The sequence below is a fragment of the Cucumis melo genome, chromosome 8 (assembly GCF_025177605.1).
Source record: "Cucumis melo cultivar AY chromosome 8, USDA_Cmelo_AY_1.0, whole genome shotgun sequence".
In the NCBI taxonomy this organism is placed as follows: domain Eukaryota; kingdom Viridiplantae; phylum Streptophyta; class Magnoliopsida; order Cucurbitales; family Cucurbitaceae; genus Cucumis; species Cucumis melo.
The window spans coordinates 11,676,372-11,748,460 of record NC_066864.1 but is presented as its reverse complement, the minus strand read 5'-3'; the positions used below and the strand labels follow the sequence as shown (position 1 = coordinate 11,748,460).

General features: G+C 35.8%; 3 protein-coding genes and 1 long non-coding RNA gene across 4 annotated transcripts; 1 reads left to right on the top strand and 3 right to left on the bottom strand.

The window, feature by feature from the left end:
• Positions 1-16,782: 16,782 nt before the first annotated feature.
• LOC103495828 (uncharacterized) lies at positions 16,783-17,746 on the bottom strand. The gene is made up of 2 exons (XM_051089245.1): positions 17,324-17,746; positions 16,783-17,245 (listed from the first exon to the last, which is right to left on the bottom strand). The coding sequence occupies exons 1-2, from the start codon at positions 17,527-17,529 to the stop codon at positions 17,035-17,037; spliced, it is 417 nt and encodes a 138-aa protein (XP_050945202.1). The 5' UTR covers positions 17,530-17,746; the 3' UTR covers positions 16,783-17,034.
• Positions 17,747-34,677: 16,931 nt separating this feature from the next.
• On the bottom strand, positions 34,678-36,019 carry LOC127150583 (uncharacterized). The gene is made up of 2 exons (XR_007822992.1): positions 35,870-36,019; positions 34,678-35,695 (listed from the first exon to the last, which is right to left on the bottom strand). It is a non-coding gene; the product is annotated as an uncharacterized LOC127150583 (long non-coding RNA).
• Positions 35,974-42,015, top strand: LOC103495827 (CDPK-related kinase 1). Its single transcript, XM_008457501.3, has 11 exons — positions 35,974-36,438; positions 38,215-38,345; positions 38,690-38,731; positions 39,189-39,297; positions 39,420-39,498; positions 39,588-39,884; positions 39,973-40,085; positions 40,729-40,836; positions 40,922-40,984; positions 41,172-41,339; positions 41,530-42,015. The coding sequence occupies exons 1-11, from the start codon at positions 35,974-35,976 to the stop codon at positions 41,665-41,667; spliced, it is 1,713 nt and encodes a 570-aa protein (XP_008455723.1). The 3' UTR covers positions 41,668-42,015.
• A 1,371-nt stretch (positions 42,016-43,386) lies between these two features.
• Positions 43,387-43,776, bottom strand: LOC107991415 (uncharacterized mitochondrial protein AtMg00810-like). Its single transcript, XM_017046319.1, has one exon. The coding sequence runs from the start codon at positions 43,774-43,776 to the stop codon at positions 43,387-43,389; it is 390 nt and encodes a 129-aa protein (XP_016901808.1).
• Between the last annotated feature and the right edge of the window lie 28,313 nt (positions 43,777-72,089).

The window sequence follows — 72,089 nt, the reverse complement described above, 5'->3', positions numbered from 1 at the left end:
ATATTCTTAACAGCAATCCATTGATCACGTCCAAGATTGGACTGATATCTACGATCCCTACTGAGTAGCATATGTCAGGTCTAGTACATAACATGACATACATCAAACTCCCAACTACAAAAGCATAAGAAATCTGTCTCATATACTCAACTTCTTGAGGCGTCGTAGGATATTGGTCATTTGACAAATGAATTCCATATCTGTAGGACAACAAATCTCTTTTGGAATTCTCCATTTGTAAGGCAACAGACGTTGTTTCTTTGACAAATGAATTCTATATCTGTAAGTGTTACCACTATGGCCAGAACAAGCACTAGTTAAGGAACTCCCCAAAGTACCTTACATAGAAAAACGAGAGAAAAAAACACAAGGTAAATATGATTTACTAGTTGTTGAAACATGTTTAGTGAAATATGAAAGTTCAACCTGGATACTAGATTTCAAAGCCACTAACCATATTTGGTTCTCATTTCAGGAAAATGGTTCTTGGAAAAGGTTTTCAAAAGGTGAGATCATTCTTAATGTTGGAATAGGAGAGGGGTCTCAACTGAAGCAGTAAGAGATTTAAAGATAGATATATCATACTTAAGAATGTCTTATATGTACCTTAAATGAAAAGAAATTTAATATTTATCTCTTGTATTTTGGAAAAAATGTATAGAATATCTTTTGAAATTAATGAATTTTCTGTAAAGGTATTCAAGTTTTTTCTACCATACTTGAAAACAACTTATAAAAGTTCAGACCAACCAGAGAAAATTTTGTCTTAAATGCTAAAATGTTTAGAATAACCAAAACTTAGAATAAAGATAAGAAGTTTTTTCTAATGCCTATTATTGAAACTTGAGACTTGGTCACGTAAATCTAAATAGGATTGGGAGATTGGTTAAAAGTGAACTTCTAAGTCAATTAGAAGATAGCTCTTTACCTCCTTGTGAATATTGTCTTGAATGAAAAATGACCAAGAGATCTTTTACTTGAAAAGGTCTCAAAGCCAAAGTATCTTTATAGCTCATACATTCGAACCTTTGTAGACCAATGAATATTGAAACTCAATGAGGGTATGAATATTTCATCAGTTTCATCGATGATTATTCAAGATTTGGTCATATTTACCTAATACATCAAAAGTCTAATTCTCTTGAAAAGTTTAAAGAATATAAGACTAATGAATTAGGTAAAGCAATAAAAATACTACGATTAGATCGAGGTGGAGAGTATATGGACTTACAATTTCGAGACTATTTGATAGAATATGGAATCCAGTCACAACTCTCTGCACCTTGTACGCCTCAGCAAAATAGTGTATCAGAAAGAAGAAATTGAACCTTGTTAGACATGGTTTGCTCTATGATGAGCTTTGCTCGGTTAAATCGAAACTTGTTGGGGATATGCTTTAAAGGCAAAAGTCGATATTTTGAATAACGTTTCCTCTAAAAGTGTTTCATAAATACCTTATGGACTATGAAAAGGACGCAAAAGAATTTTACGTCGCTTTAGAATTTGGGGATGCTCGACACACGTGTTAATGCAAAATCCTAAGAAAAATCAAACGCAACAAAATTCCACTAATTTCACAAAATTTAAACAAAATCCTAATTCATATAAACATCGTCTGATTTAGATCAGATCACAGAGGAATAGTAGTTTCTTGGTTGTAGGTCACTGGAAGTTGAAGTTGGTCGAAATTATAACGAGAAGGAGAAGAAATTGAATGATAATAAGGATGAGGGAGATTACTGTGCAACAACCAAATTTGAAGCTAACTCCTACAATAGAAATGACGATGGGAAAATTGAATTCCACAAAGCTAGCTGATTGTTAAGAATGGTGAAATCATTAGATTTTAGGTTAATTGTTGCATAAAGGAAATTGGAAGAAAAATTATACTTTGAGGGTGCTTTTGAAATTAAAAAAATAAATTAAGCTGAATTTACCATATTTTAGGAGTTGAATAAATTTTATTCATTATTTTCCATATTTGCTATATGAAAAATAACTGTGACATGGATGCTAAACTGTTAGTACTTTTTGCTACATGATGCAATTTTCCTTTCACATACCTTACAATTCTTAATAATAGTCACGAAATAAGGTACCAACCACATGAAAATCAAATAGAAATTACAAAGCACTTTAAAAATATATGCTAAAGATTATGACATGACAATCAAAGAACAATACGTTACAATCAAACAGACGTCACAAAGTTAACCTTAAACCCTAAGTTCAGTCTCTAATATCTAATTACGAAACACTAAATAGTTTTCTGGTTAGTCCTTATCTACTTTTTTTCCATTTTTTGTCAATTACTAAAGAGCTTTTAGATTTTCATATGACTAAGGGTGTAATTAGGTTGGGTTGGGTCGGGTCAATTTTCCTTCAAAATCGACATGACCCAACTCGACCAGAATTGTACGATTTTTTACGAAGAGGGTTTGACTTGATCTGACTCGACCGAATTCGGGTCAATTTTTTTTTTTTTTGATATAACTAATGTTGTGTTTTTAACTAACAAATAGGTTTTAGTAGTAAGATGGCGATTGATAAAGTCTCATTGTTTTAGTAGTAAGCCTCCCTATTAAGCATTATTAACAAAAAAAAAGAAAAAAAAAAAAAAACCAACACAAGTAGTGTGTAACCTATTAATGTTCATTTAAATATGTTTGGAATATGGAAAAAAATCCACACACGCCTAACTATTTTTGCCTTGTTTTCCCATAAACTAATTCTTCGTTTTACTGGTTAAGTGAGCATTATTACTCTATTACACTTTACGCCTTGTCAGTGTAACCCAAATTGATAATCTTTCATTATTGACTTCAAGATTCTAAAAAAGAAAAAGCAAGACTCTACTATTTAATAAGTTAACAATCAATATAATAAATGTAAATAAAGATTTGAAGTAAGAACTTAGACCATCTCCTTTCATATGTTTATGAATACTAGATCAAAATAAAAAACAATTAATTAGCTTAAATAAAATAATTTAAATGCAACTTGCCAAAGAATGAAATAAATAAAAGTACTAATTATGATGACATTACATATTACATTTTTTAATTTCTTTAACTTTGTCAATTTCTTCAATCATGTCATTTCAAGGTTTAGATTGAATCAAATTCTAAGCACAATAGAGTGCCTCTGCAGTTTGAGAAATTAATGAACTTCGAAAAGAATCTAACACCCGATCTTCAATGCTAAAGGTTGATTTAGATGGCATAGGAATATTGCAATGTCCCTGGCTACTTGGCTAATAGTCTGAAATTTAGAGGAATTCACCTTCCACCAAATTAGCAAATCTAAATATTCCTCTTCTATACGAGCCTCATCTAGATAACGAGCCGACATATGTTTTAACTTCATCTAGACCTATTTTATTGCTTTGTTAAATCTATCATGAACAGGGTGAGACCCTAATTGCATTTTAAACTACACGATAAAAGTGCATGCTGCAAGAACTAACTAATGTATTGAGATTGCATGCAATAGGAGCTGGCGGCTATAAGTTCTTCAAAGCAATTGTGTAAGACATTTTCTGTTATGCGATAAGAAAAGAGTTACGCGATAAGATGGGAGGTGATGAGAGCTTCCTTCACTATGAAGTAGTTGACGTCATCTTTGTGTAAGAAGGTCAATGAGCTGATTTGGCCTTGCCGTCCAATTGAATTCAGGATAAGGAGGTGGCAGTAACACATGGAGTTTTAATATTGGACAATTTTTGCCGCTTGGCAGAGGTAATCATTCCAGCATAGAAAGTTTCACTAGAGAAGCTTATAAATAAAAGAAGTTCAATCATTTTGAAAGTTGATTTACCTTATGTCCACTTAAGAAAGAATTGAAAGAATTTCAAAGATTTTTAGTGATTCACCTAGAGCTTGAATTCAACATGAATTTTCTCGGAAGTGCAAGGGGACTTTGGCTAAGGGCTTAGGCGAGGAAGATACTTGATTATGAGGGATTTCTTCTTAAAATTTTTTCAAACTAAAAAAATTTCCACTATGTTATGAATCCTTATATATTTTTTCATTGAATTCTTGAGTTTCATGATTCTCTTATGTTCACAAATTCTTAGAATGAATTTGATTTACAAATGATTTTAAATTGAAAATGAACTAGGATGTTATGATGAAATGAGCTTTGGAATTCTATACGATGAGATTCCTTACACTTGTTGTGTGTTCTAGTTTGGGATGTCTTATCTTTGCTGTGTGATCTAGAATAAGATACCCTATTCACGCTATGTGATTTGGAATATGATGTCTTATATTTGCTGTGTCATCTGGTATAGAATGCCCTTTACTTGTTGTGTGATCAGGCATTGGAAGATACGTTATGTGTGATGGAATTGATGAAAACTTAGCTTGTTGTTGCATTGAGATCACTCCACACAGTCGTAACTCAGCAAAAGATGAGTGTGGTAAATTCTTGAGCTGAGGAAGGATACAAAGATGTAATTGAGCATGTAAAATAATTTTACGATGTGATTTATATAATGCATTATGAGGAATGTGTTCCTATACGATATGAGCTTTAATGAATGATTTGAAAGGAAATAATTTCCATATGATTTATAAATATTGTTAATGAGCTTTGAATTGTGTAAATCGTCTAATGTGTTGAGATGATTTGATTTGAACTCAAAATTTTACTATTGAAACACGTAACTTTTTATTTCGCATGGTTTTGCGAACATAATTGAACGTGTTGCAATAAAAATCTATTCATTAAATGTGTTGGTGAAAAGCCCCACTCACTAGACATTTTTGTCTAATATTTTAAATATTTTATTTTATTTTCTCCTCAGGTAGCGAAGGGCATCCAACGTTTGGCTTCTCATCTTCATCGCCTATTGTGCCATACATACATCGCATCATCTAGGTAGTGGCCATTGTCAGCTCCTATAGCATGTAGAGTTACGCGAGCAGAGTGAAGTGTTGTTCTGAGATTTGTGTATTTTCAGTTTAAAGAAAGTTTTGTACTTGTTTTAGATGTACAATTATATCAAATATTGATGAAGTCTTGTTATTTCAAAATGAGTTCTCATCTGAAATTGAGTTTCGAGTTGTGTTTATTCCACTTACTAGGCATTCTTCATGTTATCTTGTGGAGAGATTTGCGTTGAATGTCTAGTCGATCATGCCTCCACATGGAAGAAGTCATCTTAGGGCAGGAAGTGATAAACAGTCGTACATGTCTTATAAAATCCACTAGATGAGATAGAAGATATTACACTTTGACTTTGAAAGCCAAATCCTTCGATAGGTGTGAATGATTGTGTTTGTAAATATTTTTCTTTTGGTATTGACATTCTTATATAATAATTATCACACAATCGAAGAAATGTTTCTTCAACCTTAGTCGTCAATTTTGTTACACAATCTTTCTCCAAAAAATCATCAAAACAATAATTCACATAAGTCAGCTTGTACCTAGAGCCAAGAGCTACATAAATATATAATAATAAATTGGTCTTCTCACTTATAGTTATACCTCAATACTTGTCGAATTTTGTCTTCATGCTTAAGGTCATCTTGTAACGACCCGACTCTTTATGCTGAATCGAAGTGGTTACTGAATCTAGGATCAGTGTTTAAGTCATAAAATCTGGTGTAAATAAATGCAAAGAAATCTAGCAAATGTATTTATGAAAGATAGTTAAGGTAACATGTAGAAATACGAGTTAAGTTTAAAATCCCTAAGCGGGCCCTATCTACAAAAATAACCAAAGTAAATATGCAGAAAGCCGAAACATGAATTTAACTGTAAAGTAAAACATGTGCGGAAGCAGGAAAACCCCTATGGCTCGCCACGGTCACTTCACGTCGCTCGCCAGCTTGCCTTTGCCCTTACCTCGTCCTCTACCTGAAAACATAAAATGAAGAGAATGAGTATAAAAATACTCAGTAAGGGACCCACTACTAGTCCCACTAGGTGCCTGTTGGCTTCCCTATCGAGTCCTGAAAACTGGTACCCAATCTCTGGCACGTTCCCGAACACGTGCAACATGCGCTCCCGTAGGAACGAAACTCTGGTCTTCGGTGCCCGGGGACACCTAGGACAGTCGGGATGCGAGGACCCCGTCGAGTCACTCGAGTCATGTCTATATCATGCTAGACTGGCGTCCCGTCGGACCACACAGTCCTCAATAGGTGGTGATCCCGAAGGACACCCATGCAGGTACGACTCTACTGGGTTGCTAACAGGGACCCTAGTCTTAACATACATATACATCTCATCATCATACAACTATGACGAAATAGTGAACACTAGCTCCCTTCCCTTCCTCAACAGTCTCTACATCGTCAGAACAATTCCAAACATTTCGGTCATATGCTACCGAGCATTCGTATCACAACGTCCTCCTACAGTCAGCAGTTCAACACAACATACGGCCACATACTACTGAGCATTAATATCATAACATCGTCATACAGTCAACAGTTCAATACACCATACGGTCAATCATCAGTATGCATATCTCACAGTATGCGAAATCTTACAATTTGTTCATGGGTCTAGTAGTAGAAATCTCTTACCTCGAGATGTTGCTAGATGAGTTCCTACTGAGGAAGTCCTAAGCTGCAGCAGCTATTTGGTCCAAGTTGCTTCTTGAGGAAAGTAATTAAATTAATTAAATTTCCAAATTAACTCATTTAATTACTGGGCAGGCTAGGGAATTTGGAAATTTACCAAAAACTAGGTGGAAGGAGCCAAAATTGTCTTGGCGGCTCGGCTGGAAGAAGGACAGAATCGGCTCGGCTCAGTCCTGGCGAAAGGGGCTTGCGCGAGCGGCTCGGCTCACGTCAGCAGGGAGGCGCGGCTCGGCTTGGAGTAGGCGCGCGCGCGGAGTTCGGGTTCGGCGGGCGGCGCGGGTCGGTTTTGGACTCGGGCCGACGGGCGGGCGCAGATCAGCCGAAACGCGGGTTCTGCTTCACGGCTGGAGGCGCGCGGCTGACGCCGTCGACTGCTGCGGGTCGGTGACTTGGCAGTGCGCGGCTTCACGCAGTGGTTGGCGGTTGCGCACGATGGGACTGGGCGGCTCGGCGACGCGGCTTCAGCTGCTCTCCCTCGGATCGATGCGGCGCGGCGCAGGCACGGGTGTAACGCGGCTTCGGGCGACGGCTGGCGTGCGACGGCTCGACTTGACCTGATCTCCGACGCGGCTGGGACGATGTGCGTCGACTCGGCGGCGGCGGCGTGGCTAGGGTTTCTCGGCTTCTTCTTCTTCTTTCTCTTTTTCTTTTTCCTTTTTCTTTTCCTTTTCTTTTCCTTTTCTTTTCCTTTCCTTTTCCTTTTATAAAATAAATTCCCCTCTTTTTCTCTTCTTTAATAAATTCCAAATTTCACTCTTCTCTCTCTAATTTACCAATATTTCCCCCAAATTCCTCCTTTCCCTCAACTTCCAAATACCAATTAAATCTTTAATTACCAAGTATAATTAAAGTTGAAATTTGCTTAATATTTTAAAAGGGGAAAAATTCACATCTTGATGACATAAGTTTCATTATTTAATTATAAACAAATAGATGAATAAAATAAAAATAAATAATTGAATTTAAAAAATGAACGACATGAGATCATTGGGGTGTTACATACTTCCCCCCTTAGAAAGCTTTCGTCCTCGAAAGCTCTACTCCTCGAACAGCTCTGGGTACTGGGTCTTCATGTCCTCTTCTCTCTCCCACGTGGCCTCTTCAACTCCATGGTTCTGCCAAAGGACTTTGACTAGTGGAATATCTCGACTACGAAGCTTCTTGATCTCTCTTGCCAAGATCTCGACAGGCTGCTCCTCATAGCTCAAGTTCTCACTGACCTGTAGGGGCTCGAAGTCCACGATGTGCGTCGGGTCTGCGACATACCTCCTCAACATGGAGACATGGAATACGTCATGCACTGCTGAGAGGGATGGGGGCAAGGCCAAACGATAAGCCACAGGGCCAACCCGTTCCAGTATCTCAAATGGCCCCACGAAACGTGGACTCAACTTCCCCTTCTTCTCGAACCTCAGAACGCCCTTCATCGGTGCTACCTTCAAAAAGACCATATCTCCCACTTCAAACTCGAGGTCCTTACGTCGTACATCAGCGTAACTCTTCTGTCTGCTCTGTGCGGTCAGCATACGAGCTCGGATCTTCTGTATGGCTGCATTGGTAGTCTGCACTAACTCGGGGCCTAGCATCCTCTGCTCTCCAACCTCGCCCCAGCAGACAGGGGATCTACAGCACTTGCCATACAGACCCTCAAACGGAGCCATACCAATGGTAGCCTGGTAACTGTTATTATAGGCGAACTCCATTAGATGCAGGTGGGAGTCCCAACTTCCTGAAAACTCTAGCACACAGGCCCGCAGCATATCCTCCAAAATCTGGTTCAGTCTCTCTGTCTGACCATCAGTCTGAGGGTGGAATGCCGTGCTGAAGTCCAGCCTCGTACCTAATGCAAGTTGGAGCCCTTGCCAAAATTTCGAAGTGAAACGGGCATCCCTGTCTGAAACGATGGATACTGGTACTCCGTGCAGTCTTACTATTTCCGTCATGTATAACTGCCCCCACTTGCTGGCAGTGTACGTGGATTTCCCTGGCACGAAGTGGGCTGTCTTCGTGAGTCTGTCGACCACAACCCAGATCACCGTGTAGCCCTTCAAGGTCTTGGGCAGTCCCGTGATAAAGTCCATCGACACACTCTCCCACTTCCACCCTGGCACACTCAAGGGTTGCAACAACCCTGCTGGATGCTGCCTAGGTGCCTTCACCTGCTGGCACACCAAGCACCTACTGACGAACTCTGCTACATCCCTCTTCATGCCCCTCCACCAATAGACACTCCTTAAGTCCTGGTACATCTTCGTACTCCCAGGGTGCATGGTAAACGGGGAACTGTGAGCCTCAGTCAAAAGCTCTGTCTTAACTGCGCTGTCTTCCGGCACACACAGGCGCCCCTCAAACATAAGGCCATCATCAGAGGATATAGAGAACTCTTCACCTTGCTCCGTCTCTACCATACGACGTTTCTCTGCCAAGTAAGGATCACTCAGCTGAGCAGCAATGATCCTTTGCCTCAAGGTTGGCTGAACTGTCAACTGAGCCAACTGTGCGGCAACCTCACCTACTGAGACTGCAATCTCGGCTCTCTCCAAATCCCTGAGTAAGGGGGTCTGCTTCGTGATTAGCGCTGCTGAATGTGCAACCTTCCTACTCAGCGCGTCAGCCACTACATTTGCTTTACCTGGATGGTACAGGATCTCGCAGTCGTAGTCTTTCACCAACTCGAGCCACCTCCTCTGCCTCATGTTCAACTCCTTCTGAGTGAAGAAATACTTCAGGCTCTTGTGGTCGGTGTAAATCTGAATCTTCTCACCGTACAGATAGTGCCTCCATATCTTCAGTGCAAAGACTACAGCTGCCAACTCCAAGTCGTGGGTAGGGTAGTTCTGCTCATGATTCTTCAACTGGCGTGAGGCATACGCAACTACCTTACCTTGCTGCATCAGGACACATCCCAGTCCTTTCTTAGAGGCATCACTATAGATCACAAAACTTCCCGACCCATCAGGCACTGTCAGGACTGGTGCCGTCACTAGCTTCTGCTTAAGCTCTTGGAAACTACTCTCACATGCTGGGCTCCAGACAAAAGGGGTTCCCTTCCTGGTCAACTGGGTCAATGGGCTGGCTATGCGTGAGAAGTCTTCTACAAACCTCCTGTAGTATCCTGCCAGACCCAGAAAACTGCGAATCTCACTGACTGTAGACGGTCGAGGCCAGTTGGTCACCGCTTCGACCTTAGCTGGGTCCACCGAGACTCCCTCACTGGAAACCACGTGCCCTAAAAATGTCACCTTCTTTAACCAGAACTCACACTTGGAGAACTTGGCGTATAGCTTATGAGCTCGAAGGGTCTCCAAGACTTGGTGCAAGTGCTCTTCGTGTTCGGCCTCAGTCTTGGAATAGATCAAGATATCGTCAATGAAGACTATGACGAATTGGTCTAGAAAGTCCTTAAACACCCTGTTCATCAGGTCCATGAACACTGCAGGGGCATTAGTTAAACCAAAGGACATCACTATGAATTCGTAGTGTCCGTACCTCGAACGAAAGGCCGTCTTGGGAATATCACCGTCCCTAATCCTCAACTGGTGATAGCCTGATCGCAGGTCGATCTTGGAAAAGACGGTGGCCCCCTGTAACTGGTCAAACAAGTCCTCAATCCTGGGTAAGGGGTAGCGGTTTTTAACTGTCACCTTGTTCAACTCTCGGTAGTCAATGCAAAGGCGCATCGACCCATCCTTCTTCTTCACGAACAACACTGGGGCTCCCCACGGTGATACACTGGGCCGGATAAAGCCCTTGTCCAACAGCTCCTGTAACTGGACTTTCAACTCCTTTAATTCGGCTGGGGCCATTCTGTAAGGAGCTCTAGAGATAGGGGCGGTGCCGGGCTCTAACTCGATGGCGAAGTCTACCTCCCTAGGAGGCGGAAGTCCTGGGAGTTCGTCGGGGAAAACGTCAGGGTACTCCCTTACTACTGGTTCGGAAGATAGGAAAACTTCTGGTTCTGCCACATCTACTACGCTTGCCAAGATACCCCAAGTACCCTGGCTAAGTAGCTTACTCGCCTTCATTGCTGAGATGACCTTGGGTATACCTACCATGCCTGCTCCTCTAAATTTAAACTTATCCCCTGAAGGAGGGTTAAAGACTACTTCCTTATTGAAACAGTCTATGGTTGCATGGTTAGTGGACAACCAATCCATGCCTAAAATTACATCGAAATCTTGCATATCTAGCACCAGTAAGGTTACATCCAAGGTATGGTTTGCTATTTCTACCCAACATGCCCTTATTTTTTCCTTAGACAAAAGGGCCTCTCCAGAAGGAGTAGAGACAGACAAGGCACTACCCAACGGTTCTACTTCTAAACCCGCATGCTTGACAAAAATAGAGGATATAAATGAATGCGATGACCCCGAGTCAAATAGTACCAAAGCATAATGCCCCAAGATTGGGAGCGTACCTGTCACCACCGTACTAGCTCGCTCGGCCTCCTGCCGATTCGTGGCAAAGACTCTCCCCTGCTGGGGAGCAGAAGGCTGACGTGGCGTCGTCTCTAAGGGTTTCCGAGGACACGCATCAGCAGTGTGCCCCGGCTGCCTGCACCTGAAGCAGACTCCACTCCCAGCTAAACATTGTCCTCCATGGACCTTCCCACAGGTAGTACAAGTGGGTAGCTCTCTCAAAGTTCTCCCAGCTGCTGCCAGCTCCCGACGGTGTCTCTGGAAGACACCTCCTGACCTCGGAGTCCGCTGTGGTATTACGTCGGGCTGCGCCTCCGCCTTCCTCTTCTGTCCCGAGGCTGACCCTGTGCCGACAACCTTAGATTGACCAGCTCTCTCATGCAGGCTCAGATCCAGTGCTATGCGTAGAGCATCCGCATGAGTGGTTGGTCGAAGAGCTCGTACAAAACCCTGGAGGTCTAACCTGAGGCCATTAACAAATCTCTCAGTCCTGGCGGCCTCATCCCTTACCACATCAGGGGCAAAACGGGACAACAGGTCGAACTCGGCATCATACTGTTCCACGCTCAGTTTGCCTTGCTCCAAGTTTAGGAATTCTTGGAGCTTGGCGTGCTTCACGTTGGCAGAGAAGAACTTAGCATAAAAGCTCTCCCTGAATTGCTCCCATGTGATCTTGCTGGCATCTCCTCCCAGCGCCCTCTCAGCAGTCTCCCACCAGGCAGTCCCCCTATCCTCCAAACAGAAAGCTGCACACTGCACCTTCTGGTCTTCTGGGCACTTCATGTACCTGAAGATCGTCTCTATGGATGTCAACCACAGCTGGGCTCTAAAGGGGTTGTCCAAGGATCCGTCGAAAGTCTTCGGGTTGTACTTCCTAAAATCCCTCAAGTGCTTGGCCTCAGCTGACAGTTGTACTGGCACCGGCTGAGCTTCCACCGGGGCTGGAGGGATGACGGGCTGGTCCTGAACAGGGGCTGGAGGGACTACAGGCTGGTCCTGAACAGGGGCGGCCTGGTTCTGCTGAGCAGCGAGGAACGGCGCTAGAGCAGCTTGCAGCATGGCCTGGTAACGCTGCTCCATTGCGGCGAGATCCGCCTGAGTGACCGGTGCATTAGGGTTGACTGGTACGTCGGGGTTGACTGGCGGCGCGGCAGGTTGCTCCGCCGGTTGGCCACGACCGGCTCCTCTGCCTCCCCTGCCACCTCCTCGGCGTGCACCTCTACGTGGCGGCATTCTTCCTAAAATTCACCAACAAATTTTTCACCACTAGAGCTCAATATTCTCACTCTAAGTCTAATCTAATCAGGCAACATTATAATCTTAATATTTGTAAAGCTTTAGGCATACCTGGCGAGTGACGAAGGACCGTATAGCCATAGGGTGAGGTAAAAATCAAAACAAAATGACTTACATCATAAGTCAGTCTACAGGACCTAAAACACTGCGCTCTGATACCAACTGTAACGACCCGACTCTTTATGCTGAATCGAAGTGGTTACTGAATCTAGGATCAGTGTTTAAGTCATAAAATCTGGTGTAAATAAATGCAAAGAAATCTAGCAAATGTATTTATGAAAGATAGTTAAGGTAACATGTAGAAATACGAGTTAAGTTTAAAATCCCTAAGCGGGCCCTATCTACAAAAATAACCAAAGTAAATATGCAGAAAGCCGAAACATGAATTTAACTGTAAAGTAAAACATGTGCGGAAGCAGGAAAACCCCTATGGCTCGCCACGGTCACTTCACGTCGCTCGCCAGCTTGCCTTTGCCCTTACCTCGTCCTCTACCTGAAAACATAAAATGAAGAGAATGAGTATAAAAATACTCAGTAAGGGACCCACTACTAGTCCCACTAGGTGCCTGTTGGCTTCCCTATCGAGTCCTGAAAACTGGTACCCAATCTCTGGCACGTTCCCGAACACGTGCAACATGCGCTCCCGTAGGAACGAAACTCTGGTCTTCGGTGCCCGGGGACACCTAGGACAGTCGGGATGCGAGGACCCCGTCGAGTCACTCGAGTCATGTCTATATCATGCTAGACTGGCGTCCCGTCGGACCACACAGTCCTCAATAGGTGGTGATCCCGAAGGACACCCATGCAGGTACGACTCTACTGGGTTGCTAACAGGGACCCTAGTCTTAACATACATATACATCTCATCATCATACAACTATGACGAAATAGTGAACACTAGCTCCCTTCCCTTCCTCAACAGTCTCTACATCGTCAGAACAATTCCAAACATTTCGGTCATATGCTACCGAGCATTCGTATCACAACGTCCTCCTACAGTCAGCAGTTCAACACAACATACGGCCACATACTACTGAGCATTAATATCATAACATCGTCATACAGTCAACAGTTCAATACACCATACGGTCAATCATCAGTATGCATATCTCACAGTATGCGAAATCTTACAATTTGTTCATGGGTCTAGTAGTAGAAATCTCTTACCTCGAGATGTTGCTAGATGAGTTCCTACTGAGGAAGTCCTAAGCTGCAGCAGCTATTTGGTCCAAGTTGCTTCTTGAGGAAAGTAATTAAATTAATTAAATTTCCAAATTAACTCATTTAATTACTGGGCAGGCTAGGGAATTTGGAAATTTACCAAAAACTAGGTGGAAGGAGCCAAAATTGTCTTGGCGGCTCGGCTGGAAGAAGGACAGAATCGGCTCGGCTCAGTCCTGGCGAAAGGGGCTTGCGCGAGCGGCTCGGCTCACGTCAGCAGGGAGGCGCGGCTCGGCTTGGAGTAGGCGCGCGCGCGGAGTTCGGGTTCGGCGGGCGGCGCGGGTCGGTTTTGGACTCGGGCCGACGGGCGGGCGCAGATCAGCCGAAACGCGGGTTCTGCTTCACGGCTGGAGGCGCGCGGCTGACGCCGTCGACTGCTGCGGGTCGGTGACTTGGCAGTGCGCGGCTTCACGCAGTGGTTGGCGGTTGCGCACGATGGGACTGGGCGGCTCGGCGACGCGGCTTCAGCTGCTCTCCCTCGGATCGATGCGGCGCGGCGCAGGCACGGGTGTAACGCGGCTTCGGGCGACGGCTGGCGTGCGACGGCTCGACTTGACCTGATCTCCGACGCGGCTGGGACGATGTGCGTCGACTCGGCGGCGGCGGCGTGGCTAGGGTTTCTCGGCTTCTTCTTCTTCTTTCTCTTTTTCTTTTTCCTTTTTCTTTTCCTTTTCTTTTCCTTTTCTTTTCCTTTCCTTTTCCTTTTATAAAATAAATTCCCCTCTTTTTCTCTTCTTTAATAAATTCCAAATTTCACTCTTCTCTCTCTAATTTACCAATATTTCCCCCAAATTCCTCCTTTCCCTCAACTTCCAAATACCAATTAAATCTTTAATTACCAAGTATAATTAAAGTTGAAATTTGCTTAATATTTTAAAAGGGGAAAAATTCACATCTTGATGACATAAGTTTCATTATTTAATTATAAACAAATAGATGAATAAAATAAAAATAAATAATTGAATTTAAAAAATGAACGACATGAGATCATTGGGGTGTTACACATCTGACTCAATAATGGATTCTTCATACAATTGGCATTCACAAATTATTTCTTGGATCAAATAAAGTTCATGAAAAACTATGTTTAAAGTTTCGAACATAGAGGCTGAAAACTTTACCGTTAGCTCTGAAAAAGTCTTTTAGGAACTTTACAAACACTTTTGCATAATCTCACTCTTCAACGATAGGAATATCATCATTTGGCAAATAATTAAGGTCATGCTTCTCTAATCATTCAAATATATTTTGACACTTCATCGCTTCATCTAACATAGTGAAAAGTTGAATTCCATTGCGTTGGAATATCCATCATAGGACAACTTTTTGTTGACATCTTATCTTCTTTAGCAACATCTTTAAATATTTGCAGTCTTGTAGGAGATAACCTTATATACTTCACAACATTTTTTATTCAAATGATAGACACAGGAAAATCTTTAAGGGGCTGCGCTCTTGCAAATTTAACAAAATTAGTTTGAAAAATTAGTTCCATAGCACACTACTTTTAAATTTTCAAAAATGGCAAAATTTGTTCAGTCCACATTTGAAAAATGAAAAATTACAAAACTGCCCACTAGAATTATCAACATTTCCACGCATCACTTGATGTGTTGTTGATACACTTGTTATGCTTTGTTGATACACTTGATGAATTAAATAACACTTGATACACATCATTGATTTGATACGCTAGATATGTTGTTGATACAGTTGTTAAGCTTTTCAAATACACTTAATCAATTAAAGACACTTTATGCACTAAGCACAATATATTACATTGTTGATACACTTGATTAGATTTAATACACTTAATAAGTTTGATACACTTAATATACTACTGATAAACATTTTATACTTTCACCGATACACTTGTTGTAGTTCATATGTTTGATACCCTTGATGTACTATGATAATGTTGTCATATTTGAAAGCAACCATTTGAAAGAAATTTAAAGAAAGAACTTAGATTTAACAAAAAAAAATGATGATTGAAAATCTGGATAAAAAAATGTGAAGAACAGAAGAAGGAGATGAAGATGTCAAAAACGAAGATTGAGTGAATGACAGATTTTTTTATTGTTTTTTTTAGAGAACCTACAGAAAACCAACCGAAACACAAACATTTTTATTATTAGATTAATTTTTCATTATGTATACAAATATGATATAGAGATTGACAAAAAAGAAGAAGAGAAAGTGGAAAATGAAGCATTGGAGAGAGATGATCAATAAAGAGAGAAGAATGCATGGGGCAGTTTGGGCATAATAAAAAATTTAAAATAGAAAATATCTTCAAAATATTTTAGATATTAAAAATTATCATATTTGCAAAATTTGAAAAGTATGTGTCATAATTGCTAAAACCTATTCTCATAGTGCTATCCAATACAATTTCTCATCTTTTAAAGCATCGATAACAATTAAAATAAGAATATAAGCACGACATCTAATGTGAGTAAATTCACCATGAAACACCAACCCATTTCTACCTTTAAACTTTTTAACCAAATATGCAATGGCTACATCATTTGAATTCGTATTATCAATGCTTAAGGTAAAAATCAATACCCCAACTTTCGAAGCATTTTTCAATGGCTCTACCTATTGTATCTCCTTTATGATTAGCTATTTGACAAAAGTTCAAAATTCTTTTTTTGTAAGTTTTAATCATCACACTACAATAAGTCGTGAAACTCTCGACACTGTCATGCATCCACGAAGATTGGAAAGGGCGTCGAGGAAGGCTTCTCCGATGTACAAATTGACGTCGAGAAGAATATCGAAAGAAATGCATTAAAAGAACTATTCCCAACTTGCAACTAGCACAACGTTGCAAATACACTTCTTCGGATGTCTCTATGGCCGACGTTAATACAACATCAAAAAAACATGATCCCCGACGTGACACCTATACGTTGACAATAATACACGGTTGACTTCCTCTTTAGACATCAGGAAAAGATATTTCCAGACGCAACGTCAGAAACCTTTCACGCGACGCTTTTGATCAAGCGTCAGGGAAATGACATCACTTTCGACACCTTATGTGTGTCAGGAGATAATTTAAATATATTTTTATTCAATTATTCTTTATTCAATCATATAGTATTCTATTCAGTTCTAATTCAATTTAAATTGAATTAAATTGTATAAAATAAGCAATAAATTAGTAAATAATTCTATAAAATACCAAATCCAAAATAAATATAGAAATGAAAAAATACATTTGTCTCCTAATGGCCACGTACGTCATATTACAAAAAGTTCACACCTATAATGATACAAAAGTAAGTTTAGATACACATATCACTAAATAATGCAAAGTAAAAACTTAATAATTGAAAAATACGTACCGCAAGAGCTCATGGTCCCCTCTGTGCTTGACTCATTTCTTCTATCATCTTCTTCATTTCTTCCTTTTGTTGTATGTGCAGCTTCGATGTCCTTCTCTATTCTTCAATCATCCCTTTAGCTTCATCAAGCTCGACTCTTTGTTGCAATCAAGACTTTAGCTTATTCGACCTCTTTAGCTTGGAAAGATGAGGTCGAAGAACTGCTAGCACAACTCTTGCGGGACTTGGGCTTAGGTACCCAACCCAGACCTTTTGAGTAGCTTGGTCGTTTACCCAAATCTTTTTCACATATCTCGTCCTCATAGAGTGGTTGAGAACCCTCTCGGATGGGCTGTGACTAAAGTTCCAGCATCTGATTCTACAATAAATTTTGTAATCAAGCTATAAAGAGATAAATAAAAATACAAAATAAGACACAAGTACCGCTTAAACTTACATGCGCATCCTCAATGGCCTGCGAAACGAATTGGCCACTTCAAGGGTGTGTTTCCTTGAATAACTCCACAAGATCGATTGGCTGACCATGTTTCTCAATGAGCTCGTGTTGTCGTTGTATAAACGAGTTGGACCCGCTATTATGATTGTAAGGCTACTTTTGTCTAGTAGCTTAGCAACCTTGTTCGTTCGTGATTGCTCATGCATGGAAATAATTGTTAAATTAATATATACAAAAAGTTAAATGAAATAATGTACCATTACAATATATAAGTCTCACCTGAAATGCATGGCTCATGTATTGATTGCCAATCTTCTAGACGTCCCACCAATCTGTGCGATAAGTTGGTACGTGCCTGTTTAGGGTCTCTATACTTTTTGAATTGTCTATGACAGTCGCCCCTGAACTCCTTGAAAGAAGTGAGCATTTAATCCTCAACAAATCTATTCAGTGCTACACATAACAAAACACCATACATTAGTCGGGTTTATACTTAAGTATGTTCGAAATGGAAACAAATTGTTTGTTGCATGTACCTATAGAATTCCCTTGACAACCTCAATATATTCTCACCAACTTCAGTCCACCTAAGGTAGCAGACTAGAAATGTATCTCTCTCTCACACACCAATGGCCTGGTGAACAGAATAACGCATGGAGATATTGGCTTCTCCACTTTTAAGGCTATGGTAATTGAAATCTTACAATTCTTATGGACGTACCTCTCCAATTCCAAGAATTGAGACTGTTGACATCTCATAGAAGTCGAAGAAGGTAAAATCATATAAGAAACAAGTTAAAATAATCTATTTGTTCGCAATTATCGTTAAAGTACTAAGACTCACCTCAATTGTCGCCCATTGAGGACGACCCTCCCACATTGTTGAACTGATCCTCAAACTCAAGAAACTGAGCATCTGTCTCCTTGAAACCGCTCAGGAACGATGGCATAGTACCTCTGGTCATAAAAACAAACATGAATTAAACAAATATGAGTACTTAATCAAATCGAATATATAAACTATTGAAATATGTGAATACGTGATTCGACATTATCGTTCGTCGTTGCTTGATCCACTTTAATGTGACAATTGTTCATCATCATCGTCTATGAAGTCGCCAGCGACATGATGCACAATCAGTCTTTCAACCACTATAGGATCAACGTCAGGCTTGCACAAAGTGTCATCCTCAATGTGTTCATCCACACGATGTCCGAAAATGATTTCCAATACATTCAGTTGCTCATTCTCAACATCCTCCACTTCAGACACGTCCCATATACGCTTATTCTAGAATGCTTGAACAACTTTTCAATTGGTACCATATTTTGGATCCTCTAGGTAAAATACTTGATGTGTCTGCGTTGCGAGAATGACCTGTTCCTCGACAAACCAAAAAGGGGATGTGTTGACTAATTTATATCTTAATTCCACGTGTGTCATTTGACTTTTGTTGCTGTCGCTGTCAAATCACTTACACTTATATAGCCAAACACGTCTTCCAATCGAATATTGAACGTCCAACACTTCTTCCAGAACACCATAAAAATTGCTGTCACTACTTCCACTGCCACTACTTTCACCAATTACCATGACTCCACTGTTTTGTGTATTGTGTCGGGAATCACGTTTCATCGTATGAAATCTCACCCCACCGATAATGCATCCATTATAAACATCAAATGTCAAGTGAGGTCCCATCACAAGTGAGAATAAATCATGAGACATATTTTCTCTCTCACACATTTCTATAACCTGAAATCCATGTGACACTGATTACATACAAAACTCTCAAATATGTTAGTATGTAGATCGTTATCAAATGCATGCACGCTATATACCTAATTTTTGAACCATTCAAGAAATGCTTGTTGATGTCTTTTGTGCAAATCATAAGCGCTTTGAGCTTGTCGACATATCAACCTCAAATGTTTTCTAACGACGATGATTATGAGTTAGTGTAAAAACAATGTATAACAAATAGTTAATAACTACTTAACAAATACTTAAATAATCGAAGGTTAGAAATGCTTACTTGGGATACTCTGATATTTCATCTACATTGTTGATGTTGTACCAATGAAAGAGGCAATTTTCTTCCCATGATAGAGTTCGGGCAGTTAACGCATGTAATGGTCGTACTTTCTACTTGAAAATTTTGAACTCACCAATCACCTCGTCATCTGGAATGTTATCATCATTTTGCTCTTCTCTAGTGAATCGAGCCTCAACCCCACTTAGGTACTGCGAACAAAAAGTTTATGATTCATTTATTAGATATGCTTCTGCAATAGACCCCTCAGGACGTGCTTTGTTCCAAACAAATTTTTTCAAAATGTGTAGACTTCTTTCAAAGGGATACATCTAATTGTAAGAAACTAGATCAGAAACCTTGGTTTCATATGGTAAATGAACGACAAGGTATACTATAATGTTGAAGAAGGCAGGTGGAAATATTCTTTCCGACATGCAAAGTATGATTATGATATCTACTTGCAATCTGTTCAAATCACTTACTCTTATAGTTTTTGCACACAAGTCACGAGAAAAACTATATAGTTCAGTAACAGTAGTTTACACATTTTCTGGTAAGTATGCTCAAACACCAATAGGTAAAAGTCGATGTAGCAAAATATGACAGTTGTGCATTTTGAGATTTTATGTTTTTCCATCTTTTTCATTCACACATCGTAAAATATTAGAAACGAATCCATCAGGAAACTTAACTGATTTGAGGAACTTGCAAAACTCAACTCAATTGCTACTAGTCAACGTGTAACTCGCATGTGGCTTGACCAATCTGTTATCGACTTCTAGGTGTAAATCTTTTCTTATCTTCAATCTTCTAGGTCTAACCGAGCATTCATGGTATCCTTGGTTTTTCCTTCGATATTCAACAACGTACTAACCGAGTTGTCACAAAACTTTTTAGGAAACTTACATACATATAACAAAACACTAAACTATTTACGGCCCGTGTAACAAAGCCCATAAAGTTAGTCACTTTTTAAATATTTCAGCTTTGCCCTTCCATCATTCTTCTCTTCCTCGCGATGAAATCGTCTTCCTTCTACGATTTCTTTCATTGTCTTCCTCTGCGATTTCTTTCATTGTTTTTCTTCTTTTCCTCTTCTTTTTTATGTGATTTCTTTCTATCGTCTTTATTATTTTTCAATTGTTTTTTTTACATCGTTAAATCTTTCCATCGTCTTTCTTCTTTTCTCGCTGCGATTTCTTTCCATCGTTTTTTCTGATTTTGTGATTTCTTTCAATCGTCGTTCTTCTTTTTTTATTCTTTTTTACGTTGTTTAATATTTTCATCGTCTTTCTTCTTTTCTAATTCTTTTTTACATCATTTAATCTTTCCATTGTCTTTTCTTTTTTATTTTCACTGTGATTTTTTTCCACCGTCTTTCTTCTTTTCCTCTCTTTTTTTACGTCATTTAAATTTGGATAACTAAATCTAAACGACCGTGTACAAAAAATAGCAAAATCTAAAAAATCGTAAATAAAAAATCGAAAAAAATTATTTAGATTGGAGTAGCCAAATGTAAACGATCGCGTAAAACAAAATAAATCATTCGTAAATAAATCTAAATGATCGTGTACCAAAAGAATTAAAAAATCGTTCAGCCAAATCTAAACGATTGTGTAGACAAATATAAACAATCGTGTAGACAAATATAAATGATCGTATAAAAAAATAAACGACCGCATTGTTGGAATTTGTGTCCTAAAACTCATACTTTGTTATTTGATTCAATAAAATTTATTATTGAATACTATAATCTTAAAACCAATAATTTTTAAGGTCCCCAGGCTATTTACTAGTTTGTCATATATACTTGAACTTTATATGGAGACATAAACATGGATTAAATTCAAGTTAATAGCCCAAATGGTCTATAGTGTATGAATAAGGTTGGACGCCTTATTCTGGATAAACACTATGGATGCAGCCCGCTCTGTAGTTAATACAAATGAGGTAATCCTGAATCGTTCATGTAGAGACATGAGAGTGGGGGTATCCTATGTAAATAGTCTACATAAGACTGGAACCACGAAGTAGTTACTTTTAGTTATAACACCGTAAACTATAAACTGACTATTTCATTTATGATGACCTTGGTAACTTGATCTTAATTCTAAGCTAATTATGAACTTCTATTCATTCGGTAGTATCCTTAAATCTGCATAGGTGAGGGTAGCTCAACATCGCTGGCCCAATAAGCCTCCCATTTCAGGGGTAAGACCGAGTGGATAGCTAAAGACATAGGGTGCAAGATGGAATTCACTCCTACCCACTTCTGGGATAGTAGATAGGTTGTTCCCTTAAGGACTGAATCCAAGTCTTGAACAAGGAGCCCCACCTTCTCATTGGTCCGAGAAAGATTCTGGTTTATAGGTTGGACCTTAAACCAATTGTTCAATAGTGGATCAGTGGGTCTTAAGGAACAAGATGTAGTCTCGGGGGTAAAACAGTATTTTGACCCAGCTAAGATTACGAACAACCTGTGAAGGATCAACTTACTTATCATGGTTATATCAGGTGGACAGAAATATATCTATAGTGAGGGGAGTGTAGCTAAGAGTCTTTAGTTGAATGACTCTTTAGTTAACGAATGTTGATTAACTTTGGTCTAAAAGAATTTAACCAGTTAGTCTCGGATCGTTGGTGCCCATGATCTATAGGTCCATTAGGTTCCCCTACTAGATCATATGGATTCAACTAAGAACAAGTATGTTGAAGTAATTCAAATTGTTCGAATAAAGATAAGAGAGAGAAACCAACATATATATATAAGATATAAGTCGGTTTTATGTTTAAATATGATTTAAATAAATATGAATATAGATTCATATTTAAAAGCTTGAAAAGTTTAGAAAACAGTCAAAAGTCAACATGTAGATTTTGAACTTTGACCGGATTTATATTCAAATATGATTTGTATTTTAGAAAAATGAATACGGATTCATAATTGGGAGGTTAGAATTAGTCAAGACGGAAAAAATAGTGAAAAATCAACAAGTTGACTTTTGACTAAGAAAAGTCAAAGTTTGACTTTCACTTAAGTTGGTCAAATGACCAAAATGCCCCTTTGGCTAATTACTTTATTAATTAACGGTTAATGTGAAATGTGACAAATTATTATGAATTTGAAGCCACTAATTTCATTAAAGAGTTAATGAATTGATTAGGTGTTGATAAGATATTAAATAATTTACATGCAAATTTGCATGTAAATTTCATATAAAACTTCTCATTACCGAATGAGAAAATAAAGAGGTTTTCTCTTAAAAACACCTCAACGATTGACTCCAATCTCTCTCTAAAAATTCTCTTCGCATAACCGAGTCCCTCAACTCCGTTCTTGGTCCTGAGAATAGTAGGTCAGCTTGGTGGTTGTCCTTGCTCGTGATTTCAAGAAGAGAAGAAGTTTTGGATCAAAGAAGAAGTTGAGAACTACAAAGGTCAGTACATCATTTACCATCATGTCTCTTCATTTAGGTTCATCGCATGGTAGATGCATGTTAACTTCTAAATCGTTTAGATACAGATAGAGTAAAGCATGATCCTTTAAATTCCATTGCTGCATGTCTCTAGTTTTTTATTCCATCACGCATAGCAAAAGAATTTTAAAAAAATAGTTTAGCCAAATCTAAACAATCGTGTACAAAGTTTTGAAAAAAAATCGTTTAGATTTGGGTCGCCAAATCTAAACGATCGTGTAACCAAATTTAAACGTAACTAAATTAAATGATCGTGTAACAAAATTAAACTGTAGAATTGAAAAAATAAATCGTAGTCATATCTACATGATCGTATAAAAGAAATAAACGATCGTGTAGCAAAGGAATTTAAAAAAATCGTTTAGCCAAATCTAGACAATCGTGTACCAAGTTTTGAAAAAAAAATCGTTTAGATTTGGGAACTAGTTCATGTAACCAAATTTAAACGATCATGTAACCAAATTTAAACGTAACCAAATTAAACGATCGTTTAACAAAATTAAACGATAGAATTGAACAAATAAATTGTAGTCATATCTAAATGATCGTATACCAAACAATAGCCAAATCTAAACGATCACAAATATATTGAGTACGCGTTGTTGACGACGTAGTTGACGGAGCATTTTTTGTATTTTACACGGTGGACCTCTGGGTTTTTTCTGTTTTTGAAATTGTTCTATACAGTGTAAATACTTTGTCGCTTTTTTATATTATTTAAAAGACCCCAACATTTTTCTCAATATGCATTACATCAAGTTTGTGACGTAACAGTAGTCTCGATCAATAAGAAATTAAAAAAAAAAACTTCTCTTCGTCCAATTAAGAGCTCTCTTTCTTTTCTTATCTTTTAACGAAGAATGTTTACTCATAATTGTCCATTCATTACCACTAGAGGAGCCCTACGCTCTACCTTGCCATCATGTAGCCTTCTTCTATGCCAAACATGGTTCTCTAGAAGATAGCGATGATGTCCAATGAAAGATATTTCCCTCGTATCCCAAACTACAATCTATCTCCCATGCATATATGCATATAAGACATGTCTGATACCCCTTCATACTCCACTCGGATAGGTCAACATATGTCAGAAAGTCATTAATTGTCCACAACAAGGCTGCCGGTAAGAGAATCATACGTATGCACACTAAAATTTCATAACTCTTTCAGTTCCTCAATCAATGGTTAAAGGTAAACATCAATTTTCCTATTAGGAGATCTTGAACCGAGTATGAGCAATGACATTAAGAAATTTGACTCTTCATGCATTTTAAAGGTAGCAAATTGTAAGGAATTAACACCACAGGCCACATACTGTATGAGGTACTCATATGACCAAACGGATTAAACTCATCTGATCCTAACCCCAAACAAACATTCCATGAATCTGAAGCAAAATTAGGAAATCCACATCCCTTCGCATCAGCAGGATGTCTCAACACAACCTCTGTTTCAACATGTTTCTCCTTATGCCCTCTCATGTCAGCAGATCCTTCTTGTGATACAAACAAGTGTTGTAATTTCAGTACCAACGGAAAGTGGGGCAATACTTTATGCATAATTTTTTCCCTTTGTTAGGACTAACCTTGTACTAAGACTCACCACAAGTAGAATAATGTTGCAAATAGTCAAACTCTTTCAAGTACAATACACAGTCCTATTTACATGCGTGAATAGTTCCGTATCCCAAGCCCAAGTCACACAGTTTTTGTTTGGCTTTGTAAAATGAACTAGGGATAATAGTACTACTACACATTGAAAATGTTGCTCTTAACAATTCTAATAATATGTTGAAGGATTTGTTACTCCAAGTGTTGAGAACCTTGATATGCATCAACTTAACCAAAAAATTTAAGGAGAAAAATTCTGAACAATTGGAATATAGCTTACTGCGTGCTTCATTCAATAAGTTTTGAAATGTGTTTGTTGTCTCTTGTTCTATTTCTACCCCAATATTAAACGACATCTCATTCTCTAAACCTTTTTTCTTTTCCACTTTGTGTTCAATTGAAGCTTGTAAATCATTCAGCATACCAAACATTTTATCTAGTTATGGTAGTCTATTCAGTGCAAACTTAGTTTTTAATTTGTTAATATTTATGATGGTTTGAAGTTATGTTAGGTAGCTTTTAAAGTATGTTGGAAGAAGTAGTTAAGTCGTAAAGATTGAAGTTGTTTGTGGTGGCTATTCTGTAGTTATAGTAGCCTCTATAGTTTAAACTTAGCTTTGGTGAAAAGTTTGGGAGATTGGGCATAGCTTATTCAAGGGAGTAAGTTTAGGGTTTGAGAGGAGGAATATACGACTAATCAAATCTATTTATGTTTTAGGTCTTTAACGATGGACAAGAGTTGGATGAAACTTATGAATAAGTTCTCGGTTAAGTATAGAAATGGAGCAACCCAAGTTTTAGAGGTTGAAAAGTTTCAAGTCGATGATTACGGACGAAAAAGGTGTCCATGCAAGAGATGTATGAACTCAAATTGGGACTCATTAGAGAGTGTGAAGCGACATCTATTAACTATTGGAATATTCCCCTCCTACACAAAATGGGGGTATCATGGAGAGAGTCAGCTAACTTGCATAGAGGTATAGAAAGCTTTGATGAAGGAACTAGTAGTAACACTTTTGATGAATGAACTAATAGTAACCATTTTCATGAAGAAGATGAAATGTTTGGTATGCTGAATGATTTATAAATATTTTTTCCCTTTTATTTTCTTCCTAAGTCAATCCCCTTCTCTACTCCCATAATCAATCTCTTTCTTCCGATTCATTGTTACAGAGAGATTTCTTGTTTATCATGTCCATGTATGGCATCGGTTTTAATTCTCTTTTATGTTTTGTGTTTCTATTTTGGGGTTGTTCTAATTGTTTGGTTTGGTTTGTGTAATATATGATAAATTTAATTTGAAATTTGCATTACTTGTTGTGTGATTTTCCTAGCCTTATTCTTGCTACCAATAATTTCTTTCACAAGATCTTTTGAATGTCAGCACCATCATTTATGTATTGGTAGAATGACTAGACGTTGTCTTGGGTATGATAGAGTCTATTATTGGTTTAGTTTGAAGACTGTAGAACACCATCATTTCATCTCTCTCAATTCATTGTGGTATGGTGTTGTTTTTCATTTACAAAAGATTTACCAATAACATTTTGTGATGAATTTCAGCTATGACTACTTAGGATATTAGAGCTTCTTGTGGTAAGGTAAGCAAGCCAATTCTATTTATTTTCACTACTTTTTAGAACTTTTGAAGCAATTTTCCTATGAAACTTATGGGTTCAAAAAATTTATTATGCCTTTGTTCTTGTTCTGCACACTTTCTTTAGGTTGCCACTTGTAGGGAAGAGTTAGTGCAAGGGTTTGAAATTAAAGAAGGAGAACATAAATTTTGTTAAAACTCAATTCAATGCCTTTTGTAAGGAGCGGGTTGTTGGATCTCAATTCCAACACAAAATTCTCAAGAAGAGAATGAACAATTTTATTGTAATAGGAATGTAAACTGATTACAATATGGAAAGATAAACCAAATGATTTGTAATTCATTTACAAAAACTCTCACTGAAATTCTCTCTCTAGAGCCACAACAAATACCACTCAAATGAAAATATTCTCACCCCACTTCCTCTCTCCTCTAACTACTTATAATCTTCTAGGTGGTCACCCCTGTTGTAACAACCAATTCTAATAGAAAAGATGGTTCCCCCTAAACAACCAACTCATACGTATTTCTTATCACTTTTTATTTAAATCTCTCTTCCTTCTCTGGTATTGATGAACAATTGCTGGTCTAACACGGGTATTACTGATTTTGTTGTCTCTGCTACAATTATTTATATATACATTTTCCTCTTAATTATATTCCAATATGAATTTGTAGATTGAATAATGGTTGATGAATTAATATAATGGTAGGTTTTCAAACCCTAAACTGTATCAAACAGACTGTTTTTTATGTTGTAGCTTTGGATTACTATTCTACCACTCTTCTTTATGATGCTACTCTAACTTTTACTCCCAAAATTCATCACGACATCTTTAATTTTCTCCTCTATGGATTTCAAGTTTAGTAATCAGTAGTGATTTGTAAGGTTTTGTAGCTGTTTACTCCCAAATTGATATTGACATTCACTTGTTAGACTCGGTCGATTTTCATCTTCTTTCTTTTTATTCAATTCTTTATCATTGATTTTGAATTTCGTTGTAAAGTGAACTTTTGATTCGATTGTTATCATTTTTTATGAAGGTTTGTGCATAAATGAAAATGAGTGTTTCACCCATCATCTAATTGTGACAGTAATTTTTGTTTTAGGGGTTAATAATTATTAGATCATTTTTTGTGGTATGTGTATAAAATTTTCCATATTATTACCAAAAAATCAAGTAAGGTTTCATTTATTTTTTTAATTTTTGAAAAAAATGGACTATTAAACAAGAAGAAAAACAATCATTGGATGAAGTGTTTAGCCGTTATTATCATATGAGTGTCATTCTAATATTTTCTACAAGTTTTTTTATATATAGTTTGGTTGATGATCACATTTTTATAATCTTATGGCTTATTTAAAAAATTTATTTGAATGTTTGGGTATTAATAAGAGGTGTTTTAGAACATATAATAAAACGACAAAATATTTATACTGTATAGAACAATTTTAAAAACGAAAAAAATTCACAGACTCACTATGAAAAATACCAAAAAATGTCATGTGAACAACGAGCGTAAGATATTTGGTCTACGATCATTTAGATTTGGCTATTGCTTGGTACACGATCATTTAGATTTGTTCGTTTAGATTTGGATAGCCGAATATAAACGATTTATTTTTTCAATTCTATCGTTTAATTTGGTTACACGATCGTTTAATTAATTGGGTTACACGATCGTGTAGATTTAACTACACAATCCCTTAAATCTAAACGATTTTTTTGAAAAAAATTTGGTACATTAGATTTGGTTAAACGATTTTTTTTTAAGATTCTTTTTTATACACGATCTTTTAGATTTGCTTACCTTAATCTAAACAACGTAAAAACAGAGGAAAAGAAAAAAGACGATGCAAGCAGCAAACGAAAAAAAAAAAAAGAAGAAAGACAATAAAAAGAAATCAAATTTTGTTACCCAAATCTAAACCACGTAAAGAAAATGAAGAAATATGGAAAGAAATCTCAGCGAAAAGAAAAGAAGAGTAAAAAAAAAAAGAAGGAAGATAGAAGGACAAACCTGAAATATTTAAAAAAATAGCTAACTTTGTTACATGGGTCAGTAGTAAATTTTTTATTTAATAATGCTGACATTCAGATTCAAATAGAAAAATAAATAAAAATAAGTTCTATTTTTCGAAGGAGGCATTTGAATTTTTGAAAAAAAATAAAGAATAAAATAATGCTAAACTAGTTAGTTAGGAAGTTAACATCCTGTATTAAAAAAATGGAAAACCCTCCTAAAGGCCGAAGAAAATTTCAAATTATGTTTTAATAATAATTATTCTGAAATCTTTATTTTTCTTATTTAGTTTACATACTTAATTTAAAGAAATATAATTTTTCCGTTTTCGTATAATATTTTTTTTCTATATCATTTTAAGAGAGAATTTGTAGTTAAATAAAAAGTATGTAAAATGATAAGAATTAATTAATTTTAAGAGAGTATAAATATACATGAAACAATGAAATTGTGTGTTTTTGAATTATAGGGTTGCTTGCTTCTATTCAATGACATTTGAGGAAAATATAATTATTTGAAAATTGGAGATATTAGTCCATGTGATTAAATATAATGGCAAGAAAATAATAAAAAAATATGGAATCTTTTAAAAATATAACAAACTAGTAAAATATTTACATTGTATAAAACAATTTTTGAAACAAAAAATGTGCTCATAGACTCACGAAGAAAAATACCAAAAATGTCTCAGTCAACACGCGATTAGTTGACCACACGAACGCATGAGTAGTCTTTTTCTAAAAATTGTGTACTACAGTCTAAACGAATGGTATACGATCTATAAGGTCATTATACACGATCGTGTAGTTCTTTTTAACGATGGAAAAAATGTTTCAATTTTAAACAATTGTGTTGACTATGGTAAGTGATCATTTTGGTCATATCCACACGATCGTGTAATTCTTTTTAAACGATGGGTGAAAGACTTTAAATCTAACAATCGTGTTAACCATATTAAATGATTGTATTGACTATGGTAAGCGATCGTTTAGATTATATCAACACGTCGTGCATTTTTTTAAAAAAATGATAAAAAAATGGCTTTAAATTTAAACGATCGTATTGACAATAGTGTACGATCGTTTAAATAATGTCAAAATGATATTTAGACGATCTTGATATTTTTTAATATGAAGAAGGTGAAGTAGCTTTAAAGAATCTTGCGAAAAACGATGAAGATGAAATAAAATATTTAAACGGAAGAATGAATCATTTAAAAATAGAAGAAAAAAAATATAGAAGATGACGTAAAGGAATTTGAAAAGAGAAGATTAATAAATCGTAAAGAAGAACAAAGAGAAGAGGCGAATCATCCGCAATATTCAAGGGCAAATCTGAAAATTACGAAAATATTATGCTAGCTTCATGACCTTTTGCTTTTTGTTACATAGGCCGTAAATTTTTTTGTGTTTTGTTACATTTATGAAAATTAACCTAAAACAAATGGTAACTTATAAAAATTGATAATTTAATTTAAGATGAAGTGATATAAGGTTGGTAGAAACACGAACTGAAATTACGTAAAAATTTGAAAACCTAATTACGTCTATGAGATGTATGTCCAATTTTGATAGTTTCTTCATCATATTTATAAAATTACATATAAAAGGATCATCCATATTTCTTGATTTGCAGTGAAAAACTCGTATTAAAACTAAATTTATTAAATGAAGATCCTAATTAACAAAACATAATAAAACCAATTTTTTTTAAAAAATAAAACTTTCATAAATATAACAAAACACCAAACTATTTACGGCGCATCCAACAAAACACATAAAGATGGCCATTTTTTAAATATTACAGGTTTGCTCTTCCATCTTTCTTCTCTTCCTCGTGATTTCTTTCATCGTCTTTCTTCTTTTTCTTTTTTTTCTGCTGCGATTTCTTTCCATTGTTTTTCTTCTTTTTCTCCTCTTTTTTTTACTGCGATTTCTTTCCATCATATTTATTCTTTCCCTCTTCTTTTTTTCTGTTGCGATTTCTTTCCATCGTCTTTCTTCTTTTCTGATTCTTTTTTTACATCGTTTAATCTTTCCATCATATTTCTTCTTTTCCTTTTTTTTCGAAGTGATTTCGTCTTTTCCTCTTTTTTCTACGATTGTATACAAAAGATAGCAAAATCTAAAAGATCGTGTATAAAGAATTTTGAAAAAGAACCATTTAGATTGGAGTAGCTAAATGTAAACAATCGTGTAAAAAAATTTAAAAAAATCATTTAGATTAGAATAGCCAAACATAAACGATCGTGTAAAAAAAGTAAACGATCATGTAAAAAAAATTTAAAAAAATCATTTAGATTGAAATAGCCAAATGTAAACGATCGTGTAAAAAAAAGTAAACGATCATGTAAAAAAAATAAATTATCGATTAGAGAATCTAAACGATCATGTACCAAATTTTGAAAAAAAAAATCGTTTAGATTTGGGTTCTGTAACGCCCCAAAATTTAGAATTTATTTTTTTATCTTAAGTGCAGTTATTAGAACTTTAGACGTGATTGAGAAATCTTGATTAATGAAATTTTGGTGGTGAAATTAATTAAGTATGAGGATAGAATAATTTCTTTAATTGGATAATTAATTTTGGTAAGGTTATTTGTTGAAGATAAGATATTTGAGTGGAAGGGAGAGAAAAAATTGAATTATTTTGGTTTAAGATAATGTGATACTTTGTTTGGAAAAAAAAAATATATAAATATTAATAAAGGGATTATTGTGATTGTTTGAGTTTAGAATTTAAAAGAAAATTTGGTGGGATTTGGTGAAGAAAGAGAAAATTGATTTTGGGTGGTTTAAATTAAGGAAAAGGAGAGGGAAAAATAATTTTGGACAATTATTGGTGTTTAAAAAGCCATTGAGATCCATGCACCCCACCATCTTCTTCTTCTTTAGAAAAGAAAAAAGAAAAAGGAAAAGCAAACCCTAACCCTAGCTGCCGCCACCGCAGCCTCCGCCCGCCGTCTCCGTTTGTAACTCCAAGCTGAAGCATCGTCGTCCGAGCCGGTAGCCGTGGGTGGTCGGAGTGCGTCGCCGTTCGTAATCCCAAGCCGAACCTTTTCCGTCTGTGCCGCTTCCATGCGTCATTCTTCAGCGGGACGCCGCCCACCGTGGAGCATCGCCAGTCGCCGCTACCTCCGTCGCGTAACCGAGCAGCGTCGCCTACCCCTGAGCGAAACGGACGTCGACCCGCGACCCCAGTTGATCCATACCGACCCAAAGACCCGAGTCGTGTGCCCAGCTGTTCTGTGCCTCCAGCCGACCGCACGCCGTGTAAAGCAGAGCCGCCAGCTGCCAGCAGCACGCGCGTCTCCTCAAGCCGCGTACGAAGAAGCCGAGCCGCCCTCCAGCCGAGCACGCGCGCGAGCCGTGCGCCATCCCCGAGCCAAATTCCCTACTCCCAGCCGAGCCGCCTACCTTTTTGAGCCGCCAAGACTATTTTGGTTCATGTCCCACCTATTTATGGTAAGTCGATTGGATTTTTAGCATACCCAGCCAAGACTTAAATTTTTTTAACCTAAATAATTTAATTTGGAATAAATTAAATTATTTCTCTCAAGGAACTTCTTGGACCAATTAATTTTTGGAGTGTTGGATTTCTTCAGTAAGGGCTCAAGCATTGCAACCTCGACCTAGGGTAAGTCATCTCAACTGAATTTTTGGGTCTTGGGTCGTTTGGTGAATTAATTATGAAAATTGGCTTTATTAAACAGTTAGGACCTCGCTGCTTGGAAGGCGTGATTTTAGAACTCGTTGAGCAAATTCCCAGGTAAGAGATTTCTCCTACTAGCTCTATGATTAGAACCATGAGACCGCATACATCTCCAGTTATGCATGTTTAAGGACTAGATTGTATAACATATGTAAATTAATGAGAACATGATGTGACTGATGATGTGGTTATATGATGGATGGTAATGTGATGACATGACTTGTTATGACTGTATGTTGGATATTGTGATGAGATGTGAGATGATGATTAGACTGATATGATTACATGATGATGTTATGTATATGTATGCTATAGTTAGGGTACCTGTTAGCTTAGCCTATTAGAGTCGTACCTGCATGGGTGTCCTTTGGGATCACCACCTATTTAGGACTGCGTGGCCCGACGGGACGCCTGTCTAGCATGGATATAGATATGATTCGAGTGATTCGACGGGATCCTCGCAGCCCGATTGTCTTAGTGTTTCCCCGGGTTCACTATAAACCAGTATGTCCTAGGTGCTCCCCCGGGACACCGAAGACCAGATTTTCGTTCCTACGGGAGCGCGTGTTGTAGGTGTTCGGGAATGTGCCAGAGATCGGGTACAATTTTCAAGACTCTAATAGAAAGCTAACAGGCACCTAGTGGGACTAGTAGTGGGTTCCTTACTGAGTATTTTATACTCACTCTCTCCATGTCATGTTTTTCAGATAGGGGCCGAGGTAGGGGCAAAGGCAAGCTGGCGAACGACCAGAAATGACCGTGGCGAGCCATAGGGATTTCTGCTTCCACTTACACCCCGTTTTAGACATTTAGTACTTGAGTTTTATTTTTTTTCCTTAATTACTATTCCATTTCTTTAAAAGTAGATAGGGCCCGAGTAAGATTTTAAATTTTTATTTATATTTTGCACATTACCCTGATTTGATTTTATAAATAAAATTATGAGGTTTTATTTGTTTTCCCTAAACTTTATGACTTAAATCACGTTAGTTACATTTAGTAATGACTTCGGCTCAGTATAAGGAGTCGGGTCATTACAGGTTCGATCAAATTTAAACGATCGTGTAACCAAATTAAACGATCGTGTAACAAAATTAAACGATAGAATTGAAAAGATAAAATGTAGTCATATCTAAACGATCACGTACCAAACAATAACCAAATCTAAACGATCGCAAATATATTACGCGCACGTTATTGACGGCGTGGTTAACAGGACATTTTTTGTATTTTACACAGTGGGTCTCTTGGCTTTTTTCGTTTTCGAAATTATTCTATGCAGCGTTATATTTTTTTAAAAACCCCTAAAAAATGTGTATTTCATTTACAATATATAAGTAGGCAAAAAAATAATGAAAAACCTAGATTATAGTCTTCACCCCAAACATATATTTTAATAACACGGACTATAATAATCTGCACCCCAAACATAGATTATAATAACACACTATAATAGTATGCATCTCAAACTCATACTATAATAATCTACGCTCAAAACGCAGGCTATTATAACCCTGGACTATTATAATCTACTCCTTGCCCATGCATGTAACTTATGTTACAAAGGCTCTTGGAATTGATTTTGTTTTCTTTCAAAGGATGTGAAATGCTTATAATATATTTTCTATTTTAAACTTCTTTTTAGAATTGCTTTTGTAACTTATCGTCCGACCAATATTAGGTTTTGAATTCCAAGTGTTCACAATTTTAGGTGTTATATTGCTCTAGGAACTTTTTACATAATCGTGGGTTGTATTACACTCTTTAATAGCTTTAATAGATCTTAAAACTTTGAGTTAAACTCTAAAAGGTAGGTTGTGTTTTTACTAGGTGAATTCATTGAAATCGAGAAACTATCAAGCAAGTAATTGACTTTTGATTAGTAACAAAATATCTTGTAATGTAGTTTATTTGGGACAATATCCTGTTGCATTTAGTTTCTTTGCAAAATTTTACCAAGTTTTAGTTAGTAGTTTGCTTGTATTTACCCATTTGAAGACATTTGATAGTTTTCTTGTATTTAGTTTTTTCGTAAAAACGTTGTCAACTCCATTTGTATATATAAAAGTTCAATTTTATATTTATACCAATTTTGTATTAAAATGGAATTAGTTGATGATGAAATTCAGCAGCTTAAAAAAAATGTTACTATATATTCTTTTCTGACATTTTATAGTTGTCATCAATGGACATTAGTCAATTAGTCAATTGATGATAATGATATCATGTCATAGTAAAATTGACAATAACAAATTATGTTGTTAGCAATTGTTAATTGTTAATTGTTGACAATAATTTATTGTAATTAATCATTTATGTATGAATTTTTTTAGTAACTGTCACTGATATTCAGTTCTTAATCAGGAATATATAAACATAAAAATAAGTGTCACAAAATCTATACGTGACACTTATTAGATTTTGTTAAACCCATTTCTGTGGTAGGCATCCCTAAATGTTAACAAAAAAGAAAAAAGAAATCAAAAGGTGGAAGAGATATTTCTAATCTTTAACTTTAAAAAACCAAACCAGAAATTTGATTTTTTGTTTTTAATTTTTGAAAATTAAACCTTTAAATAGTAAACTGTTTTTAAAATTTTGTTTCTGTATTGAGAATTTGAAGAATAAAACCAAACATTTATTTAAAAGATGCAAAAGGTAAAGAAATAAATTGAGAGAAGACCATCATAAATTTAAAATAAATAAATAATAATAAACGTTATCCAAGAAATGTAATTGACAAATTTAGACAATTCCATTATCCTTATTCACATTCAAATCCATGAAAACACATAAGATCAAGAGCTTTTCAAATCACAAAAGAAAAAGAGAAAAGAATCGGTCTGAAAAGCTCATAATACAAACAAAGGCAGTTGAATAAACTAAATCTTATATACATCTTGTTACAAAGGAGAAGCAAGAAATTGAATTATATTATTTCTTTCTTGGTTTTTGTGATGGCCCAAAAAAGACAGCCTGGAATAGAAGGATCCAAACCAAACCCCAACCCCACTTCTATTATTCTTACTTTATTTCTTCCTTTCACAAACACAAATTCTCCTCTCACCTTACTAAAATAAAACATAATTCATTTGTCATCACATATAAAGCTTACAAAAAGAAGAGAAAGTGGAGATGTTATGTGTTGCCTAACTTTGGTAACTATTTTCCTCACTTTTCCACCTTTTTTATTTTATGATTGAATGATGTATACATCATTACATTATAATTACAAACCTTAAAACTTCTATAATTGTGTTAGAATGACAATATATATCATCCAAAAATCATTTCAAACAAACTCTTTGGCTCTAGGTGTGGGGGTTTTGTTTGGTCTAAGGAGTTTACACCAGACATCACAACTTCATTACATGACCTAAATACTTTTTTTTCCTTTTTTTTTTTTTTTTTTTTTTTTTGAAGAAATGAAAGAATATATGAGCATATAAAAACCAAACCCACAAACAGAGAAAGAGTTTGAAATCTTCATAATGTACTTTGTCTTTGGTTCCCACCTACTATTTGTTAAAGTATTTCTTATTTGTTGAAATGTTTGCTATTTTATAATCAACCTCTCTTTCCATCTTTGTTCTAGTGTTTACCATTTCCTAATCATACTCTCTTTCCCTCTTTGTTCTTGTATTAACTGAAACTATTTTAACCTATCAACTATACTATCCAACCAGCACTTCAAACACTTTCCAAAGTGCAATAATTTAAAAGGTAAGAGACAGAGAAACATTAAAAAATTGAGTATTAAATTTGTAAGTTGCAACGTAACATATAGCATTTTGTTTTTATGTTCTGTGTCTCACCTGAGCCTCAGAAACTTGTTCAGGTTTCCCTCTTGCTTGTTCTCTGCCTTGATTTCTGCTCCCATTTTGTTTGTCTTGTAGTAGTGATTCTTGTTGGGATTACCTAATTGCACAGACATTCCAGAAGAAACCATAAACAAAAACAATAATATTCTTCATCTTCTTCTTTTATAATCTATAGTCTAATCCAATTTTGCTCCATTTCTCTACTTGGCATTGATTTCTCCTCAGCCATTGCCATTATCAGAGAATATTAAACAAACAGATTGAACAGTACCTTAGATGTTTCTGTCTCATGGATGAAGCTCTTTTTTCTCATTGATTTGATTTTTCTCCTATTTTCTTCCCCTCTTCGATTACAGCCCCTAGGGTTCGAAATCCATGGGAATTTGCCAGGCGAAGGTGATCGCAAACCCAAAGGCGAAATGCGAGGAGGACAATACCGATTCACAAACAAGAAATCCCACTCCCAATTTGCCGTTCTTCACTCCGAGTCCTCTGTCGAGCGTCTTCAAGAACTCGCCGTCAGTGGGTACAAAGCGCCGTTCGCGTTCCCGTTCCCGGCCGTTTCCGCCGCCGTCACCGGCAAAGCACATCAAGGAACTGCTGGCTCGACGCCATGGGTCCGGTAAGCCGAATCAAGTGGCGATTCCAGAAAACGAGGAGGGGGAGGGGGAGGTAGTGGAGGTGAATAGAGAATTTGGATATTCGAAGCAATTTGTGGGGAATTATGAGATTGGCGAAGAAGTAGGGCGCGGCCATTTTGGGTTCACTTGCAAAGCTAAAGCCAAGAAGGGAAGTCTCAAGGGTCGGAATGTTGCCGTGAAGATCATCGCTAAAGCCAAGGTTTGTATTTTTATTATTCTATTAAGTTTATATCCCTTAAATTGTTGGAGTTTATAACCTGAAATTAGGGGTGCTCGCGATCATAGATGAACTTTAATGAATTTCAAAGTACAAAAGTAATTATATTCAAAATAATTAAGTATATAGCAACATTTAAAAAAAATTGTAAATATAACAAAATCTGTCAAAATCTATCAATGATAGGAGTCTATCACCGATAGACCATGCAGCAAATGTTGGTCTATCACTGATAAACGATAAGAGTCTATGAACGATAGAAGTGTATCACTGATAGATTTTGCTATATTTGCAACTTTTTTAAAATATTGCTACATACTTAATAATTATTCTAAAAATTGCTACATATTATAATTACCCAAATCATAATCTAGAATGACTATGGATCTTAATACAAACTTTTAAATGTTTAGGGAAAAAAAAAAAAGGTCGTGGATGTATCAAACTCTTTTTATCCTTGTAATTTTGGAAGGTTCATATTAGTAAATGTCTTTTGTTCGTGTTGGTATGTTAGGTTCAAAAAGTTACCATTTGTATTCCTATTTTGATTAAAAAAAAAAAAAACATTAAAAACTCTTTACTACAAATTTATAAACGCCATTTTAAAAGTTTTGTGAAGGAAGCTATAATGCTAAAAGTTGGATGGAAAAAAATTAGATTAATATGAAAATGAAGAAACCAAATTATTCACTCCTTCAAAAGAACTAAAGGTAAAATTAATGCTTTTGAAGTTCAAGTATTAGTTTTGAAATAAAACAAAATTTTGATAATATAGAGATCGAAATATATGGCTAATTTCTATTAAAAAAATTAATAGTATACATTTTTTTTTTTACAATGAGCATTTTTAAATGCAACATATAGCAAAATTTTGAATTTTATAGATACCGATAGACTTCTATTATTGATTATTAATATGACTTATAAAAAATATGTCAATGTCTATCATTAATATAATATGAAATGTTGTTGTATTTTGTAAATATTTTATTAAATTTGTCATTATTAACCATTTTCCTTGAATGATTAATTGATTCTTTTTATTCTTTTTCTTTTTTTCCTGTACCCTAAAGTTTTTTTTTTCATTAATTTACTTGAGGTAAATTGTTTAATAAAAAGAACAACATTGCAAATGTTTTTATTTGTTATGATAAAAGTGCGTATCAATTTACCTTTGTGCTAAACTGGTTTGCATCTATACACTAAACCAAATCTACCTCGTATACAGAATTTAGAGGCAAATAGATTTTAATTTTTTTTTTTTTTTTTTTTTTTGTTTGACTACAATGGAGATGAGAGGATTTGTCAATCACTAATGCATTTGTATGTCAGTTAAGTTAGCAAAACTCTTAACTTCAAATTATATTCCATTTTTAAATTTAAATTTAACTATTTCTTTTGGTTACCACTGATTATTGGATACTCTATTTTAGTTCTTTTCTTTTTTTCTTTTAACTTTGTGGACTATATATTTCCGATGAACTTTTGCCCAATGGCTGTTCCAAACGATGGTAGGTTTAGTGTGAAATTGAAGAATTATGACAGCATATACGAAGAACTCAAGGTCTAAATCTTGTGCTTTCACAATAGAATATAGTTGCATATATTTAGTCTATGAACTTTTACGATAATGTATGTTTCATGTTTAAACTTTATATATATATATATTCAAAACTATTAGTAGTTTCACTATTAACGGTGTTAACTAAATAGTGAGTTGATGTGTCTTTTGGAGATCATGCATTGTTTTCTCTACAGATGACAACAACGATAGCGGTCGAAGATGTGAAAAGAGAAGTTAAAATATTGCAGGCTTTGAATGGACACAAGAACTTAGTGCAGTTCCATGGAGCGTTTGAAGACGATATTAATGTTTACATAATAATGGAGTAAGTTCTTGCAAATGTCTTGTATTATTTTCGTTTGTTCTCATTCTATAATCGCGAGGTCACCTAATTGGGAAAAACAAATGTCTGACCCTATAATATTTGACATCTCAAAACTCTTGTAGGTTATTTAATATTAGATCGATGACCGCCATGATTCAAGCATACGATGTTAAAGATTTGTGGATTTACGACTTGTCCCGTGATCACTAAGCTAACATAGTTGCCTCATATGTTTGGCCACATGAACATTGTATGCTAGTCTGAGGCAACGATTAAAGATTGGATTGTATAAGATTTGTCTGCTAATTCTTTGATTACCTCCTACTTTTTTTCATGTTCTTCAGGTTATGCGAAGGAGGCGAACTACTCGATCGGATGCTTTTGAGGTATCTATTCTCATTAATTTTTATTCAATTGTGTATCGAAAAAAACCTCTCACTAATATTGCATGAATAAACATAGAAATTAAAAATAAAAAATAAAATAAAATTAGGACACAAAAATTAACGTAAAAAACCTTCCAATCAGAGAAAAAACCATTAAAAAAAAAAATCCACTATTCCAATTGCAAATCAAGCTATCTCTCTCAAAACACTGATGGATTTAGCATAGGTCTAGGGACTCGAACTCCTTCAAATATAAACAAAACTATTTAATTATTAATATTTATCATTAGTTTAGTGGTTACTGTCGGCTGTCCTTTCCATCTAGGTTCAAAAACTAAATTTATTTTTACAAAACTCAAAATTGTGTAGATTCAAGATGGCTATAGTGATTTGTAATTTTTGTTATGTCTTTAGATATATTAGTTGCTGATCTGATGATAATATTTGAATTGTTTAGAGGTGGAATGTACTCAGAAGAAGATGCTAAGACGGTCTTAGTTCAGGTTTTAAGCGCGATCGCCTTCTGTCATCTCCAAGGCATCGTCCACCGTGATCTCAAGCCAGAGGTATGGTTAGTTCTTCCTCATCAGATTGAAACAATTTACATAAATCTATTTAAGAGAAGCCGAGATGACATACGCATTTGATATGTTGCGGTTGTTTCTTTATGGTTAATTGCATGTTGCAGAATTTTCTTTTCACAACAAAGGAGGAAGATTCAACACTAAAGGTTATTGATTTCGGACTCTCAGATTATGTAAATCCAGGTCAAACCTACCGTTTGAGCCATGAGATGTTTCCTCTTTGTTCTTTTAGTTGGTTAGAAGTTGACATCTGATTATTTGAAATCTTGCAGATGAGAAACTGAATGATATAGTTGGCAGTGCATATTATGTAGCTCCTGAAGTCCTGCAGAGATCATACGGGACCGAAGCGGACATGTGGAGTATCGGTGTTATTGCGTATATTCTTTTATGTGGAAGCAGACCTTTCTGGGACAGGACCGAATCTGGTATATTTCGAACCGTGTTAAGGGAAGATCCAAGCTTTGACGATGAACCTTGGCCATCTTTATCTCCTGATGCAAAAGACTTTGTCCAAAGATTACTGCATAAAGACCAACATAAAAGACTAACTGCTGCTCAGGCTTTGTGTAAGTTTATTGAAGTGAAATATACTTTTACTCAAGGACAGTGGCTATAAATTTTGTCTAATGCTTTTCATCCCAATTTTCTTCGTAGGTCATCCTTGGTTGACAAATCATCCTAATGTCAAGATTCCATTGGATATGATAGTTTATAAGCTCGTTAGAGCGTATATCTACTCATCATCTTTGCGTAAATTAGCATTAAATGTAAGTATTTTTTAAGTTTATAATTTTCTTGATTAAGGTACTACTAAGGTCCTTAGTGTAACACCCAAGTTTAGGAGAGTTATATATATGAATCAATGTCGTATTTGAATAAGTGAGATCCTAATGATATAAAGTATGGTTAAGAAACGCTTAAAAACCACCAATGTGCACCTTTGCAGGGATTTCAAAGTTAAGTGTGCTTAGTTTGAAACAATTCTATATTGAGCCACTTCCAGGAAGTTTTCCTAAGAAGCTTGTAAGTGAAGACAAAATATACTAAAAGACCACGTGTTGGTTCATGGAAATAGTATTTACTTTTAGAACCAGTTTAGGACAAGTATGCAAGGGAAGCATTAGGAGCCAATTCGGATTTCAAATCCTGATCCTAATCCTTAGTCTGAGTTGTTACTTCTACCAATTGATGCCTTTGGGAAAGTGTGAGTTAGATAGTTCGGCTGGTTAATTAACCTATGTAAACTTAGCTTCGAGCTCATTTGGTAATTATTTCAAAAGCTTAGATGATTTTTCATTGATCACAAAAGGAGAGCCATGCTAAAAGTGTAGTATACTTTGCCTATGAAACATTTTAGACTTGCTATGGAAGCCCTGGGACTATGGGAATAAAGTTCTGCAATTCTGACAGGCTCTTGCAAAGACATTATCCTTCGTGCAGCTTGCTTATCTTCGAGAACAATTTGATCTCTTAGGTCCGAACAAAAACGGGTTCATTTCTTTGCAGAACTTTAAGATGGTCAGCTCCTAATCCATTACCTCAAGTTTCTTCAAGAACAATAATATTGAAATTTTCTTACTGACTGTTGGAATTACATGAACAGGCTTTGATGAAAGCTTCAACTGATGCAATGAACGATTCAGGGGTGATAGAATATGTCGACATGGTAATACTCGTGACAATTATGATTTAGTCTTCGTTATGATAACATTTTCATTTTTTTTTTCTGTTTCAAAAAAAGGCATAAGTTGTGTTCAGAAGCTTGATGTTTTGAACACAATTATGGTCAAACGGGATTGTATATATCGAGAAAATGGAAACAAAAGGTGATGATTCAATTATGAATGTTTCAGGTGAGTTCCTCACAATATAGAAGGTTAGATTTTGAAGAATTTTGTGCAGCTGCCATAAGCGTGCATCAGTTAAAAGGCATGGACAGTTGGGAGCAACATGCAAGATATGCTTATGATCTATTTGAAGAGTATGGAAACAGAACAATTATGATAGAGGAACTTGCCTCAGTATGCTCTCTCCCCCTCTAAAATCTTTTTTTCTTTTCAATTGAGTTCTATAATTTCACGGTGAAGATCGAAACAATTAATCTTCTACATGTTCATATTGACTCTCTCTCTCTCCATCTTGAAAAGTTTAATATGGTAATCTACGTAAAAATAGTCTAATCGTTATCGAAATTGATTTCTTTTGCCCTAGGAACTAGGATTGGCACCATCTGTCCCACTTCAAGTAGTTCTTCAAGAATGGATAAGACCCTCAGATGGCAAACTTAGTTTTATGGGATTCATTAAACTTTTGAATGGAGTCCCCCCAAGTACAAACAAGAAGACTTGACATTGATTCAGACTTTAAACGAAGAAGATGTTCTGCCAATACTCCTTGCCAAAGTGGTCAAGGAGTTGATACGAAACCTGACTCACAACATCGAGAACTTCTGCTTTTAATATATACTGCACACGCAAATAGTGAGAGACAACAAAATGTTTTCTTTCATATTCAAACAATTCTCTCTTTTTTGGTTAGTTCGAATTAAGATTATAGAGACTTTTGTGTAGCATGTCAGATTGAAGTAACTTAAAATCTATTTAAGCTTTGACTGAAGTCTTTGATGTTCAAAGATTTCCTTTTGTTGGCTATGGAATGCTCTGTAACTTAATTTAATATAGTAATTTTTATGGACAATTTTGGTCTAGTTGTTTTAGTATAATGTTGTGAGAATGCAATCCTCATTTCTTCAATCTCATCCTATTCATCTTCTTAAATATCACAACTTTAAATAAACACGAGAAACTCTTTCATTTTCGAGCATGTCCAAGCTAACCATATTAAAGTTCCAACACTAAAACGATCAATTTCTATGCATTTATCTTAAGTTAGGAAAGAATCAATTTGAAAATAAACTCATATAAACACATTTATCTTTTTCACATGCCTACTCCCATTTTTTCCCTTTTACATCAATTTTCTCAACAACCAGTCAAGACGAATAGCAGTTAAAAGTATAAGATCTCACAAAGTTCCAACACTAAAATCTCTCCTCAAGCTCATTAAAATGCTAAATCATCGATTAAAAAACTGTTAAATAAACATCGTTATTATCGTATTAAGTGTTGAAGAAATTGGCACTCAATGAAGAGACACTCACTTGGAAGAAAGAAAGTTTTATTAAGAGAATTTACAAATGATTGACACCTTTAGAGAAAACACTCACTCACTTTCACTCAAAGTTTCTTACTAACTCTCTTTCTCACTTTGCTTACTTTCTTTTATTTTGCTTGATCCACAAATGAGGATTGCACCTCTATTTATAGGCATGAATTCCTTGGAGTCCAAGCCAAAAAAGTTCTCTAGAGTACTACCTATTCTAGATATTTATTTACATAATTCTAGATATTTCTCTCTTATTCTTATCTAAAAGAATTCTCTAGAATTCTTTATCCTAAAAAAATCCAAGATATTTATAGGTTTCTTCTTTAGTTTACATAATTCTAGAATTTTAATCTACTCATTTAATATCTCTAGAAGACTCTAGTTAGTGTTGCTATATACTTTAACACTCCCCCTCAACACTAACTATCCTTGGTGTTTCAATCATCCCGAGTTGTTGCAGAAACTTTGTATGCTTGGTTGTAGGTAGACCTTTCGTGAAAATATTTGCAATTTGATCTTCAGTCTTTATTGGTTTCATTTCAATTTCCTCTTGAAGTACCTTTTCTCTAATGAAGTAATAATGTACCTCCACATGCTTGGTCCTTGCATGGAAGACTGGATTCTCAGCTAAGCGAACTGCAGATAGGTTGTCATAGTATAAAATTGATGCATGATAAATCTCTTGGCACAAATACTTGATTAGTTGCTTTATCCACATATTCTCTTGTGCTGCCATAGCGGCTCTATACTCTGCCTCTGTGGTAGATAAGGCAACTGTTGTTTGTCTCTTGCTACACCAAGAAACTTCTCCATAACCAAGTTTAAACAAGTACCCAGTAGTTGATCATCGTGTATCATAATCTCCTGCATAATCAGCATCACAGAAGCCTTACTAACTTGCAATTATGCCCTTTTCTTATATAAAAGGCCATATTCAGTTGTTCCTCTGAGATATCTTAAAATTCTTCGAACTGCTTCAAGATGAGGCTTCTTCGGTTTCTGCATGTAACGACTTATAACTCCGACAGAGTATGAGATATCAGGTCTTGTTAAGGTAAGGTAAATCAAACTACCTACCAACTGACGGTACATTGTTGGATTTGCATGATCTTTGCCTTCATGCATGTAGAACTTTTTGTTAACCTCCATTGGTGTGGATATTGGCTTGCAGTCATTTATACCATACTTCTGTAGAAGATCCTTCATATATTTTTGTTGTCCAAGAAAGAACCCTTTTTCTGAGTACTCCATCTCTAGTCCAAGAAAGTACTTTAGTTCTCCAAGTTCCTTCATTTCAAAGCAGACTAGTAGATTCTACTTTATTTGTCGAACTTCTTCTATGTGGTCTCCTGTTATGATTAGATCATCCACATAGACTAATATAATTGCAACCTTTGAGTCTTGAGCTTTGACAAATAAACTGGAATCTGCTGAATCTACTGTAAAGCCACTTTCAATAAAAAAATTCTACAATCTTTACGTACCAGGCTCTTAGCGATTGCTTCAAGCCATATAAAGCCTTTCTTAGCTTGCAAACATAGTCATGATGAATTTTATCCTCAAATCCTTTTGGTTGCTCCATATATATATATATCTCGATCCAACTCTCCATTTAAGAAGGCATTCTTAATATCCATTTGCCATAGCTTTCAGTCCTTACTAGCAGTCGTGCCCAATAAGACTCGAATAGTGAGAAAACCCTCGAGCTTTTTATCTCTCGATTGTTCCATTTACTCGTGTTTTAACTTTGTAAACCCATTTACATGATATGAGTTTAACATCCTTAGGCTTCGACACCAAGTCCCACATATGATTCTTTTTCAATGCGTCAACTTCTTCTTCCATGGCTTTTCTCCATTGGATGCTTTGTGACGCTTCTTCGTATGTTGCTGGCTCTTCAAATGTTGATAATGTTGCATCTACATATCTAGAATTTGGTTTTCTTATTCTGGTTGACCTCCATAATTATGGTTCTTGATTATGTATTCCACTTTGCCAGGGATTTTGTGTTCTTACCTGTTCTTCTTCATCTTCGTCGTTTTCTTCTTCAGCTTCTGCTGGAGCCTGTTGTACCTGACTTATCTCTTTTTTTTATCCTTCTTTAAAGGACTTCTCATCATTGGTTAGCTTTTCTGATTTGGGTGCCCACCACGATGATGCTTCATCAAATATAATATTTCTTGATCTGTAGCATCGTCCACTAATAGGATCAACGCACCTCCACCCTTTTCTTTGGTTGTCATATCCAACAAAGATGCATCAGATTGCTTTCTTGTCAAACTTGCTTCTCAAATGATCTAGTATGAATACATAGCATACACAACCAAAGACTTGGAAGTGTCCAACTGTTGGCTTGATATTCAACAACTTTTCATAACGTGATTTGAATTCAAGCCTTTGTTGAGGAAGCCTGTTAACCACATGGGTCGCTGTTCTCATACACTCAGCCTAAAATCTTCCTAAAACATTACTTGCATGTAACATACTACGATATACTTTTGCAGGATGTCTATTTTTTCTTTCTGCCAGTCCATTTTTTTGTGAAGTGTTTGGACACGTTAACTGATGATATATCTTATATTTTTGCAAGTATTGAGAGAATTCATTAGAGATATATTCTCCCCTATTATCTGAACGTAAACATTGAATTCTCTTTTCTAACTCATTTTCAACTTGTTCTTTGAATTCTTTAAAGTTTGTAATTGTTTCAGACTTCTCTTTCATAAAAAACACCCAAGCATACCTAGAGAAGTCATCGATAAAGGTTACCATGTAGCGCATTCCACCGATTGAAGATTGTTTGACCGGACCAAATACATCTGAATGCACCCAACTCCAATGGTTGTTTTACTCTGAATTTGGACTCCTTGAATGGTAGTTGATGTGCTTTCCCATACTGGCAACCAGCACATACCATGTCTTCTTTGATATCAAGTTGTGGCAACCCCTTCAACATGAACTTGTTTATTATTGTCTTTAATTTGTTGTAGATAACATGACCAAGTCTTGCATGCCACAAATCTGCTGTTTCATTCTTTTGCGTCTTTTTCACGTAGGCGATCTCTACTGACATAACGTAGATGGACTTTATCCTTCGTCCTTCCATCAATGGTGCACCACTTACTTTAAGATTATGATACGCCTTTACATCGTCAGGTCCAAATACGACGAAGTTGTCTGCTGAAGTCAATTGAGATACTGACATCAAATTCTTCTTCATTCCAGGAACATAAAATACATGATCTAATTCCACTTGATTAGAATTAGAACAAGGCACTATCATAGTTTTACCAACCTGAGCTATTGGCAACTTCGAGTTGTTTGCAATTACAACAACTCGGCTTCCTCTTATCTCTTGTCGTATGGTTAGAACATCTTGAATCAGCAATCCAATCATTTTCATAATTTACCTCTTCTGTATGAAGAGCTAACACTTCATTTTCTACCACATTGGATGTCGACTAGGGGTTGGGATCTGTGGTTGCACAACATGCTTCTACATCCCATTCTTCACTAATGCTCTTGACCTGGGAGGTAATTGCATTGCTTTCTGCTATCTTCTTCTTGCAACGACATTCTCTCACATAGTGGCCTATCTTTCTGCAGTTTTAACATTCACCCTTCTTTCTATGACCGTGTAGACGATCATTTTTACTAGCTCCCCCTACTTCAGAGCCCTTTGGAATCTCTTCAACTCCTTTTGACCCTACTTTCTTTTGAAACTTTGAATGACCTCTCTTTTGGCCACTAAAGAGCGCTTCTTCATTATTGCTCTTTATTGTAACCTTTGACATTTGCTTAGCCAATGCTTCTTGACTGGCAAGCATACTTTCTAGGTCAATCAAAGAAGGTTGGACCGCCCAATCTTGAATAGCAGCAATAAAATTTCTATATTCTGATTTAAGACCATGGATAATAATTCTTCTCATTAATGATTCTGAAATGGCTAAAGTAGGATCTAATTCAGAGATTTCACGACATAAAGATTTTACCTTGGTGAAATATTGGTTGATAGTCATCTTCCTTTGAGTAATTGATAGGAGCTTGTTCTCTAAAAACTGCAACCTTGCATCATTCTTCTTTAAGAAGAGTGAGGCGAACGTGTCCTATGCTTTCTTTGGTGTCTCCATAATACTAATGTGCTCCAATATTTCTTCATCAATTATAGTTTTAATTGCAAACATGACCTTACCTGCTTTGATATTCCATTTCATCAAAGCAGGAGCATCCTTCGGCGGATTAACTTTAATGCCTCCTACAACATCCCACAAGTCTTAGCCTTGGAGATATGACTTCATGCATGTGGACCATGTTTTGTAATTTTAAGTGTTAAGCTTCTTGATTCCTCCAACAACTTGAAGGTTTGTTGTATTATAATGTATATATCTTTGTATGATATAGATACTCCATAATTTGTGTAAGCTTTAGAAGCTGCGGTTGTATAAACCTTTGTTGGTTATATTTTGGTTAAGGTGTCTCTAGGTTTACTTGTGAAATTTGTTATTTTCGAGATACATTTCATGCATGTATATGATTAATCTAGGATTCGTTGTGTTGTGTGCATGTATAATAGTTTAGATACGAGGTTGGCAAGTTCATCAGAGTCGACAGATACAGGTAAAGAAAAGTGTTGCCCGTCGGCTTCACGTCATCTTTCGGTCTAAGCTAGCAGGTAGTTCGGGAGGGGGTGGGACAATTTGGTATCAGAGCAGTTTGCTCCATGGAATTAAGATAGAGCAGTTAGCACTTAGAAGAAACTAGAAAGTAAATAGTTGGAAGTCAAGTTAGCTTAAAGGGAACTAGTGGAGTATGATCTAGGTAATGGTAGAAGTAAGTCCAGTTATGGTTAACATATGAGTAGACATTTAGTATCATGCATTTGAGTTAAGTATCTATAGTATGTCTAATGTGTTGACATATTATAGGAGCCATGTTACCACGTACTAGCAGACGACGCAGGCAGAATTAGGATAGGATGCAAGGTCCTACTCAAGGTCGGTCTGTAGGGGAATCTAGTACCCCAAGAGTTCAAGGTGGACCAGGAAACGAGCAGTTTATGAGAACCGCATAGGAAATAGGAAGGCCAGAGAGAGCAGAGCCTAGTGATCCATAAAAGGCATGCGGAATTAAACGGCTAAAGAAGTTAAGGGCTACAGTGTTTGAGGGTTCCACAAATCCAGCTAATGCAGAGAACTGGTTGAATATGCTTAAAAAGTGTTTTGATGTGATGAATTGTCCTGAGGAGCGAAAGGTTAGATTGACCACATTTTTGTTGCAAAAGGAGGCTGAAGGATGGTGGAAATCTATTTTAGCTAGGCACAGTGATGCACATACTTTAGACTGGCAGACTTTTAGAGGCATATTAAAAAATAAGTATTATCCCAGTACATACTGCGAAGCCAAGAGGGATGAGTTTCTGGGATTGAAACAAGGATCACTTTCAGTGGCTGAGTATGAGAGGAAGTATATCGAGCTTTCACGGTATGCTAACGTTATTATGGCTTTTGAGAGTGACAGGTGCTGAAGGTTTGAAAGAGGGTTGTGTTTTGAAATACGTACCCTAGTTACTGTCATTGCTAAGTGGATGAATTTTTCTCAGTTAGTGGAGACGGCCCTTCGTGTAGAGCAGAGTATAACAGAAGAGAAATCAGTAGTGGAGCTTAGTCGTGGGACTTCAACAGCTAGTGGATTTAGAGGTCGTGAGCAGCAGAGGTTCACACATGGGGTAAATATTTTAGACCGTCAAGACTTTAAGAGTCGATCTGGAGGCCAAGCATTGAGGAACGTGAGCTATGGTAGTGTTTTTCAGATATAGAACCAAAGAATACCTAGTCAACTCACTAGATCAACAGTAAGATAGTAGCCAGGTCAAGAGTCTGTTGCTAGTATTGTCAGGCGAACCCCATGCACGAGTTGTGGTAAGAACCATCGAGGTCAGTGTTTAGTGGGTGCTGGTGTCTGTTACCAGTGTGGTAAGAACTTGCAGATGTTTTATTTGATCCATATGCTATGCATTCCTTTGTTTCTAGTATATTTCTAACTAAGCTGAATAGGACGCTAGAGCCTTTATCTGAGGAGTTAGCTATATACACTTTAGTTTGTGATGTTTTACTTGTCAATGAGGTGTTGCGTAATTGTGAAGTTTTAGAAGAAGGTATTAGTATGCTGGTGGACTTGATACCACTAGAGTTACAGAGGTTAGATGTAAATTTGAGAATGGATTTCTTATTTGCTCACTATGCATCTATGGATTGCCATAGGAAGGAAGTGGTTTTCAGAAAACGAGGCTCTATTGAAGTGGTTTCCAAAGGTATGAGGAAGGTCATTTATAGAAGTTTAATCTCAGTTTTGAAAGCTGAGAAATTGCTGAGGAAAGGTTGCACAGCGTTTCTTGCACACGTTGTAGTAGTGCAGAGAGAAAAGTTGAAGCCAGAAGATGTTCCTATGGTGAAAGAGTTTCTTGATGTATTTCCAGATGATCTGTTAGGTTCGCCACCTGATAGAGAGATTGAGTTCACCATTAAATTGTTACCAGGAACAGCACCTATTTCACAGGCATCGTATAAAATGACTCCAAGCGAGCTTAAAGAGTTCAGATACAGTTACAAGAACTGGTTGACAAGGGATACATCAAGCCTAGTGTATCGCCTAGGGGAGCACCAGTGCTATTTGTGAAAAAGAAAGATGGTATCCTCAGATTATGTATTGACTATAGACAGTTAAATAAGGTTACAATACGTAACAAGTATCCTTTACCATGTATCGATGACTTATTTGATCAACTAAGAGGAGTATCATTGTTTTCTAAGATTGAATTAAGGTCAGGATGCCACCAGTTGAAGGTTAGAGAATCAGATATTGCTAAGACAACATTCAGAACGAGGTATGGGCATTATGAGTTTCGAGTTATGCCATTCAGGTTAACGAATGCGCTAGCGGTTTTCATGGATCTCATGAACAGGATCTTCCATCAGTATTTAGATCAGTTTGTGATTCTGTTCATTGATGATATATTAGTTTACTCGATTGATAGAGAAGCCCATGAGAAACATCTGAGGATTGTTCTACAGACTCTACGTGATAAACAATTGTACGCAAAGTTCAGCAAATGTGAGTTTTGGTTGGAACAAGTAGTATTCTTGGAGCATATAGTTTCAGCAAAAGGAGTTAGTGTCGATCCACAAAAAGTGGAAGCGGTTGTAAATTGGAAAAGACCAACCAGTGCGATAGAAGTACGTAGTTTCCTGGGTTTAGCAGGATACTATAGGCGTTTTATTGAGGATTTCTCATGATTGACATTGTCCTTGACCGCTTTATCAAGGAAGAATGCCAAGTTTGAGTGGTCAGATAAATGCGAGCAAAGTTTTCAGAAATTGAAGAAAAGACTAGTCACAACACCTATTCTGGCACTTCCTGTAACAGGGAAGGACTATGTCATTTATTGTGACGCTTCAAGGCTAGGATTAGGTTGTGTGCTTATGCAAGATGGGAATGTAATAGCTTATGCTTCAAGGCAGTTGAAGAAGCATGAGTGTAATTACCCTACCCATGATCTTGAACTAACAGCAGTTGTTTTAGCATTAAATATTTGGAGACACTATTTGTTCGAGGAAAAGTGCCATATTTTCACAGATCATAAGAGCCTGAAGTATATTTTTGATCAGAAAGAGCTAAATCTGAGACAAAGGCAATGGCTAGAATTGATTAAAGATTATGACTGTACTTTAGAGTACCATCCAAGTAAGGCTAACGTAGTAGCGGATGCATTAAGCAGGAAGTCAAGACTTCTGAAGAGTGCCTTGTGTGGAATTCGAGTAGCTTTGTTGAGTGAGTTAAGAGTTTCCAAGGCAGTAGTAACCGTAAAGGATTCAGGAAGTCTCTTAGCTCAATTTCAGGTTCGGTCTTCTCTAGTAGCTGAGATTGTAAGAAGACAATTAGAGGACAGTAATTTACAGAAGAAGCTTGGGAAATCCAAGAAAGGCTTAAAGGTGGAGTTTGAATTGAGAACAGATGGAGCTATTGTTAAACAAGGAAGATTATGTGTTGCGAATATCAGTGAGCTTAAGAATGTTATTCTAGAAGAAGCTCACAGTTCAGCTTACTCTATGCATCCAGGTAGCACCAAGATGTACATAACTTTAAAGAAGACTTATTGGTGGTCTGGAATGAAGCAAGAGATAGCTGAACATGTTGATAGATGTTTGATTTGTCAACAGGTTAAACCAGTGAGACAAAGGTCAGGAGGATTTCTTAATCCTTTGTCAGTGCCAGTGGAAATGGGAGCATATTACTACGGATTTCCTATTTAGATTACCTCGTACATCCAGTGGACATGATGGTATATCGGTAATAGTAGACAGACTTACCAAAACGACACGATTTAGACCGGTTAAAGTGACATCTACGTTAGACCAGCTAGCTAGATTATATGTCAATAAGATTATGAGTCAGTATGGAGTACTAGTGTCCATAGTTTCAGATAGGGATCTGAGGTTTACTTCTAAATTTTGGCCTACTTTGCAGAAAGTAATGGGGACAGGGCTAAAGTTTAGTACATCATTTTATCCCCAAACAAATGGTCAGTCTGAGAGGACCATCCAAACTTTAGAGGACATGCTGAGAGCATGTCTCCTTCAACTTAAAGGAAGTTGGGATACCCGCTTGCCACTTATGGAGTTTGCTTATAATAATAGTTATCAGTCTAGTATCGGTATGGCACCATATGAGGCCTTATACGGCAAACCATGTAGAACTCCTATGTGCTGGAATGAAGTGAGAGAGCGAAAGTTAGTAGGTTCTGAGTTGGTTCAAACTACGACAAACAACATTAAGTTAATCAGAGAAAACTTGAGGATAACCCAAGATCGGCAGAAAAGTTATGTGGATAAACGACGAAGAAACTTAGAATTCCAAGTTGGAGATCAAGTTTTCTTGAAGTTATCTCTATGGCGAGGTGTTATTCGTTTCAGAAGGAAAGGTAAGTTAAGTCCTAGATATATTGGGCCATATTAGATAACGAAACGAATGGGACCAACAGTGTATAGACTTGAGTTGCCTAGAACTTGCACGAATACATGGAGTTTTTTATGTATCCATGTTAAGAAAATATATACCAGATCCATCACATGTGTTGCAAGAGCAACCAGTTGAATTGAAATAAGATTTGAGTTATGTTGAAGAACCAGTTCAGATTCTCGACAAAAAGGAACAAGTTTTGAGAAACAAGACGATTCCACTTATAAACTTTTTGTGGAGACATCATGGAGTGAAGGAGGAAACTTGGGAACCGGAAGATCAGATGAAGAAGAGATACCCTATACTTTTCAATTAAGGACATTCTAAATTTTGAGGACGAAATTTTCTAAGGGGAAGGTTACAACCCGATACTTTCTTGGTCTATTTTATTTTATTTATGTGAAATGAATAAAAGAAAATGGAAATTAAGTATATATATATATATACATATTATAAATATATTCAATGTTTTTATTAAGTAAAATAAAGAGAAAAGAAAAGAAAGGATAAAAGGAAGGAATAAGAAGAAGAAAACTTTTATTTTACTTTTCTTCTTCTCTTCCCTCCGCCGCCAAAATTTTCTCTATCAATTTCCACCACTTTCTTCACCATTTCTGCACCAACTTTCAGAGGAATTTCAAAGGGAATAAGGTTGGGAAAGGAAGAAGAAGAAGTTCAAGAAGTTTTGTTGAAGAAAGACAAAAGAATTGCAAGCAAAGTTTCATCCTTGGCAGAAATTGATTCACACAGCACACCTCTAATGTTCTGTTGATTTCGAGCTACAAAAAAAGAATTAAGAGGTGAGGTTTACATTTACTGAAAGCTAGTTCATTTTCAAACAAATTTTAAGCAGAAAGTTTGAGCAAATTCAGATGTTCATTGGGTGATTTTTTATGAAGAAAACAGGGAAGCTGGTTTTCACGCGATTTCAGAAGGTCTCTGGTTTTTCTTATTTTTTCTAGAGTAAAAGTAGAGTTAGAATCTCTATTTGGTATAGTTGGAAATTGTGTTTAATTTACTACAACTTTCATGAAGAAAGCGTGAATCAAAAACGACTAAAAATCAGTTAAATTGTAGAAACAAGTTAAAGGGGTCGTGTGCGTGCGATTATTGAAGTTGTTCTGTGTCGAGGGTTTCTGAGTTTATTAACATGAAATCAAATTTATATGTCTTGAGATAAGTTTTAGAAGATCTCAAAATGAAGATTTTAATATAAAGAAATCTCATTTTAGTTAAGTATTGGAAGAGTTATGATCATTTGAATTTCATGCTGTGAATGTGGAAAATTCCGAGAAGTGTGTTGAGTATGGTTTATTGTTTTTAAGATGGACTTCTTTAGCATTATCCTTAGTGAGCCATGATAAACATAAAATTTGAAGATTGTAATATTTAGGTTTCTAATACTCGGTTCTGGTTGTTTGAAAGACCAAGAGGAAATAGGTCGGATTTACACATCGGAAAACTAGTCTAAGACTGTGAGTGACCAAATCTAGTTTTTAAAAATATTTTCTTTCTCCTAAATATTTACTATGGGTGACTGACCTACACGTTTATTTAAAAAAAATTGAAAATCATTTGAAGTCCATGATTATTTTCAAGTATGAGTTTCGAGACTAGAATTATTATTGAATGTTTATTCTAGCACGTGATTATTGAATATCTAAAAATTATTTGAACCACTATGTTTCAAATAAAGTATGAGTTACCAAGTTTTGTTTTAAGAACTACAGCTTTTCACGTACAATCTAAGTAAGTTTAAGCTTTATGAAAGAAAAGGATAGCATGCATGTTTTAATGTTTTCATACGATTTTTCTGATGTTTCTATTAACTACATGACTGAGATGTTGAACCTGAGGCTATATGGTACCGTGTGCACACAGGTTAGATTTCATTGTTGACGTTGAGTGTACTCTGTAACAACGATATTGTCGTGAGAGCTGGGCGGGCCCCACTACGATAAAGACGATAGGAGTGCTGGGTGGACCCCACTACATTGTAAAGCTTGTAAACATTGTTGTACTGGGTGTACCCCTACACAACGTAGATTTGTCATGTTAGTTAAAATATTTTGATATACTTGATAGGCCTTGTTAGATTTCAATGATGTATATACTGAGTATTTAAGGAAGCTATTCTTACGATTATACGTCTATGTTTATGACTTGTATAAACATATTTATAAGTGTAAGCTTTCACGTGCTCTTACTTTTAAATTTCTAGTTTTAAACTGAGTCACTCATTGAGCTTTATAGCTTAACCTTCCAAAATGTTTTACACACTTTCTAGGTAAAGATTGAGTTCTCGGTACCTGATAAATTGCCTTAGTCTGCTGAAGTTTCGATATCGATTGTGAGTACGTGGTTAGAGTTGTGAATGGAGTCTGTTGTATTATAATGTATATATCTTTGTATGATATAGATACTCCACAGTTTGTGTAAGCTTTAGGAGCTGCGGTTGTATAAACCTTTGTTGGTTATATATTGGTTAAGGTGTCTCTAGTTTTACTTGTGAAATTAGTTATTTTCGAGATACATTTCATGCATGTATATGATTAGTCTAGGCTTTGTTGCGTTGTGTGCATGTATAATAGTTTATATATGAGGTTGGCAAGTTCATCATATTAAAGTTTTAAGCAGAGTCGACATATACAGGTAAAGAAAAGCGTTGTCTGTTGGCTTCACGCCATCTTTCGGTCTAAGCTAGCAGGTAGTCTGGGAGGGGGTGTGACATTCTAACTAACTCTCTTTTTTTCTCTCTCTTTCGCAGTTTGCTTGCTTTTATTTTGCTTGGTCTACAAATGAAGATCACACCTCTATTTATAGGCATGAATTCCTTGGAGTCCAAGCCAAAAGAGTTCTCTAGAGTTCTACCTATTCTAGATATTTATTTACATAATCTAGATATTTCTCTCTTATTCTTATCTAAAAGAATTCTCTAGAATTCTTTATCCTAAAAAAATCCAAGATATTTCTAGTTTCTTCTTTAGTTTACATAATTCTAGAATTTTAATCTACTCATTTAATATCTCTAGAAGATTCTAGTTAGTGTTGCTATATACTTTAACATTAAGTTCACATTTACCCCATAAACCAAGGGTAATAAGAAAATTGGATCTCATTTGATTATCTTTGGGGTTGTTTATTTTGAAGGGATTGAATCCCTACGAAGGAGGGCATGAATGTGTGTGCATCCAAAATTCGTTCAGGAAAAACACGAAAATTTAAAGAAAAAAAAAAGAAATAAACTAAATACGATATACATTCAAAACACATGCTTTACAAGGGAATGAGAGACCTACCCTTGAAGACTTTCTACAACATAATCCTTCTCCATAGGAACTCCCACAAATTCCACGAATAGAACTAAGACATTGCCACCACGTCTTCCTCGCTATTCTTCAACAAGGAATGGATTATAGGAAGGATAAGGGAAAAATTGCAGAGAAATTGTGTGAGGAAGAGAGACTAAGAGAGATTTATGTGTTTTTCTTCTCTATAATCCTTACGGAATAAAAGATCCACTTACAAAAAGTGATACTTGAAGGGAGTTGTGCAATAATCACTCCCTTGCAATAGTTGGGGGAGTTATTTTAATTAATTTTAATCTAATTAAAAGCAAATTCAAATTTTAATTTTAATCATGGAGAATTATGAAAAATAACTTTGAGTTTGTATAGAATAATCGTATATTTTCTTGAAAATAATCAAAGATTATTAGCCTAGATATACACAATTTAAAAGGCACTAAAGGAAAAAATATGTAAGAATAATATTGATTAGTTTTCATAAATGTAACAAAACATCAAAGGATAGTTGCAAATGTAGCAATTTTATTCAAAATAATTAAGTATATAGCAACATTTTAAAAAATTTGCAAATATAACAAAATTTGTCAAAATCTATCAATGATAGAAGTCTATCACTGATAGACCATGTAGTAAATATTGGTCTATCACTGATAAACCATACGAGTCTATCAACGATAGAAGTTTATCACCGATAGACTTTGCTATATTTGCAATTTTTTAAAAATATTGCTACATACTTAATAATCATTCTAAAAATTGCTATCCATTATAATTACCCAAACATCAAACCATTTACGGCCCATGTAACAAAGCCCATCAAGTTAGCCATTTTTTAAATATTCTAGGTTTGTCCTTTCGTCTTTCTTCTCCTTTTCGCTACGATTTCTTTCATCGTCTTCCTCCATACTGCGATTTCTTTCATCATCTTTCTTCTTTTCCTTTTCTTTTTTTTCGCTGTCATTTCTTTCCATCGTCTTTTTTATTTTCCTATTCTTTTTTTATGTCGTTTAATTTTTTCATCATCTTTCTTATTTTCCTCTTTTTTTTTACGTCGTTTAAATTTGGGTAACCAAACCTAAATGACCATGTACAAAAAATAGCAAAATTAAAAGATCGTGTATAAAGAATCTTGAAAAAAAATCATTTAAATTGGAGTAGCCAAATGTAAACAATCGTGTAAAAAGAGTAACTGATTGTGTGAAAAAATAAATCATCGTGTAGACAAATCTAAACAATCGTGTACTAAATAATCTTGAAAAAATAAACAATCGTGTAAACAAATCTAAACGATCGTGTAAAAAAAATGATCATGTACCAAAAAAATTAAAAAAATTGTTTAGCCAAATCTAAACAATCGTGTACCAAATTTTGAAAAAAAAATCATTTAGATTTGATCCAAATCTAAACGATCATGTAACTAAATTAAATGATCGTGTAACAAAATTAAATGATAAAATTGAAAAAAAAATTGTAACCAAATCTAAACGATCGTATACCAAACAATAGCCAAATTTAAACAATCATGTACCAAATATATTATGCGCTCGTTGTTGATAGCGTGGTTAACGGAGTATTTTTGGTATTTTCCACGGTGGGTTTGTGGACTTTTTTCGTTTTCAAAAATTTTTTATACAGTATAAATATTTTACCGTTTTGTTAAATTTTTTAAAAGACCCCAATAATATTTCCTAAGAAATATTCTAATTATGGCAATAATAGCAAATTTGACAAATTATTTACAACATACAACAAAATTTCAAATTCAATGAAAAATAGTTGATATGCTTCTAGCAGTGACATTGATAGATAGTGATAAAAGTTTATCAGTTTCTGTCATTAATAGAATCCAAAATTTTGGTATATGTTGTAAATATTTTAGTTTATTTTGCTATATTTGGAAATGTCTCTTTAATTAATTAAATTTATTAATTAATTAACTATAAAATTAAATAATAATAATAACTAATTAAACTTAAGGGAAACATTCATAAATGTAACAAAACACCAAACTATTTATGGGTCATGTAACAAAGCCCATAAAGTTAGCCATTTTTTAAATATTCCAAGTTTGCCCTTCCATCTTTCTTCTCTTCCTCGCGATTTCTTTTATCGTCTTCCTCCTGCGATTTCTTTCATCGTCTTTCTTCTTTTCTTTTTTTTTGCTGCGATTTCTTTCCATCATCTTTCTTCTTTTCTGATTCTTTTTTTACGTCGTTTAATCTTTCCATCGTATTTGTTACTTTCTTTTTTCGCTGTGATTTCTTTTTATCGTCTTTCTTTTTTTACTCTTTTTTTACGTCGTTTAAATTTGGGTAACCAAATCTAAATAATCGTATACAAAAAATAACAAAATTTAAAAGATCGTGTATAAAGAATTTTGAAAAAAAAATCATTTAGATTGGAGTAGCCAAATATAAACGATAGTGTAAAAAAAGTAAATGATCGTGTAAAAAAAATAAAAAAACGCGTATAAAGAATTTTGAAAAAAATCATTTAGATTGGAGTAGCCAAATGTAAACAATCGTGTAAAAAAAAATAAACGCGATAGTGTAGAAAAAAATAAAAGATCGTGTATAAAAAATCTTGAAAAAAAATTATTTAGATTGAAGTAGCCAAATGTAAATGATCGTGTAAAAAAAGTAAACGATCGTGTAAAAAAATTATCATTTAGAGAAATCTAAACAAACATGTACCAAAAGAATTAAAAACAATTGTGTACCAAATTTTGAAAAAAAAATCATTAGATTTGGGTCCCCAAATCTAAACGATCGTGTAACCAAATTTAGACGTAACAAAATTAAACAATAGAATTGAAAAGATAAATTTTAGCTATATCTAAACGATCGCGTACCAAACAATAACCAAATCTAAACGATCGCAAATATATTACGCACGCGTTGTTGACGACGTGATTGACGGAACATTTTTGTTATTTTACACGGTGAGCCTATGGGCTTTTTCCGTTTTCGGAATTGTTCTATACATTGCAAATACCTTTTTGCTTTGTTATATTTTTAAAAAGACCCCTAATCGTAAGTCAATTTACATAAATAGAACAAAACCAAAAAATATTTAAGGTCCGTGTAACAAAAAATAAAAGCTCATGAAGTCACCCGTGTATTTTCATAAATTTCATATTTGCCCTTATTCATTTTGAATTTCACGTTAAATATCTGCACATCTTCTTTATACTATTACTTCTCTCCTTCAATCTTCTTCATATGCTTGTGGTTTCTTCATCTACTCTTCTAGAACTTATTCCTTTTTCGTCATATCTCATCTTCAACGTCATATTTTTCATAAAGATGGTTTTTTTCCTTATTCTTTTTTCATTATCAAGTGTTGTGTCCTTTTTTCTCTACACGATTATGTACCAATAGCTAAACGAGATAGACAGAGATAGACCTCTATAACTAATAGATCATTTAGATTTGATACAAGATCATTTAGACTGATATAAGGGTACATGATCGTGTACCTTTATAGTTTAGATTTGGTATAAGATTGTTTAGACTTGATACAAGGGTACAAGATCGTTTAGACTGGATACAAAAGTACAAGATCGTTTAGAATTTTATCTGGATACAAGATCGATTAGACTGAGTATGAGAGTACAAGATCATGGAAAAATCGTTTAGATTTGGTACAAGATTGTTTAGATTGAGTACTAGGGTACAAGATCATTTAGATTGCATACAAAACCATTTTTTCGAGCGTGTGTGACAAATTAATCGTGGGGTGTTTTTGTTATTTCACATTGTGAGCTTGTGGGATTTTTCTTTCTTTTTCTCAAAATTGTTCTATACGGTGTAAACATTTTCGCGCTTTGTTTTATTTTTGAAAAAACCTCTTAATCTTATTAATTGATTATAAATTTAATTAAACATCATATATATTAATTAAAAATGCATTTAAATCATATTAGAATGAATAACTCTCTCACAACCTATAATTTTAATATGAATTTAAAGTCTATTTTGAATGATTTAAGAAAAAAAATTTCAAAAATGCATTTTCATTTAAACTCTTTTTCTAAAAGCTCTTTGAAATAAAAATAAATATATGATTGACAATTTTTTAAAAAAATGTGTTTATGTAAAAGTTTGTCTTATTTGTTATGTAACATTCGTCCTTTGTAAAAGTTGGCACCAAGGATGAGGTGAGATGTATGGAGATTAGGTGTATCCAAATAGAAGGCCATGACACATAGAGGGATTAGACGTTTAAACACTTGTCAATAATTTTTTTTCTTTTTTGTTGGAAAAGAAGTTAGGAACGGAAGCATGCATTGAAGAAGTTTGAGGTGAAGGTAAGTGGTGAGACTTGTGTTAGGTTTTATGTCCTAAAACTTGTAGATAGTAAATATAATTCATTGATCGTTATTAATAAATTGTTATTATTATAATTTCAATTAAATGTAATTGATTATATTATTAGTTTTGTCTTAATAACCTAAATCCAATAAACTAACATACTAAGTTGTTTGATAAGTATTGAATAGTATGTAGAGACATCCAAGGATCAAAGTTCAAGATACAACTTAAAGGGTCTATAGTATAGGGATAAGGTTGGGTACCTTATCTTGGTAACACCATGGATATGATTCACTTTGTATTTGATACAAACACAATGATCCAAAGTGTTCATGTAGGTGAGATGCGAGTGAGATTATCCTATGCAATGGGTTTGTATAAGACTGATGTTGGAATTTATGTCCTAAAACTCGTAGTTTGTAGTTAAAATTATATTCTATTCAATAAAGTGATTATTGAGGACTTATTAGTGAAAATAAAATATTATAATCTTGAATCCAATTAACTAACGTCCCAAGGCTATCTAGTGTAGACTTGAACTTTATGTAGAGACATAAATGTGGATCAAGTTCGAGTTTATAGCCCAAACGGTCTATAGTGTATGAATAAGGTTGGGCACCTTATTTTGAAAACACTATGGATGTGGTCCGCTCTTTAATTAGTACAAACGATGTGATCCTGAATCGTTCATGTAGAGACATAAGAGTGAGGACATCCTATGTAAAGAGTTTACATAAGACTGGAACCATGAAATAGTCACTTTTAAGTTACAACATTGTTGACTATATAAACTGACTATTTCGATTATGATGACCTAGTAACTTAATCTTAATCCTGAGTTAACTATGAACTTTTGTTCAAACAGTATTATCCTTAAATCTGCATAGGTGAGGGCAACTCAACGACGATGGCCTAATAAGCCTCTCATTTCAAGAATAAGATCGGGTGAATGACTAGGGACATAGGGTGCAAGACGAAATTCACTCCTACCCGTTTTAGGGTTAGTAGATAAGTTGTTCCCTTAAGAACTGAATCCAAATCTTGAACAAGAGGCCTCATCCTCTCATTAGCACGAAAGGGATTCGGTTTATAGGTTGGACCTTAAACCAATTGTTCAATAGTGGATTAGTGGGACTTAAGAAACAAGATGTAGTCTCGGGGATAAAACGGTATTTTGACACAGCAAAGGTTACGAAAAACCTATGAAGGATTAACTTACTGATCATGGTTATATCAGATGGACAGAAATATATCTATAGTGAGGGAAGTGCAACTATGGGACTTTAGTGGAATGACCCGTTAGTTGAAGTTTGCTTGAGTGACCTTTTTAAACTAAACACTATTGTGTGAGTGATTTTCTTTCTTAAACACTCATGTGTGGGTAATTTGTAAGCTAAATGGTTTGTAATGTTTTCTAAATGTATTCTTTCTGAGTCTGAGTTATGCATAATGTATTCTGTATCTATCTATATTATTGTGATTATTGTTGGCTATTTAAAAAGAGAAAACTATTTCTCTTTATGTGGTGATTGTAATGAATGCGTGAAAACCATTAACCTTATTCCTATCAAGTGAGCTGTGCTTATACGGTGTGCACATAATATAAATGGCGAGGTGCGGATGGCCAATGCAATAAGAAAGAAATGAATCAGGAAATTTCCTAGATGCTGTGGATGGAGAGAACATCACAGTAGCTCAATCGCAAGATACTGGCGAGAGTAAATTGCAGTAGGCATGGCGAGGGGGAAGGATTCATGAAATGAGGCATTGGAAGATGAATTTGAGAAATAAAAATGAATTTATGTTTGACTTACGTGTTTAAGTTTTCCTTCCCCAGATGTTAAGGCATTGAGGTCAAGTGAGAAAACGTAAGCTACTCTCTGACAAAGGAAAGCTGATCAAGTTATCCATCATTGAATGGTTTAAAGTTATTATGTGCAAAGAGGGATGCGTCCCAGTTTTGTGTATGGGATGAGTCTTATCTTTGAGATGAGTTGCTAGGCTATCAAGGAGAAGGATAAGAAAGAGGTTCTTATACTCTAAAACACCTTGACGCGAAGAGTAGTAATCCAGTGGCTAAAGGAAGGCATGGAGCTTAGAGCTTAGGATTTTATTATTTTTTGCGCTTAAGAAAAAAGAGATGTAATTGTAAGAGTATTGGACCAAGTAATAAAAGAAGAATTGCGTTTTCTATTTTCCGCTGTGTTGTGTTTGTATATCTGTTGTGCTTATTGCATAGTAACTAAAAGAGTTTAAGTGTTGAAGGCTAGACAATTAAGCTAAGTTGGTTGCTTTCTGCTGCTTTCAATTGCAAAGATCTGCTGAGTTCAAAGTTGGAACTCTGCATTGGAGAATTGTTTGAGAAATTTCGCTTATTAGGCATTCAACTCGTTATCTCCCAGAGAGGTACGTGTTAGGTGTCTACGTGGCACGCCTTCTTTTGGTCGCATGAAGTGGCCAACAAGGCGAGGTGTGACACTAACTCTCTGTTATTGATCTATATCCGTGGACATAAAAATATATCTACAATGAGAAGAGTTCAGTTGTGAGTCTTTAGTGGTGTGTATACACAGTTAACGAATATTGATTTATGTGGTTAATGAGTTTAACCAATTAATCTTAATCGTTGTAGTTCTGATCTATAGGTCTATTAAGTCCCCTTCCTAGCTCATAAAAGGTAATGGGGTTTATATATATTTGTTACAATTTGAAATATCCAAATTTACTTTAGAAATTAATATAATGTATGGTGATACATTATAATAGAAACTTTATATTTTAATTAAATTCTATTATACTAATTTAATTTTAGATATGATTCAAAATTAATTTATGAGAGAATAAAATATTTGAATGAGTTCTGATATTAATTTAATGTGAATTAGATTCACATTGAAACTATAGGTTATGAGAAAAATTTATATTTGAATATGATTCAAATTTGGATTAAATTAAATATAAGATATTTAATTTAGCAATTAATTAATTGGAGAATTAATTAATAATTTAGTTTAATTTTAGGGGTATTTTCAAAAATATAAAAAAGCAGCAAAATATTTAACAATTCCAAAAACGGAAAAAGCCTAGAGGCTCACCGTATAAAATACCAAAAATGTCCCGTCAACCACGCCGTCAACAACGCGCACGTAATATATTTGCGATCGTTAAGATTTAGTTATTGTTTGATACACGATCGTTTATATATGACTATAATTTATACGCGATCATTAAGATATGACTACAATTTATCTTTTCAATTCTATCGTTTAATTTTTTTACGTTTAAATTTGGTTACACGATCGTTTAGATTTGATTATTTAGATTTTGGGACTCAAATCTAAATTATTTTTTTCAAAATTTGGTACACGATTCTTTTAATTCTTTTGGTACACGATCGTTTAGATTTCTTTACACGATTGTTTACTTTTTTTACAAGATCATTTACTTTTTTTTACACGATCGTTTACATTTGGCTACTCCAATCTAAATGATTTTTTTTTCAAAATTCTTTATACACGATCTTTTAGATTTTGCTATTTTTTGTACACGACGTAAAAAAAAGTAAAGAAGAAAGACGATGGAAAAAAATCGTAGCGAAAAAAAGAAGAGAAAAAGTAGAAAGACGATGGAAAAACGAAAAAAAAAAAGAGGAAAAGAAGAAAAGTGATGGAAAGATTAAATGACTTAAATAAAGAATTGAAAAATAAGGAAGATGATGGAAAGAAATTGTAGAAAAAAAATAGGAAAGAAGAAAGACGAAATCGCAGAAGGAAGACAACGAAAGAAATAGTAAGAGGAAGATGAATCGCGAGAAAGAAAGAAAGATGGAAGTGTAACGCCCCAAAATTTGGAATTTAATTTATTATCTTAAGTGTAGTTATTGAAATTTTGGATGTTTTGAATTAAGTGATATATGAACATTTTATTTTTTATTAGACATCAAGAAAATATCTAATGGTGATATTTATTTGGGAAAAAGATTGAGGTGGTTGGTTGATTTTGATTTTTTTTATAATGGAGATTTGATAGGTTCAAATAAGAAAGAGATTAAGTGATTTTAATTGATTAAATTAGGGAAAAGAGAAAAGAAGAATAATAATAAGCATATTATTATTTTTTTCTCTTTAAAAGGTCGATTGGGACCCGTGCACCATTAAACCACCATCCCCTTCATTGAGAAAGAAAAGAAAAAAAAAAACCCTAGTCGCCGCCACTCTGCCGCTGCAGCCCTCCGTCCGTCGTTCTCCAGCCAAGCATCGCCCCGTGAAGCTTCGCCGGTCTCTGCCGCCTCCGTCGCACAGTCGACTGCTCCCGAGCGAAACGCCTATCGGACCCGCACCTCCAGTTGCTCGTTCTCCACAGATCGAAACCCGACCCGCTTCTCCTTTGCCTGGAAACCGTCGCCGAGCAACCGCGTTCCGTCTCTGCCATCGTCGAACCCGAAAACTCGATCCGCGTGTTCGCACCTCCATCACCGCGTGAAGCCGACCAGACTCGCGTCTCTTCTCCCCGACCCGAGTTGCGCCCGCATCCATCCGCGTCGAGCCGTACGCGCACTACGCCTGCACCGTAGCCAAGTTGCACGCCTGCGTGAGTCGCGCGCGCCCCAGTCGAGCCGCACCTTCTGTTGTAAGCCACGCTTGCGTCCCAGCCCAGTCGTTTCACCTCCAGCCGAGCTGCGAGTCGGTTTTCCCCTCTCCAGTCGAGCCAGTTGAGCCGCCAAGCTCCTTTTAACCCTATTTTGACCCATATTTTTCGTTAACTGGAAGCTGAGCTGGGAATTTGTTCAACTAAGCCCAAACCGAGTTCGGCCTTGATCTTGGGTAAGTCACTTCAAATGGATTTTTGGACTTAAATTCTTTGAGGGTTAAATTATTAAATTGTGGTTTCCTAACCATTTAGAACTTTCGTTGCTTGGGGAGCGTGATTTTACTGCTAGAACCCGTTAAGCAACCTCCAGGTAAGAGATTCTCATACTAGACCTTCAAATTACATTAAAGAGACCGCATGTATGAATATATGGTTACGCACGATTGATAGCTAAGTATATAACTCGAGGTTATTGAGAGAGAGACTGATATTGAAATTGTGCCTACCAGTTGACTCTATTGTTAGCATGAATAGCACGTCGACGCTATCGCCTTCGTCCTAGTGACATAATTTTTATGGTTGAGTATGACGTGATATGATATGTCATGGTTTGATATGTTATGGCATGATTTGACGTAATTATGACATGTTATGATAGGTTATGATGTGATTGATGAGATGTTGTGTGCATGCTATGGGTAGGGTGTATGTTAGCTTCTTATTAGAGTCGTACCCACATGGGTGTCCTTCGGGATCACCACCATTTTGACACAAACATGATGGAGAGATCCGACGGGGTCGCTCACGCTTATGACTGCGTATTCCGACGGGATTACCAGTCTGACATTGACATTGACATAGACATGATGTGAGTGATCCGACGGGACCAGTCACCGTCCGATCGTCTTAGGTGTTCCCTTGGGTTCACCAAAGACCAGCTTGTTCCTACAGGATCACAGATTGCACGTGTTCGGGGACGTGCCAGTTCAGGGGTACCACTCTTCAGGACTCTAATAGAAAGTTAACAGGCATTTAGTGAGACTAGTAGTGGGTCCCTTACTGAGTATTTTATACTCACTGTTTCCATTTCCATTTTTTCAGGCAGAGGTAGAGGTAAGGACATGGGCAAGCTGGCGAGCGACCAGAAGTGACCGTAGCGAGCCATAGGGTTCTTATGCTTCCGCTTCACGTCATAGTTCAGACCTTAACGTTTTCATTTTAGTTTATTCTTTATTTGTCATTTTATCTCTTTAAAATTTAGATAGGGCCCGAGTTAGGATTTCATTTTTATACTTATCTCTAATCACATTTGTCCATGCTTTTAAATGAAAATTTTGAGTTTTTGTTTTATTTTATTTTTCCAAATTTTACAAATTTATTTATCTTTTAAATTAGTAATGACTTCGACTTAGTATAAGGGGTTGGGCCGTTGCAGGAAGGACAAACCTGAAATATTCAAAAAATAGCTAATTTTATGGGCTTTGTTATATGAGCCGTAAATAGTTTGGTGTTTTGTTACATTTACAAAAGTTTCTCTTAATTTATTTAATTAAATATGACTTAATTAAATTAAAATTATAGGTTATTGAGAGATGTTCATTTAAATATGATTTAAATGAAATATTATTTAAATATAATTTAATTAATTATTTAACTTAATTTGAATTAATTAATTATTTCAATATCAATTTAATTTAATTTAATTTAATTTAATTTAATTTAATTAATAACTCTCTCAAGTAAGGGAGTTTATTTAGGGAATGTGGGTGGTTTTCCCACCTATCCCAAATTCTTTCTAACTCCATCTTCTTCAGTATGAAGATTAGAGAGGTAAGGGGACAACAGATAAAAGAGGTGCTTCTGAGAACTCTGCGTATTCTCTCAAGAAAAAATTTCTTTATCTCTAGAAAAAATATTTTCATTCCAATTTTGGTTCCCACAAACTAAAATCTTATTCTCAGATAATAGGGAGATTTACAAGTGGTGGTGCCCCAATATTGGTGTATTAGTAAATAAAGAGACTTCAACGAGAGTAAATCCTTTTTCTCTGTATTTAGGTTTTTTAGAAAGCATGCTTAGCATTAAAGTAATTTAATTTCTGTAATGGTATTTTCAATTTTCTAATTAAATTGAGTTTATGGTTATGTTAAATTATTTCGCTGCGTAAAACTTTTATCCCTTTACTTTGGTACTTTATGCAATGAGATGCCTCACACTTACTGTGTGTTTTGGTGTGGATGTCTTATCCTTGTTGTGTGATCTGGGATAAGATGTCCTATTCTTCTTGTGTGATCTGAAATATGATGCATGCCTCATACTTGTTGTGTGATTTGATATGAGATGTCATTTGCTTGTTGTGAGATCTAACATTGGAAGACGAGTTATGCGTGATGGAATTGATGAAGACTTGTTGTGGCGTTAAGATCACTCCCCACAGCCAAAACTTGAGAAAAGAGTGTGGTAAACGCTTGAGCTAAAGAAGAGTACAAAGATGAAATTAAGCATGAAAAAAGATTCTGCGGTATGATTCATATAATATGTTAAGAGGAATGTGTCCCTCCACGATATAAGCTTTTATAAATGATTTGAAAGAAAATGATTTCCATATGATTTATAAATATTGCTAATGAGATTTGAATTGTGTAAATCACTTAATGCTTTGAAATGAGATTTTACTATTGAAACGCATAATTGTTTTGCGAAAAGAATTTCAATGCGTTACGACTTAATTATATTCATTAAATGCGTTAGTGAAAACTCCACTCACTAGATATTTTTGTCTAATCTTTCAAATATTTTATTTTATTTCCCCTCTCCCTCTTAGGTAACGTAAGACACTCAGCGTTTGACTTATCATCTCTATTGTGCCATACGTAAACCACATCACCTTGGTAATGCCCACTATTAGCTTGCATAGCATGTAGAGTTAGGCGAGCGAAGTTAAGTGTTGTTTTTTAGAGTTTTATATTTTCAATGTAAAGAAACTCTTGTACTAGATTAAAATGTACTCTTCTATCAAATATCAAAGAAGTCTTGCTAATTCTGAGTTCTCATGTCGCATTAAGATTGATGTTTATGTTAATCCGCTTACTAGGCGTTTTCTACGTGCTATCTCGTGGAGAGATTCGTGTTGAATGTCTAGGCGGTCATATCCCCACATGGTCGCATGCAATGATCTTAGGGCGGGGCGTGACAGTTAGCAAGTAGCTTATTCATATAATCATCATTTTTTTAGATACTCTCATTAACTATAGAAAATACCACTTACTCAAATGTATTAACTTTTGACATTCAAATCATTAATTTGTATTTTCAAAAAACTTAAATTAATTTATATAGTAATTAATTCTAATAATTAATTTCAAGTAATAATATTAAATTAATACTAATCCCAATTTCTCTCAATCTCGATCAATCAAATATATAATTGCAGTATTTAAATTCTTGATATTTAAATCATATATTTAAACACTATCTCGCTTATGCCAAGTCATTAACTATATCAAATATATTTTAACGATTTACTCCTTAAACTAATTCAAGCATTTTAAACTTATTCTTCATATTATTCAAAGGTTTAAACAGATATGAGCTAGTAGGAGACCTAATGGACCTATAGGTCATGAGCTCCGATAGTTCGAGTTTAACCGACTAAATTCTTTAGCCTAGTTAAGTAACATTCATTAACTACTAAGACACTCTTCTCATTGTAGATATATTTCTATCCACTTGACATAACCATAATTAATAAATCAATCCTTCATAGGTTTTGTAATTACGGTTGGGTTAAAATTACCATTTTAGCCCCTAAGTACTTATTGTTCCTAAAGTCCCATTGATCATTTAATGAAAATTGGTTTGTGGTCTAACCATCAAACTAAGTCTCTCTTAGTCCAATTAGAGGGCAAAGCCCCTTATTCAAGTTATGGAGTGAGCACTTGAGGGAATGACCTCTCTAATATCTCTAGAAGTGAATTTTGTAACCTTATGTCCTTAGCTATCTACCCAATTGTACTCCTAAGATTGGGAGCTTATTGAGCCAGTGAACTCAGGTTACTCTCACCCATGCAAAAGGATAATCCTAAATAAACAGGAGTTCTTAGCTAGTTAGCTTAACATTAAGATCGAATTACCAAGATCATCGAATTTGGAATAGTTAGTTTTAAACAGTAAACGACGTTATAAAGTAAAATTTACTATTACATTGTTTGGTCTTATGCAAACTTATTGCGTAGGGTGTCATAATCGCAACTTTTCAAACACAAGACGAATGATTGTGTGACACTTGTTCTAACTCACTGAACAAGTCAACCGTCTAAAATCCAAAAGTTGCAGAAAAACTCGCTGTACGATGTAGCCTCCCTTCACGTCTTGAGAGAAAATGATTTTATAAAACATGAGAGAGAAATAAAAGCATTGAAAACATCGTTAAAGAAAGCATCAAAGACTGTCAATTACAAAGAAAGGTTAGGTTGCAAAGAGCGTACAACAAGGTTGGTCGGGGATTCAAATATTATGTCTTCCCTATAGTATATTTTAAACAATTTTAGCTTTGACAGACTTGTATATGAAAATGTCGAAATGTCATATCATAGGTCGGCGGCAACCAAACGAAAAGGAATAGACTAAACTAAGTACAAAACATAAAGATAAGGTGGTTTGAGGATGTTCGGGCATGGGGCTATGGGCAAACAACGCCTTGAACAAGCATGCTCATGACATTCTCCCCCTACTTAAACAATTAACATCCTTATCGATTGGCAAAGTTGGAATTCTTCGATCTTCTGCTTTTACGCTTCAAGGTCTTTTACACGTTCCCAACTTGTTTCTTCCACGATGAGGCTCTTCCACTTGATCAGAAATTCGTGGATTCTCCTCGTGGGCCTTCTACCTTTCCTTACTCTGTTAGCAAGGATCTCTTCGACTTCCTTCTTTTCCTTCTACTTTAGGTCAACAGATGGTTGAACATAGTTGTTGCGTTGCTTGCATCAAGGTCTTTATGGTAGAGTTTTAAGTTGCTTACACAATTGTAAAAACTATTAGATGAATTTTCATCCATGTAGGCAACGCCACCCTATATGATGTATTTTCTATCTTCTTGAGGACTTCCACGGGCCCCTTATATTACCTGACAAGGAGTTGGTCTTTATGCCTTCTGAATCGAATTTATTCTACTTTTAGCTTGATGAGGACTTGATCTCATGTACGAAACTCGAGAGGATGCCGCTTTTTATCAGCCTACTTCTTCACACGCTTCGGGGCTTCCTCTAAGTAAGCTCGAGTTATATCTGTAGTTTGCTTTGGTTCTTTCGTAAAGTTGTGAACTTTTGGATTTTTTCCTGCATAAGGATGGTCAACAATATGAGGTAGCAAGGGTTGTCTTCCATTTACAATTTCAAAGGGGCTCATCCCTGATGACGAGTTGGTTTGAGCGTTAAAATAAAATTGAGCCACATCCAGTAACTGGACCCAATTCTTTTGCCTTGCATTAACAAAATGACGTAGATATTCCTCGAGCATACAATTGAATTGTTTTGTCTGACCATTAGTTTGAGGATAATAGCTCGAGGATATATTTAGGCTCGTCCCCAAGAAATTAGTAAATAACTTGATCTAGAAGGTACGGATGAACCTACCATCTTGGTCACTCATGATGCTCTTCGGAACTCCCCACAACTTCACGACATGCTTAAGAGAATAGCTGTGCAGTCAATTCGATAGAACATAGTTTGGTAGTGGGAATGAAAGTGGCGTACTTCGAGAACCGATCAATGATAACCAGGATGGCCTCAAGGTGACCCACTTTCGGAAGATGTGTAATAAAGTTCATAGAGATACTCTCCTACTGGAATAGGCAAGGGTTCAAGAAGTCCAGCAACTTTTGCTTTCTCGACCTTATCTTGGTGGCATATGAGACACGTCTTCATGTATTATGACGTCGTCTCGTATGTTAGGCCAAAACTAACCTTTCTTCAATAGCATATACGTACTCTGCCACCTAGGATGGTCTACCCACAACGTGTCATAACACTCGTCCAGCTACTTTTTCCTAAGATCACCTACTCTCGAAAAATATAGTATATTTCCTTTCATCAACAACAAGTATTCTTCAACCCAAAATTGTCTAGTTTTTCCGGTTTTGCCTAGAGCAACCACAGCTTGGGCGGAGGGATCCTTCTAAATGAACTCCCTAATTATAGCGCACACTAATGCATCAACTTTACTCGAATGCATGGGGGCTAGTATACATAAGGTTGCATGTTGGCCTTTACGACTAAGAGCATTAGCAACTTGATTGTTGGTTCCTCTTTTGTGCTCGAATTTGAATTCGAATTCAGCCAAAAATTCTTAACACCACGCTTGCTTAGAAGTCAACTTAGGCTGGCTAAAGAAGTGACAAATAGCGCTGTCAAATTTCACCACAAATGGTGATCCTAGTAGATATTGTCTCTAGACCCTCAGACAATGGACCACAAGAAGCATTTCTTTCTCGGAGACAATGTATCTTCTCTCATCACTATTAAGTTTACGACTTTTGTAAGCTATTGGATGGTCCTTTTGGGTAAGGATGCCCCCAGGGGTTAAGTTTGACACGCCGGTCTCAACTACAAATGGCTTAGACACGTTTACCAATCCAAGGACATACCCCTCCTCATTGTTACCTTTAAATCGTCAAACGCAGTTTAACATTCGACTAGCCATCTCCAAGTCGTACCTTTCTTCAACAACTCGGTTAATGGTGCAGCCCTTCTTGAGAATCCTTCAATGAACCGACGATAGTAATTAGCCAATCCAAGGAAGGAATGTAGCTCCGTCACAAAAGTGAGGGCTTTCCACTCCTTAATGGCTCACAACTTATCTTCATCCATTCGAATCTTTTCACATTTGATGTCGTGACCTTGAAAATTAATACGTTGTTGAGCAAAAGCATATTTCTCTTTCTTAACATACAAATGATTTTGCCAAAGCTTGTCAAAGACTAAACGAAGATGGACCTGATGTTCCTCAAGGCTAGAACTAAGAACCACAATGTCGTCGAGATAGACCACTACAAAACTAATCTAGATACTCATTAAATACCTTATTCATAAGGTGCAAAAGGTTATGGGTGTGTTGGTTAAGTCGAAGGGCATTACAAGAAGCTATGTAGTCTTCTGTTCATCCTCTTGCGCTATCTGAACTTGGTAGTAGTCTGACCAGAGATCAAGCTTCGTGAAGTACTAAGCTCCATTCAATTGGTTAAACAAATCATTTATGATTAGGAGGGAATACCTATTTTGAACTGTGACCTTGTTTAAAGCTTGGTAGTCTATGCAAAGTCTTAGTGTTTCGTTTTTCTTCTTTTAAAAGAGCATAGGAGCCCCATAAGGCGCTTTTTGTAGGTTTGATAAATCCGGCAGCCAATAACTCGTCTGACTATTTCCTAAGTCAGCTCACTCAGGTGGAGCCATCTATTAAGCATTCTTTGCTGGAGGCTTGGTTCCTAGGACAAGCTCGATCTCATGGTCAATCCCTTGTCGAGGAGTCAGTGTCTTTGGCAGTTTAGGCAGCATATAATATCAACATATTCATTCAGAACTTTCTAGATCTCTACTGAGTAGCCCTAGTTTCTATTTGATCATCCACCAACAGGATGGCCATGAAGGTCGACTTTTCTCTATTGAGACCTTTTTTTTTTCAGTTGTAGGGTTGAAATCATTCTCACCCCACTCGGTTGTTTAATCTTTGCTTGGATCACTGTTGGGTTACGGTTCATTACTATCATACACTAAACCAGTGGCATTTGAATGACTTTATGTTGTAAGAGAAGTTCCATATCGAGTACTACGTTAAAGTCATCCATACGAACCATGAAAAAATCAACGTCTCCTCTCCATTCGCTTAATTTTAGAGATACCCTTTTTGATACCCCAACAATTGGTAAGGCTTCGAAGTTCACAGCTTTCATCTTGCTTGTTTCCTCGATTTTCAACTTCAATCTGTGCGTTTCTTTTTAAAAAATGAAGTTGTGAGTTGCACCTGAATCCACCATGGTGCTCTGCGTTTTTGGAGTTTATGACTTCATTTAAAATCATGAGTCCCTTTTTAAAAGCATCCTTTTGGTGAGTTGCCTTCTTTTGAATTGTCGATAAGAATTTTAACGCACCCATTCGAGGGGTATCCCCTTAATCTTCCCTTTCTGCTTCTATTTCTACCTCTGAATCATTAAACACTGTAAGGAGGTTTGCAAAGCTATCAACGATCTTCGGTGTGGGTATTCAGCTATCCGATGGGGGCCTTTGCAAAAGAAGCAAGAAATAAGTCTTTTCTGATTTGAATTTGACTGATATGCTCCTCAAAGAGTATTAGAGCTTGCGGTTTGTGGTTTCTTGCCGTTTGT

Bases quoted from the DNA above. Each gene is read 5' to 3' on its own strand.
- LOC103495828 (XM_051089245.1), bottom strand. From the start codon at position 17,529: ATGCATGAGCAATCACGAACGAACAAGGTTGCTAAGCTACTAGACAAA. The intron at 17,246-17,323 runs GTAAGTTTAAGC...AATTTATTGTAG, and splicing joins AGGCCATTGAGGATGCGCAT to AATCAGATGCTGGAACTTTA.
- LOC103495827 (XM_008457501.3), top strand. From the start codon at position 35,974: ATGGGAATTTGCCAGGCGAAGGTGATCGCAAACCCAAAGGCGAAATGC. The intron at 39,298-39,419 runs GTATGGTTAGTT...TGCATGTTGCAG, and splicing joins ACCGTGATCTCAAGCCAGAG to AATTTTCTTTTCACAACAAA. The intron at 39,499-39,587 runs GTCAAACCTACC...GAAATCTTGCAG, and splicing joins CTCAGATTATGTAAATCCAG to ATGAGAAACTGAATGATATA.
- LOC107991415 (XM_017046319.1), bottom strand. From the start codon at position 43,776: ATGAAGGAACTTGGAGAACTAAAGTACTTTCTTGGACTAGAGATGGAG.